The sequence below is a fragment of the Sander vitreus genome, unplaced genomic scaffold (genome assembly GCF_031162955.1).
Source record: "Sander vitreus isolate 19-12246 unplaced genomic scaffold, sanVit1 ctg437_0, whole genome shotgun sequence".
Taxonomy (NCBI): Eukaryota; Metazoa; Chordata; class Actinopteri; order Perciformes; family Percidae; genus Sander; species Sander vitreus.
The window spans coordinates 1-58,344 of record NW_027595551.1 but is presented as its reverse complement, the minus strand read 5'-3'; the positions used below and the strand labels follow the sequence as shown (position 1 = coordinate 58,344).

At 43.4% G+C, this 58,344-nt stretch overlaps 5 non-coding genes across 5 annotated transcripts; 1 reads left to right on the top strand and 4 right to left on the bottom strand.

Annotated features, from left to right (window-relative positions):
- Positions 1-239: 239 nt before the first annotated feature.
- On the bottom strand, positions 240-354 carry LOC144514072 (U5 spliceosomal RNA). Its single transcript, XR_013501251.1, has one exon. It is a non-coding gene; the product is annotated as a U5 spliceosomal RNA (small nuclear RNA).
- Positions 355-25,130: 24,776 nt separating this feature from the next.
- On the top strand, positions 25,131-25,288 carry LOC144514071 (U1 spliceosomal RNA). Its single transcript, XR_013501250.1, has one exon. It is a non-coding gene; the product is annotated as a U1 spliceosomal RNA (small nuclear RNA).
- Positions 25,289-52,384: 27,096 nt separating this feature from the next.
- trnad-guc (transfer RNA aspartic acid (anticodon GUC)) lies at positions 52,385-52,456 on the bottom strand. The gene has a single exon. It is a non-coding gene; the product is annotated as a tRNA-Asp (tRNA).
- A 3,640-nt stretch (positions 52,457-56,096) lies between these two features.
- trnad-guc (transfer RNA aspartic acid (anticodon GUC)) lies at positions 56,097-56,168 on the bottom strand. The gene has a single exon. It is a non-coding gene; the product is annotated as a tRNA-Asp (tRNA).
- A 1,795-nt stretch (positions 56,169-57,963) lies between these two features.
- On the bottom strand, positions 57,964-58,034 carry trnad-guc (transfer RNA aspartic acid (anticodon GUC)). Its single transcript has one exon. It is a non-coding gene; the product is annotated as a tRNA-Asp (tRNA).
- Between the last annotated feature and the right edge of the window lie 310 nt (positions 58,035-58,344).

Genomic DNA, 58,344 nt, shown 5'->3' with positions numbered 1-58,344 from the left:
CACCACTTGTTTGCTGTCCGATGCAACCTCCCCGGACGGTTCTCACTTGTCATGGTCCAGTACTTTTAATTGGACATGACATAATAGTTATACTTAGGCTCCATGGTGAAGCATCTAAGGCTGGTTAAAGACAGCTTGTTTGGTTTTCACAATTGGACAAGGTTCAGCCAAATGGCAGTGTTCCCTCTGTGTCCTGTTTCTTAGCTGCTAATAACAACAGCAGTCAAGTTAAGGACAACTTATTTGCTTTTCACAAGTACACAAAAAATAGGTTCAACTCATTATTGTTCCTCTCCACGGAAGTTTTTAGTAAAAGGCTAAAGACTTGTGCGTTATGAAGCAAAACCTGCGGAAGTACAGCCCTCTACTCGAGAGCAGCCGTAAACCCTAGTCGTCCCAGTCCAAAGCCTCGCGGTAAGCCTCACTTGGTGTGCCGCTTTCCAAATCCAAGGCTACACTGCCAATATTTTTTCTCTGCTGTTTTTCCTGCCAATCAATAGTGCAAATGCCACTGCACTTTTGTGAGACTTCATCTTGCTGTTTATTCACTGCTGCGTTTTTCAGTTGTCGTGTCTTAGAGTCATAGCATACAACATAATTTACAATGTACACTCAAATGCAACTCCAAACTGCATCCTGTCATAAACCATTTTCAAAACAAACATGCACTCAATTAAAACCACCAAAACCCTTATCCACGCTTGAGGAGGTTACCATTCCCACCCAAACCCTCCTTTCCACCGCTCCAAGGCGGCATGCTTCCCCCACTTTTCAATGTCCCTTTTGATTCTCCCCTTCAAATCAAACTCAACCCTCCTTATCACCCCCTCCACCCCACTATCCCTATTCTTTCCTACCAGGTCTTGCCTAGCCCACCACAAGCTTCTCTTCACAATGCTTACAATCAACCACATAAGGAAATTTGCACTCCCCAAGCCCCAGACCACACCAGCAAATGGACAATCCCACATGACATGTCTGACTGTCTCGTCTTCTGAGCATGCTGACCTAGGACAGACAGGGGATCTCGCCAAACCATGCCTATACATTACATCTCGTACCGGCAGACACCTGTGAAGGCACAACCTATTAAGATCCTTAAGTCCATTGTCAAGCCCCCTTGGCTGGATCCCCCTCCAAATCCTAGATGGGGTACCAACCACAGGAGGCGCAACCACTCTCTTTCTGACCTCTCTGTAGAGGAGCCTGTGATCCAGCCTTACTGCTGTGTCTGAAACCTCCGGATGAGCCCGCAGCCACCTGGCTGCATGGAGGTAGTGCCACGGCAACTGCTCCACCCGTGGTGCCAAATTGCTCCAGACCATCAGTCTTCTGGCCTGATAGGCGAAATAGAGCCTTAGGAAGTAGCCTGATGGATGCTCTACCGGCGCTGACAACTCCCTACACAAAAATGAAACAAACATGCAGTCTAGCTTCAGCGGGAGGTGTGGCACATCTCTCCCCCCTGATTCTATATCAGCCATCATGCGGGCCCTCGCCACATACTCATATCTCCCACCCCACAGGAAACTAAAAACAAGACACATAAGAGGCCTCCTCATACCGACTGGCAGTGGGTATATGTACGCCAAATACAAGAGAGACGGCAATACATCCACCTTCAGAACAAGTACCTTCCCTATAAAAAGTCAGGCACCTTCCCTTCCAGAGTGTGAGCTTCTTCTGGACTGCCAGAATTCGCCCGGACCAGTTGGTCGTTGCACTGTGAACTCTGTCAAAGCTGACCCCTAGTACCTTCAGTGGTCCTGTGCAGAGCGACAGCCCCCCTGGTACCTTCTATCTCGCCTTTCCAACATCCAAAAGAACTTACAGAGGACTTGGCACAATTTAGTTTTGCCCCCCGCCACCTGACCAGGTGCAGCCATCCTGATCACAGCTGCGGGGGATCTGCATGTGCTTCCTTACCAGCAAGTTTCTGGAGGTCCAAATGGCGTCTTTGATGGCGGCAAGGGTGATTGATTTGCAATGTCACGTGCTGGCATCTGTTTCTTTGGGCTCACCCCATACAGCACTAGCTGTGCTGTGAGGACCTCCCTTGCTGGTAAGTACGGGAATTGCAAGGAGCCGGCCATTGCCCACTGCTCTCACGGCAGTGCTGCACTCCCAGAGCAAATGCCTCACCGACTCAGGCTCGCCACAACATGGTCGGGGGCAGGTTGAGTGCGCTGACATGCCGGGAGGATCTCATGAGCCACCATCCATGACAGGTCCCGGAGTCTGTTTGGGAGAGCCGAATGGTTCTTGTTGCGCCAAACAGTTGAGGGCTTGTCAAATGCCAGCCCATGCACTGGACTCACTGGTTCCCGCTCTGCACAACTGAAATGAGAGCGCAATGATTTGTTAAAACATACACATCTTCTTGCTCAAGGTGAAAACGTTTTAAAAAGGTCTGGATAAAAGCATAGGTTGGCGGCAGGATAAAAGACACAGGTACTTTAAGATCAGAAGGTAAAATCTTCAGTCTTCTGAGATATGACCCCATCCAGAACCATGCCATAGCTGCTGTCTTAGCATTTCTGGATGGGGCCGTGGCTGCTGTTATGTGTATAGCTGTAAATCTGCTCCCTAAAAACAATAACAGGTCTGGCACTCCTTTCCTCCTTTCTCCTTTGGCTTCTTCATCACGCTTCTCTGCACTCGTTCCCACTTGGACCCCCCACAGGAAATAGAAAATGGCTCGTTCCAGGTCTAAAATCACTTTTTCTGGGTGGGATAAAAACAGAACTGATGAGTAAAAGCAAAGGTAAAATCACTGCCTTGATGATTAAAACCTCCCTATCAAATTTGACCCCAAGTATTTTTTGGTCGGTCTGGGTCACAGTCAGGGGGAGTCCTGTCATCTCAGTCGCTGTCCACGGTCCATAAAAATGGGCTAGGGTCTTGCTTCTATTTGGTTTTGACCCAGAAGCCCACCCAAACCAGTCAGTCAAGTCTAGAGTCCTGTTGACAGATAAAAGGTCAGTGCATAAAATGTTAATATCGTCCATATATAAAATGCACTTTGTCGCAAGTCCCCCGCTCCCTGGCACTCCTACCCCAGTGATTTGTTTGTCCCTTCTCAAGATCTGTGCCAGTGGCTCGATGCAAATAACATAAAGGAGGGCAGATAACGGACACCCTGACGGACACCGCAGTCAGCAATCCCACCCAGGCTATAAACCTTCTTGGGAAACCCATTTTTTCGCAGTACCTGTAAAAGGTATTGGTGCGAGACCCGATCAAAAGCTTTCTCAAAATCTAAATTTAGGACTATTAGCCGGATGTTTCTGTCTCTCGCATAACAGATGGTGTCTCGGATCAATACGAGGCTGTCGGTGATCTTCCTCCCTGGTATGGCACAGGCTTGATCCGGGTGGATCAGCCCTTCTAAAAACAAAGACGTCCGTGATGCTAAAAGTTTACTAAAAAGTTTACAATCAAAAAGTGTGATGGGTCTCCAATTTCTCATGTCAGTCTTGTCTTTGTCTTTGTAGTTTAAGGAGGGTCACTATCCCTACTCTAAAGCTGTCAGGAAGTTGTTCAAGTTTTTCAAAATCGCTAAAAACATCAAGTAAGTCAGGTGCTAAAATGTCCCAAAATGTTAAATAAAATTCTAAGGGAAGTCCGTCTTCTCCTGGGGACTTCCCTGTTCTAAAACTCTTGATGCATTCATTTAACTCGAGAATAGTTTAATCCTGGGTTAAAAGCATTGTGTCGTCTACCGTTTGCTCAATGAATTTTAAAACTTCCATCATGCTGTCTCTTTGAACCAGTTTTTCTCTATATAGTTCTGTATAAAAGTTTTCAATTGTGTCTTTGATTTCCTCTGTTGTTTTAGCAGTGCAGCCATTTTCTTTTTTTAAGCTTAAAATGCCCCCTCCTTTATTTACTATGTTCTTAAAGAAGTATCTTATACACTTTTCCCCTTCCTCTATTTCTTTGCTTCTTAAAATGACACCCTTGCTTTTAATTTCTGCTAAAAGGGACATCTCTCCTTTAATTTGTTTCATGTCTTCATTTAGATCCATCCCTTGTTAGTTTAGTTTAAGATACCGCTGGAGTCGTTTTTGCAGTCCCAACATGCGTCTGTCATCCCTATCTTTCTTTCTCTTACCTGCCTGTCTAAAGAAGGTCTGGGTCCGTCTTTTTACCCAATGTGCACGTGTATCGTAAAAGTCTTGAAGGGTCTGCCACTCGAGGTACTGCTCCCGATACTGACTAACTCCCTATCCTCTAAAAGGGAACAGTTGAGCTTCCACAGACCACTTCCTAATATCGCCTCAGAAGACAGTGAGAGGGTGCAGGAAAGCATTGCGTGGTCAGAAAAGAAAACAGGTTCCAATCTAGCATCCATTGGTGGGCAATCGCGTGATAAAATGTAATCTATGCGAGAGGCTCTGGTGCCATCACCACTGAACCAGGTGAAGCCTTGCACTCTGGGATGCATGGTTCTAAAACAGTCAAGAAGTTTAAAATCTTTGCATATGTCCCGTAATAAAACCAATGTTTTGTCAATTTTAAGATCTTCCCCTGCTCCTTTCCTGTCATTCCTGCTTAGAATACAATTAAAATCACCCCCTACAACTAGTGGTGCCCTACCTAGCATGTGGAACTGCAGGTCTTCTAAAAGGTCATAACTGTCATTTTTATCATTAAAACCATAAATATTTAAGACGTTAAAATTTCTTCCCATGAAAGTCAAGTGTGCTAAAAGTGCCCGGCCATCTCTCAGCACTGTGCTACCCTTCACAAAGACTAGGTTTTTTTTATTAGAATGGCCACGCCATTCGAGTTCTCGAGACTGCTGAGCGGTCGTCTTTCACAGTCCCTGTGCACGTAATAGATTGATAGGATAGCAGCACTGCAAGCAGCCAGAGCAACTGGCAATTGTCTTGTCTTTTTCTTTGTCTTTTTTCCACCTCGTAGTTTACAATGCTTTTGTGAGTGTGTGCGCATGCGGATGTTTGTAAACATTTTGTTCTTCTCTCTTGTGCTTGTATTCTCATCTATAATTTCTATCTCATTCTTCTGCTTCACGTTCCCTCCTTTCCCTCTTCTTCGTCTTCCTCCGAAATCCTTTTCCGTGTCCTTCTAATTCTCCTTCTTTAACGACACGTCCACCGACGACGACGACGACGACGGTTCTGGTATTCAACCGCCTTGTAGTTTATAATGTTTTGTGTTTGTGTGCGTATGCGCACATGGATGTTTTCAAGGGTTTTATCCTTCTTTTTTTTATCGTTCTAGCGTTCCTCGAGCAGCTGGGCAGGGCGCTCGTGACTCTGCTCATCGAGAGACGGCGCCGTCTGCATCGCACCGAGCGTCCCGCCGCAGTCGTCAAAGCCGTGACGAGCAGGGCAGCGGCCGCAGGAGAGCGCGGAGAGGTCCACGTGCGGGGCCTGCAAGAGATACATCTGCGGGAGCTGCACTCGGATTGCTTCCACCGGGTTGGGAGTGAGTTGCTGCGCCAAGCGATACATTTCAAGATAGCATATTTTAAACAGTGCTACTTGTTTGAATGCGACAACCACTACACTACGGAAACTTTGGAAAAGAGGGCTTCGATTCACCGACCGGAATAGCTTTCTACCAGCTACTAATTATTCACCAAGAAAGACAAAAAGTTGCACAGCGGCATTGAGCATGTTCATGCTGTCAAATAAAGCTTTGACAGTGACTGGTGATTTGACTGAACTGTTTGATTGTATAACTTGAGTTAAAATTTGAAAACAAAGGTTTTCCACCTAGTTTCCAATCTGGGACATTATGCACGTTAGGCGAACGTGATGACTACTGCACTACGTAAATTTCGGAAGGCTGGGCTTCGATTCCCCAGCGGGAGAATTTTCTGTTAACTGGCCATTATTATTCAGGTTACCTCAGGATCCAGAAATGCAAGAAGGTCCGAGACCTTTTGAGTGTAAGGCGAGTGTGACAGCCACAAATGTTATTCGCCCAAATTCACCATTACCAACATCTTGTTACATGAAATTATTAGTCCATAAAATGTGATATTCCTACCCCATGTTGATTTCTGGTGGAGGCTATGAAGGAGGACTTTTCGGTTGGCATCAAGGAAGTTCTGGCAAACCGTTGGACGACTCATGAGGGCAAAGAAGGCCTTGACTCAGGTTGTGTTCAGCAGGGGAGAAGACCTCCTCACCTTGAATGGGATTATTGTCAAGCGATGGAAGGAGCACTTTAAGGAACTCCTGAACATGACCAACACGGTGCAGCGGGTGGGATATTGTCAAGTCTGGAGACATCAGAATTGCTTCTCTGCTCTTTGCAGATGATGTGATTCTGTTGGCTGCATTGGACACACTGGGGCATTTCGCAGTCGAGTTCCAAGCGGTCGGGATGAGAGTCACGCTCCAAGTCTCAGGTTGTGGTTCTCTGCCGGAAAGCAGAGGATTGCTTCCACCGGGTTGGGAGTGAGTTGCTGCGCCAAGCGATACATTTCAAGATAGCATATTTTAAACAGTGCTACTTGTTTGAATGCGACAACCACTACACTACTGAAACTTTGGAAAAGAGGGCTTCGATTCACCGACCGGGATAGCTTTCTACCAGCTACTGATTATTCACCAAGAAAGACAAAAAGTTGCACAGCGGCATTGAGCATGTTCATGCTGTCAAATAAAGCTTTACAGTGACTGGTGATTTGACTAAACTGTTTGATTGCATAACTTAGAGTTAAAATTTGTAAACAAATGTTTTCCACCTGGTTTCCAATCCGGGACATTATTCACGATAGGCGAACGTGATGACTACTGCACTATGGAAACTGATTCATAAAAAAAAGACTGTTTCGCACCTGTGTCTGTTAATGCACCATTCATATTTGACTGCAAAGGTTTAAAATGTTGGTAGACATGTTCATTTTTTTTACTCTGAGAGATTTTGAACATGATTCAGTCACAGTTGCTTTGTCATGTATTTGAGTGACAGTAAACTAATGTATAATTGAAGTTAATGCTGCTACATGTATTCCCTGTAAACGCTTGAAGAGCGCCACCTAGCGAATGCCAGGTGCCAAAAACCAGTGCTTGATCAGTCGTCGTTAGTATAGTGGACAGTATCTCTGCCTGTCACACGCGGTGGCAAGTCGCGTATAGGTGGAAGCCAGTGACAGCCAATGAAGTTGCAGCACCATTAATGCTGTCCAAGGTGCTGAACAAGCTGAGTTTTTTCCTGCATATTTAATAATTATTATCTGGACGCAGGTTCGATTCCCAGTTGGGGCAATGTCTGTGATGCATTTTTAAAGATAAATAGGTATTTATTAGTATGTTTTTTGTTTTTAAATCTTTAGTCAAGTAAATACCTTTAACAAAACCTGTTATACTAAAAATATATAATGACACGGTTGTATGAAATACTTGACTTACTCATGGCTATTAACCTCTAATATTAAAGTTTTCTTAGTATGTGTAACATTACAATTTCTTAAAACCTTTGCATTCAATTATAGACATTTTACTGTTCTCTTAATGTGATGCACTTAGTAATGAGACACTTAAATATTGGTTAATGCAATGTCTTGTTTATTAAATACAACAATGACAGTTTAAACACACCAAGCCCCATAGTGCAAGGTCACACATACACAAAACAATATGTAAAATAAATATGAAATGGCCAAAATATACAGTATATACAACACTAAACCCCCCCTCTCTCAATGTCCATCATTTTCCCTTTTCGACCTCCCACCTCAGTTTTTTTGACTTATAAAAGGCAGACTCCTGGAACTCTTTCCAGGTCATCTCCTTCTCCATGCCCTGGTCTTTGTAAATAGAAAAGACTTTAGCAGGGCAGTAAATGTACTTCCCTGCTACTCCAGGGAATCCAGTGTGAATATGAGGACTGTTTGGGCCCTGCTTCAGTTCCATTCTGCAAAACCGACACTTGCGACCTGTGGGCTGGGACTCCTCTGTGGGGGTCCTTTTCCTCTTTTGCTGTCCTCTGTCCTCCACCCTTTTCTTTGTGGCATGTAGTTCCTGCTGAAAGAACTCTGTCTGTGCAAAGTCATTAAAGGGCATTTTTGGGCTTTAAAAACCTTAGTGGAGCAGTAGAAATACCTGACAGGGCCTTGCTGGTAACAGAAGTGGATGAAGAACCATCATTCTAATATCTCGACTTTGGCTGGCCACAGGAAAGACATGTTTTTGTCTGTGCCTTTTTTTGTTCTGGCTGTTGTTGCTGCTGCTGCTTGTCCATTATGTTTTTAACTATTTTCTCAATAGAGTCTTGAGTTAGTGGTGTGGCCAGGGTCTGCACAGGTGGTGGTGGATTAACAACTGCAGCAGGCATGGTAACAACTGGCACACTGGTAGTCGTACTCCCCTTGGTCAGAGAGTGCCAGAGTTCCTGCCTCTCTTGCAGTTTTTCTGGGCTGGTATTTAAAGAGGAGCTGGTGTTTAAAAATTTGCTGAGGTGCTTTAAATACTGTGCAATATGTAGTTTGGTTGTTGGGTGGAGCATGCTGTTTGGGTCTTTACAGGAATTGTGAACTAGACCAGCATAGTCCTGGTCTACAAGCTTGAGCATGTCCTTCTGGCCACGGTGTTTATTAAGCAGGTCGTCAATAGCCTTTTTCATAGGGGTTGGCCAGCGCTTGTGGTCCAACACAAACACCCTCCCACCTGTCTTCACAGGTCCAGTGCGAGCACCAGATGGTGAGGAAAGCAAGGGGAGAGACAGCGGACTTCTGTTTTCTATAACAACAAAAGATAGAGTACAATAAGTCATTCTGGCCCAAAAAAAGATAAAACAAACAAACCACAAAACAATTCATACACTTGTATGGGTGAAAATTCACTTTCCAGTTGGTAAGTTTGTTTAGACAATGGCTGATGGATGATTATGTTTATGTAAAAGTCTATTCAATAAAACATTACATGAAGCTCTCATATTGTTAACTCTCTAAGAAAAGAAAGATATAACTCATTTATAAAGGCTATTAATATGATTGAAACCTAGGCACTGCTACTGATACTGAAGTTTTGTCCACCACTTTGTCTGTCAGATGTTTACCTGGCTCTGTCTGAGGCTCAGGAGTTGTACTTGGAGTCACATCTGGTTTAACAGCAGGAGGGCATGCAGCAAACTGAAACAGCTTGGGTGGTGAGTTGGAGGATGACTGAGGAAGCTCAGCCTGGGCAGTGGGTGGGCTGCTTTGAGGAGGGTGATTCAGGGCAGGGGTTAAGTCTGTGTTGCTCCTGTGCTTATCCCAGTCTAGAGGAACTGGGCGGCAACCAGGCTCAACATATTCCAAGCCAAACTTCTCTCCAGTGTCTCTGCCAGTGAAATGAAAAGCAGCATACTTCACATGCCCCAGCACTCTTTCAGAGACTGCATTTAGTTCTGCCATTAAAGCTGGATCAAAGACAGTTGGGAGGTGAACATCTGGCTGTTTCAAGTCCACCAGGCGCTGGTAATTCCACCGTTCCACCCCTGTCATCCCCTGGGCTTGGAACAGCTCTGTGGAGACGCGTGTTCCAGTGACCCACTGAGCCTGATGGAAATGGTATCCCTCTTGCTGTGAAGTGCCTCTGATGGGGATCCACACAGGAACTTTAGCACCTTCCCCCTGCACGTGGTTAAGCTGCAGTGTTCCTCCGTGCCTGTACAAGATGCCACCTTCAACCTCAGGATCACTCAGGCACCCGCGCAAGATGTGTATGCGCTGAATACGCCATGTCTTCAGCATAGAAGGCTTGAAGAGAGGAACGCCGTTTGGATCAGTTGTGAGGTGAAAGTGTTGGAAAACTCCCTCGACTCTCTTGACAAGCTCCTCAGGCTGTGGAATTCTGGTCCTGCAGTGCTCGCGAATGTGTGCCTTTGTTGGGTTGGCAGGCTGAATTCCACAGAAGGCATATGCCTCTTTAAGCCTCTGCAGTTCTTCCTGATCCACCACTGAAAAGGCTGCCGACAGGAACTGAGCAAAGGAACCGTACAGGGGATGATGCTCTGACACACACTCACGGAGGAACCGTCTCAAACAGTGGAACAAGTCCAGCTTGATAATGATGTTTTCATTGTAGTGGGATCTTGATGCACAGGTGTTCAGCAGGTCACCAGTAGTGGCATCAGCAACAATGCCATTAGTAGTTGTCCAAGCATCCCAGTTCATATGCTCTCCTGTATAAGATTCTGCAACCTTAAATGCTGCGCAGCAATCCCTGAAAGAAGAAATAGAGACACAGTATAGCCATTAATGTTAAAGCAGTGATATCAATTCCTATTTACACTTCAGTGTATTCAGTCATGAAAATAAAATAAAATGAATGCAAAGTGAAATTATGAAAAATTAAAAGCAAAGTTAATTGTGCTTATTATCTGTTCATGTCACCAATGAAAGCAAAATATACTGTTTATATCTTACCTGTCTACCCACTGGTAGTGTGCCTTCTCTATGCCTGCAGTGCTGTAGCGGTGTGCTATACCTTCATACATGGGCTTCAGTGACTTTTCTGTCTCAGACTGCACCATCACCCATGAAAGGATCATCCAGTTCTCATTCATGACTGCATATGATGACATGGTCCCAGATGAAAAGGTGACCTTCCTAGCAACTTTCCGTGTGTGGTCTGAGCGGAAAGCCTGTCCAAAGGTGCCCTGAAGAAGCTTTTGTGATAGCACCCTCTTGGTGTTGGTACTCATGCAGTAGGCAGTCAGTTAGGTAGTGTGCAGACACAGAGATCCCATTCCAGCCATCTGAATCCCCATACTCTCCATAGGGAGCTGGCTTGGTTTCCTGTCTTATGAACTGAGTCATGGTTCTTAGGTCATACTTTCCTGCCTCACCATCCATGATGTTCTGGCAGGTAAGGAGGAAGGCCAGGTGAGCACGTTCATATTTCAGGTGCATCATCTCCATGATCTGCTTTGCCATGTCGGTGGGTGAGTTACCTGTGCGCCTGAGCTCATCCATTACGGATTTACAGTTGGCCTTCTTGTAGGTCAGTATTGCCGGCAACAGGTTTGTGAACCTCTTTGGTAATTTTTCCAGCCACAGTGGGTTGTCAGCGTACCACCTCTTCCGGCAAACTTTACAGCACAGCCTGGATGAAAAAAGGTAGTACTGTCCAGTGATGCCAACAATCACACGAGGTCTACCAACACCTGCAGAGGCAACTTGGGCCCGAGCGCAACCTTCAATGCATGGCAGAGTGTCGTTGTTCCTCAGCCTTGCCATTAAGTCATTCTCTGGCTTCCATATAAAAAAGGGATGGAGCTGAAAGTACTTTGGGGATGGAAGATCAGAGATGCTGTCAATTAATTCTGGCTGGGGAGGGAAACGCCACAATGACACCATCTTCATGGGGTTGCGCACAGGAATGGAGCCCGGCCAGAGACCCATCGATTCCAGCTCTGTCTTCATCCAGATCCTCTGCTGGTGAGAACAGTTCCACTGACTGACATCATGGTCATAGCCAGGAAGCTGTGGAGGAGGAATGCTGGGGACCCTTGATGGCCTGGGTACCGGCTGGCCTAGTAAGACAAGAATAATAAGGCAAATTATTAAGATTTTGTGTTTGACTTGATTCTATCTTTATGAAACGCACACAATTCAAATAAAAAACATTCAAACACGTACTTTGAGCTCTCTGTGCAATTGGTGGCTGCAGCGCCGGTTGACTGGGCTCTGCAGACGGAGTAATCAAGTGCCTCTGACACTATATAGAATATTAAACATTTAATTATTATTTACAGGTAAGATAAAGTCAAAAAGTAATATGACACTACACTTTACATCTACATTTTAGTCCCTGAAACCTAGCAGGCTGTACACTTAAATGCTGGCTTGTCTTAAAACTGTGGAACAGTATCTGATATACAACAATTAAACATATTTTAAAGGATTTACAACAGTTATGATGGACACAACATATGGATGAAACAACATATGGATATTTTTTAAAGACGCAAATACAGTTAAAATAATACACACCTGGAACTGTTACAGTTGTCTCTGTTGGCAGAGGACCTGCTGTTTTTGGCATCAGAAACCTCAGCTCCTGAGGAAGGGGCACAGGTCTCCTTACAGTTGGCAGGGCTTGGGTTGCAAGGAGGGAAGGACAACAACAAAAATCAATTATTAGTTTATAACAGACAAAAGCATAGGGAATATGACAGAAAGCTTTGAATGGATGAAGCAAAATACAGTGCATTTACCATCTTCTTGTGAGCTCTTCAATTTAGTTGTTCTAGACCATGTAGCTGATGGTGCTACAACAGAAAAAGTCTTTTCAGTCATTTATATTTTTGGCAAAATACAAAAATTTGTGTTAGTAAGTTAAGGCACCCATCTTTTACTTCACCTGCTTATCTCAGTCTCACTCTCATATAGTGAAACAGACTGTTTCTTATAATAATATATAAAGAATATGTTCATTCATACACATGCAATCATTTTTTTTAAAGGATTAATATTTTGTAGTCACTCATTAGAATTTAGCCTAAGCAGGGGAAGCAACATGACACACATACTGTACATGCAAACACATGCACTCAAGTGTTAGTAACCACAGCAATTTGACATGTATCATATATTTTCATCCACATAAGCAAAAGACTGATACTTACCCTCATCATGACTGGTTTCAATTCATAGTCACTAGGACAATAGGTAGAACACCAAAACACAAACATGACCAGAACCTGGTCAACATGAGATGGAAAGCTTTAGGTCATGCTTCATGTTGGGATAAGAATTCATGGTCCCAGAGTTGTCTGCTGATGCAGGACGTTTTGGTTAAGAACCTCTATCTGTTCCAGAAGCCTGTGGTGGTCTGGCAGTTGATGATGCTGGTGCAGAAACAGCTGTAAAACAGAACAAAATGATATACAGTATATAACATATACCATATAGAACACAGGATTAATATCAAACAGCCTGAACTTGATATCATTAAGAATCTTCAGGCAGTAGAAACAAACAAATAAAAGACAACTAATGTTTACTCACAGCTTTGCTCATGTTGCTTGGTAGGAGAAATGCTCTGCATCACTCTTTCCAGCTCTTCATCTTCATCCATCACTGTGATGCAAACAGACAGACATTAGTATTGGCTACCATTACAGCATGTACATCTTTTTGACAAAACAAAGGAAAAACAAGACCCACCCATGGCTTCAGCAGGAGCATTTGACGTAATGTGTCATCAGAGAAGAGCCAGAGGGTGGTGAGGGCAGCTTCTTCTGCAGGTATTGCTGTAGCTTGTGCATCCTTGTCCCTGAAGCACAGCTTTTTTTCAGTATAAAGGCTGCATAACCATCATCCCTGCTGTCCCAAATCTATCGCCAGGTGTTGTTGGCACGAGAGCCAAACCCAACCAGCTGGTCATCCTCTGATGCTGCTACTGTCACAACCTGTGACCTTGCCTAATAGTCAAGAAGAGACTGGATTTCTTGAAAGCTGAGGGCATAGTTCACAAATGACAGTAGGCTGTCCTTGCTGTGCCCCTCTGCTATAAACACTCCTGCAGCCTCCTCCTTCAGCTTGTTCATGATTAGGTAGATGGTATACCCAATATCATTTTCAAGAAGCCAGCGGAAGGATTTCCCCTTGTATTTCCCAAACTGCAGGATGTATTCTCCAGCCACCTCAGATTTATCTGAGGCATCCCCTCCTCTCTGACGGACGACACTGAGTGCATTTTGCCTGACCAGCTCCTCCCTTACAGGTGCAGACTTGTCCTGGAGAGATGGGTTGTCTTTAATGACTTTTGCAGCATCAGTAGGATCCTGACGAAGATACCCCAGAGGTCCCTTGCGAAATGTAACTGCAATTCTCCCGGGAAAAAAGATTTGTTTGCGCATTTTACCTGTCATGAAGAAAAGTCACGTAATTAGTATATTATGTCATAGACATTGACTGTTTTCATAACAAATGTTAATAGGTAGGGTCTCAATGAAGTGAAAAAAAATAGGTTTACATCTCAGCCTTTGCATATTCATACTGTATATGTCTAGTGTTTAAAAACGTTAAATACCAAATAGCTTTATTTCTTATTTTATATTTTATATTGTTGATGTTGTTGAACTTGATTAAGGACCTGCCTTTCTGTACAATGAGCTCTGTGTTTGTTAAGTGAGACTGTTAACACTTCAAAGATCGACACGATCTATTAAAAAATAAAGCATACATAATATGTAGTAAGTTGTTAACAAAATTACCATATTCTGGTGTTCTCTGATCTTGTACTTCTGTAAACAGTGTAGAAATACTTTGCTACAAGTAAAAGTCCTGCATTCAAAATATACTAAAAGTACCAAAATTGAAATTGAATTATTCATTATGCAGTATGGCTCATTTCAGAAATAATAATATAATAATAATAATAATAACCTGCAAAGTAACTTGTAACTAAAGCTGTCAAAAAAAAAAGTAGAGCAATTAAAAAGTACATAACCCTCTGAGATGTGACATTAGAGTATGAGAAGCAGTAACGTTACATTACAGTAGCCTACTTAAGTAAATGTAGGCTAACGTTACGTAGTTATATTTCACCACTGGATCTAAACACTAAATGTAAAACTGCCAGAAAACCGAAGACATGTTTTAGCTGCAGAAATACATCGGAGACTGATAGCAGTCAACATAACGTTGAGTGTGAAGAAAACACGACGCATTTACATAACTCAAAGTAAGAATGTTCATTCATAGTTTGTCATTCTTGCAATGTGTGTATGTAGCTAACTACGTTAGCTAACGTTAGTAGCCATAGTATATCATATCTTAACCGGCTGGTAACTTTAACCCTTGTGTTGTCCTTCGGGTCACAGGGACCCTGACCAGTATTCAATGGTATTTCTCCACTACCACGGCTCTGGCCTTCGGGTCTCTGTGACCCATACGTTATTCAATAGTATCACTCTACTGCCGCGGCTCTGGCCTTCGGGTCACAGTGACCCATTCCATGGTATTTCTCCACTACCGCAGCTCTGGGCTTCGGGTCTCTGTGACCCGTACGTTATTCAATGGTATTTCTCTACTAACGCAGCTCTCGCCTTCGGGTCACAGTGAACCGTACGTTATTCCATGGTATTACTCCACTAACGCAGCTCTGGCCTTCGGGTCACAGTGACCCATTCCATGGTATTTCTCTACTACCGCGGCCCTGGCCTTCGGATCTCTGTGACCCATTCTGTGGTATTTCTCTACTACCGCAGCTCTGGCCTTCGGGTCTCTGTGACACGTACGTTATTTCATGGTATTTCTCTACTACCGCGGCCCAGGACTTCGGGTCTCTGTGACCCATTCCATGGTATTTCTCTACTACCGCGGCCCAGGCCTTCGGGTCACAGTGACCCATTCCGTGGTATTTCTCTACTACCGTGGCTCTGGCCTTTGGGTCTCTGTGACCCATTCCATGGTATTCGGGGGACCCTGGCCTGGCTTGTAGTAATAAAACAAAAAGGGTAAGGGAAAGGGGAAAATAAATAAACCTCGTTCACATCCTACTAAACACTTTTATTATACACACACACACACTCACACACACACACACACACACACACACACACATACATATACACTGTACACATTTGTCTTCTTGTTTTTGGCATCTTTGCTTCTTCTTCTTCTTCTTCTTTTGGACCTTTGTACTCTCTCTATACTCGGTTCAGCAGCCGGTTGCGACGCCGGCATGGCCCGTTGTGTGACTTTAAATTTGGAGCTGCATCGGGTTCTCGCCCTCGCTGCACGCAATGTCCCCCAAGTGGAAGAGGTAGAAGAAGACAAAGAAGACGAAGAGGTACCACAGCGACTCTGACTCCGACGATGACTGGTCATCCGGCGTGTGTGCGTCAGAAGAGGACCGAGACAAACACGATGGCGGAAAAAGGGACCGCCGCGACGACCACGACCACGACGCAGGAGAAGACGATTACTACGACACTGACGACCGAGACGAACAAGGAGAAGAACGAGGGGCAAACGCAGCACAGGAGGGTGGACGGCAAAGGGGAGAAGAAGATGGAGAGACGAGACGACGAGGAGCAGGACGAGGAACGAGGAGAAGAATGAGGAGAAGAACGAGGGGCAAACGCAGCACAGGAGGGTGGACGGCAAAGGGGAGAAGAAGATGGAGAGACGAGACGACGAGGAGCAGGACGAGGAGGAGAGCGAAAGGTTTGCGTCGAGAAACGGCGAAATCGAATGGTCCTCGACGACGTATCATCCCCGTTGCCCTCGACCTCGTCGAATACGAAGAGGAAGAGGAACAACAAGACGACGAACGAGAACAACACGACTAAGACGACGACGACCGAGACCAAGACGACCGAGACGCTACTCCTCCACAGAGCCCAGGACCCACGGAGTACGCTGCCATGCACGTCCAAGACATAGTCTCCGTGTTCGACCTGTTTGTCACGCGGCGAATAGAAAAGATCGTGGTGGCCGCCACAAACCTCGAGGGCCTAAGGAAATGCGGCAACGACTGGAAAACGATGGACGAGACAGACCTGCGCGGCTACCTAGGGCTGCTGCTCCTCGGCGGCGTGTTCAGGTCCCAAAACGAGGCCGTGGAGAGCCTGTGGCACAAGGAGAGCGGCAGGGCCATTTTCCGTGCCACGATGTCGCTCAAACGGTTCCACGCGTTCTCGAGACTGCTGCGATTCGACGACCGCGAGACGAGAGCCGCCAGACGAGCCTGGGTGCGCCGGCTGCCTCGCCTCTACAACCCGGGCCCTGACGTGACCGTGGACGAGCAGCTGGTTCCCTTTCGAGGTGGGTATTTGACGTCATCGCCGCCGCCGCAGCTATTGTCGTTGTTGTTGTCGTCATTATCGTCGTCGCTGTTATTATTACTCTCGCGCCATGTGTTTGTAGCGCGACAAGCCGCCAGACCCCGCATCGTGTTGGGGTCTGGGTCGGGTCACTCGCCGTCGGCATGGCTCAATCCGAGTGTGTGGCTGGATAAACAGTGGTCGTCTTTCACAGTCCCTGCGCACGCAATAGATCGATAGGATAGCAGCGCTGCAAGCAGCCAGAGCAACTGGCAATTGTCTTGTCTTTTTCTTTGTCTTTTTTCCACCTCGTAGTTTACAATGCTTTTGTGTGTGTGCGCATGCGGATGTTTGTAAACATTTTGTTCTTCTCTCTTGTGCTTGTATTCTCATCTATAATTTCTATCTCATTCTTCTGCTTCACGTTCCCTCCTTTCCCTCTTCTTCGTCTTCCTCCGAATTCCTTTTCCGTGTCCTTCTCATTCTCCTTCTTTGACGACACGTCCACCGACGACGGTTTATTCTTGTATTCTGGTATTCAACCGCCTTGTAGTTTATAATGCTTTTGTGTTTGTGTGCGTATGCGCACGTGGATGTTTTCAAGGGCTTTATCCTTCTTTTTTTTATCGTTGGTCTTTTCTATCTTCTTCTTGTTCTCATTTGTCTCTTGTCTCTTTTTCTTCTTCTTTGACGACACGTCCAACGACGACGACGACCACGACCACGCCACCAAGGTCAATGCTCCTTCCGCCAGTACATGCCCAGCAAGCCCGCCAGGTACGGACTCTAGTTGTGGGTGGCCTGCGACGCCGCGTCCAGCTACGCGTGGAACATGCAAATGTACATGGGCAAGTCTGCGAGCGGCGCGCCTGAGAGGAATCTGGGCACGCTGTCGGTGCTCAACGTGAGGGCCTGCAGGGTCCGCGCAACGTGACGTGCAACAACTTTTTCACCTCCTACGAGCTGGCCCGGCGGCTGCTCGTCGAGAGGCGCCTCACCGTGGTGGGCCCGATGCGCAAAACAAGCCCGAGCTGCCGCGCGCCTTGCTCGACACCAAGGGCCTCGCGGTCTTCTCGTCCAGGTTCGCCTTCACGCCCACCGTCGCTCTGGTGTCCTACGTGCCCAAGAGGAACAAGAACGTGGTGCTGCTGAGCACGCTCACACGGGGGACGCACGGGTCAGCGCCACCAGGGATGCCAAGCCCGACATCATCCTCTACTACAACAGCACCAAGGACGGCATGGACAACCTGGACAAGCTCGTCGGCACGTACAGCTGCCGCAGGAAGACGGCACGCTGGCCCCTCGCCGTCTTCCTCAACATCCTCGACGTGTCCGCCTACAACGCCTTTGTGCTCTGGCGAGAGCTCAGGCCCGAGTGGATGCGCGGCAAGCTCAACAGGCACAGGGCGTTCCTCGAGCAGCTGGGCAGGGCGCTCGTGACTCCGCTCATCGAGAGACGGTGGCGTCTGCCTCGCACTGAAGCGTCTGCCTCACTCGTCAAAGCCGTGACGAGCAGGGCAGCGGCCGCTGGAGAGCGCGGAGAGGTCGACGACGACGACGACGACGATGCGAAACCGACCGCGCCCCGAGTGTCCAGCAAGAGGAAGAGGTGTCAGCGCTGTCCAAAGACAAAGGACCGCAAGACGCACACCATGTGCGGGGCCTGCAAGAGATACATCTGCGGGAGCTGCACGCGGACCTACTGCACGGAATGTGTGAGACTGTAGCCTCGTGGCTCGCACGGCATCGGTGAACACGGCGTGTGTGCGCTATTGAGATGTGAAAAGGTGCAACAAAGTGACATGAACAACACTGTTGAAAATCTTTTGAATAACACAAGGGTTAAAGCTAAGTGGTAACGTTTACGTAGCGCTAAGTTTAAGCTAAATTATATGATAACTTAAATGGGCATTAACGTTAACTCACACAATGATGCTTTCGACTTAATATAATTTCAATTTCCAATCACCACGAACACAAATGGACAATAAACTAACACATGAATCAAGCCACGGTTTAAGGTTAACCTTACATTAACGTTAGTTAACATGTAATCCATCCGAAAGTGAGTTGACATAAAGCCTTTGACATGTGTCTGCTGTGTGAGATGTGAGATGATGTTACGCACACACACACACACACACACACACACACACACACCACCACCGCCAGGGTAGTAGACAATGTAGGATCGAAAACATAACCCCGGGTCCCGTTGACATGATACACGAAAGGGCCCCGGGGACCCGAAGCACAACGCTGGGGTAGTAGGACAGTACATAAACTAAACAAGTCCCAGTGACACGAAGGACAACACAAGGGTTAATTCATTATGTAGAGTTTTGAATGCTCATAACTAAAATAATGCAGTGCAATATTCAAATTGATATTATATTAATTAGACTCATGTTTACCTATTATTATTATTATTATTATTATTATTATTAGTATTATGATACTTGACCTTATTAGTCATAATAAAATGCTTTATAATGTGTTATGATTATTGTTAAAAAGCATTATGAAGTGCTTAGATTAGATTAGATAGTACTTTATTCATCCCACAATGGGGAAATTCACTTATAACTATACAGCAGATTATAACACATTATAGATACGGGCTTCATAGAAAGTGTTACCAAAAAAACAAAAGGGGTTGGGATCCCAGCCAAAAGGAACAAAAGATGGGGAAGTCACCGAGCCAACCCCTATAGGGCCGTCACACCTACCTCATCCCCCTAAAATGATACTTAGAGAATGGAGAGTCAGGTGTGCTCAGGTGTATAAATTGTGACCTTACAGCTGCTGGTGCGATGGTGCGTGGCTTCTGAGTGCCTGGCTTCTGAGTGCCAGGCTGGCCCTCTTCTAGTCCTCTTTGTTTGCCCCCTGCATCCCCTGTGAAATGAGAACAAACACTTAGGTAGGCGGGGCGTAGAGGGGGAGGAGGAAGAGTGGTGCTTGCTTATTCAATATAAATACTGCATTAATACAGGGTTTGTGCTGTGATATACCTTGTCTTTCAAAGGTATCAAGTGTTTCAATCAGCAGAGAATCATCCATCCAAAAGTCATCCACTTTGGACCCTGATGAGCTGGAAGTGGCAGTTGGTGCAGGAGGGACCACGTCCTGTCGAGGTGTCTGCAAAATGCAGGTGAGTTTCAGCTTTATACAATGCCTAATACAAACTTCAGTGGTTGTTGCTAACGTCATCTTAACCTACCTTTCTCGCAGGAAAGCGCTGTTTACTGGAGGTGGCAGTTGCTGCGTGCGGTGTGCTGGAGGTGGCAGTCGCTGCGTGCGGTGTGCTGGAGGTGACAGTCGCTGCAGGACGGGCTATGTCCTGTTGAGGTTTCTGTGAAATACAGGTGAGTTTCAGCTTTGAAGTTTGTATTAACATAGCATGTGTATGTAGTAACAATCACGGCTGTCACCGGAAGTCACCTTAACCTACCTCTCTATCGAGAATGTATTGTCTGAAGCGCTTCAGGTACCTGGCGGTGATGTCATCTTTCTTCATGACAAGCCACTGTCTAACAGCGCAGTAAGCCTCCTGAGCCATCTTTCGTTCATGGTTACTCCTAGCTTGAGGGTCAGCTTGAAGGCGCTTGTGCAGACTGTACCACTGCCACATCTCTTGAAACGTGAAAGACCTGAAGCGGCCTTGTCCGTAAATGGCCCTGTCTACATACATCTCAAGATGGCAGGAGACCGGAAGGAACAGCTGCACATATTTTAGGAGGTTATCCTTTACCCACTTGTCATTGATGGCTCTTCTCTCTGGTTGGCGGCTCTCTTTGACGTGGCGATCAAGGACACTAAAATATGACAAAGCATAATTAATTTATGAAAAACATACTAAACATAGTTTGATTCTGTGTAGTACAACATGCTTACTATTTAATGTATCCAACATCATTTTCCACCAGCCATTTCAAACTTCTGCCATTGTACTTCCCAAACGTAATGATCAGTTGACCCAGACACTGCACCTCCGTTGGAGTTGACGTGATCAACTGACTCTCTCTTTTTAGCTGAAGACAGAAATTGTTAGGCCTTTGATAACACGTAAGCACAGAAGCTTAAATAATACAACAGTATGTTATCATGACTGCGGTGGAAATATAAGGTGGAAAAAACATCTATGACCCTAATGCCAAGGTATTACCTTTGTCATAAGCCTTCTTCTCGTCCCTCAGGTCGCTGTCGTCTGTGGTTTGGGACAGTTTATATGCCTTGGCCTCCTTTGTTGCCTTAAGATGGCATTGTTGCCTATCCTGTGGCACACTTGTGTCCAGAATACACAATACGGGCATCAATGGATCCATCTCTGGTTGATTGTCTAAAAATTAATAAATTAAAAACAGTAAATTCCAAGTGTTATAAGAACTCCAGAAGCGTAATGTTTTGTAAGCACAACATCCCACCTATGTCCACTTTGTTCAGTAATGTCTGATTCTTTTTCTTTCAGAAAACACACGAAAGCTCTTCAGGACTCTGTTTCTTTCTCCAGAAAGCAGGCCCTACATTACAAGGCTTGAGGTAACATTTTAAAATAAGACTAACTTGACTTCTACTCACAACTACGTGCTTGGCATTTAACGTTTAACATTTACTATTTCGATGAGTGCATGGATAAATGTATACAAAACTAAGTAACTTTTTTGAGTTCTTGACTGAATTAAAGTACAGTTGATTATTGCTGCTTTAATATTGTCATTACTGATGTCTTTCCTTTTGTGTACTTTCAGAGATAGAAGATGACTGTCAATGCTATGTACGTTTGGGAAGTACAATGGCAGAAGTTTCAAATGGCTGGTGGAAAATGATGTTGGATTGTCTATGTTTATATTATTATAAATAAATAATTTAACTGTAATTCCTTGTGGTTGAGTTTGAAATCGCTGAGGTCTCTAACATCTTCCTCACATCATCCCTGGTTTTTAGTAGCCTTTTGCCCGACCTAGACCAATTTTTTACCTTACTTTAGGTGGTACAGTTTTCTCCAGCAGTGCAAAAACATATTCTCAATTTTCAAAGTATGGAAGTATACATTGTGTGAAATAAAAAATCAAAAGAAACGGTAAGTGGTACTACGCTGTACTCTGGTCCTGACCTGTATGCATTTGTGGTGTCTTGTAAGCCCATCCATCCATTCCCTATTGCTATTGTTATCTCTCTCTCTCAGTGACAGTGTGACCTACAGTGGTGTGAAAAAAGTGTTTGCCCCCTTCCTCATTTCCTGTTCCTTTGCATGTTTGTCACACTTAAGTGTTTGAACATCAAACCAATTTAAACAATAGTCAAGGACAACACAAGTAAACACAAAATGCAATTTGTAAATGAAGGTGTTAATTATTAAAGGTGAAAAAAAATCCAAACCATCATGGCCCTGTGTGAAAAAGTGATTGCCCCCTAAACCTAATAACTGGTTGGGCCACCCTTAGCAGCAACAACTGCAACCAAGCGTTTGCGATAACGTGCAATGAGGCTTTTACAGCGTCCTGGAGGAATTTTGGCCCACTCATCTTTGCAGAATTGTCCTAATTCAGTTACATTAGAGGGTTTTTCGAGCATGAACGGCCTTTTTAAGGTCATACCACAACATCTCAATAGGATTCAGGTCAGGACTTTGGCTAGGCCACTCCAAAGTCTTCATTTAGTTTTTCTTCAGCCATTCGGTGGTGGACTTGCTGGTGTGTTTAGGATCATTGTCCTGCTGCAGAACCCAAGTTCGTTTCAGCTTGAGTACACGAACAGATGGTCGGACATTCTCCTTCAGGATCTCTTGGTAGACAGCAGAATTCATAGTTCCTTTTATCACGGCAAGTCTTCCAGGTCCTGAAGCAGCAAAACAGCCCCAGACCATCACACTACCACCACCATATTTTACAGTTGGTATAATGTTCTTTTTATGAAATGCAGTGTTCCTTCTCGCCAGATATACTTGGACACACACCTTCCAAAGAGTTCCACTTTTGTCTCATCGGTCCACAGAATGTTGTCCCAAAAGTCTTGGGGATCATCAAGATGTGTTCTGGAGAAATTGAGACAAGCTTTGATGTTCTTTTTGCTCAGCAGTGGTTTTCTCCTTGGAACTCTGCCATGCAGGCCATTTTTGCCCAGTCTTTTCCTGATGGTGGAGGCATGAGCGCTGACCTTAACTGAGGCAAGTGAGGCCTGCAGTTCTTTGGGACGTTGTTGTGGGGTCTTTTGTGACCTCTTGGATGAGTCGTCGCTGCGCTCTTGGGGGTAATTTTGGGCGGCCGGCCACTCCTGGGAAGGTTCACCACTGTTCCATGTCTTCGCCATTTGTGGATAATGGCTCTCACTGTGGTTCGCTGGATTCCCAAAGCTTTGGAAATGGCTTTATAACCCTTTCCAGACTGATAGATCTCAATTACTTTCTTTCTCAATTGTTCCTGAATTTCTTTGGGTCTCGGCATGATGTGTAGCTTTTAAGGATCTTCTGGTGGACCTTACTGTGTCAAGCAGCTCCTATTTAAGTGATGCCTTGATTGTGAACAGGTGTGGCAATAATCAGGCCTGGGTGTGGCTAGAGAAATTGAACTCAGGTGTGGACAACCACAGTTATAGTATGTTTTAACAAGGGGGGCAATCACTTTTTCACACAGGGCCATGATGGTTTGGATTTTTTTCTCCTTTAATAATAAACACCTTCATTTACAAATTGCATTTTGTGTTTACTTGTGTTGTCCTTGACTTTTGTTTAAATTGGTTTGATGTTCGAAACACTTAAGTGTGACAAACATGCAAAGGAACAGGAAATGAGGAAGGGGGCAAACACTTTTTTCACACCACTGTATGTACGTCAATACAGCTACTGCTATTAATACTTAGCTAGTGTTACTCGGATGTGCACCAAGTATTAGGCACACTGTCAATTTGTCAAATATGTCAAGTCACAATTTTCTAGTTATTATTATTATTATTGTTATTATTATGTAATTATGTGTATAAAAACACACAAAAATCCAAAGAGTCTCTCACAATGGTCATGTATACAGAATAAATTACATAAAATACAGGAGGGGCGGGAGTACGTGGTGATTGTAGACTCTAAACCAATCAGCGATAGCGGTTGGAGCAATGGCCAGTCGGAATTGTATACAGTCTAAAGTCCTAAAGTCCTACTTTTTATCAATGAAATATACGTTATTATCATTGGTTTTATTTATTGTTAAGCTTGTGTGAGCTTGCATAATGTTTCAGAATGCCCACTTTGATGTATTTTCTGTAAGTATTTAACGTTAGCCGAGTTAACACTAGCTAGTTCGCGTCATTTTCACAAGGTCATTTATGGAAATTGGGCCATAGTGTCAATAGTGGATAAATAGTGGATAACTAAGTAATACAGTTGAAGACTGAAATCTAACATATGAGGGGATATTAAAGACAGACGCTAACGTTAACACATGTAGCGGTGACGCTAACGTAGAATGAATGAAACTGTCATGCTAGCTATTTAGTTTGAATAAATAGTTAAGTACAGTCACATAGTCATTCATCACGTTACGCTTGTACTTTGGACATAATACAATCGTATTTCTCTGTTTTTTCCACGATAATATATAATTCTTACTTACCTTCAAATTCTCAAAACTCTTTTTCCGATCTCCGTGAAACTCTTTCTCCGATCTCTGTCACGTCAGCGCTTCGCTCACAGCGCGTCGGCAACTGTAGACAGTTCGGCGCTGTGATTGGCCCAGAGTCTACAGATTCTACAGAATCTGGGCCAATGAGAGGCCGTAACTGTCTACAGTCTACAGTGGGCAATGCACGCTGTAATCGCTGACCTCTGCGAATTCCCCAAATGTGGGAATCTCGACTGCATAATTTGTGGTAGTGGGGGACTGCGTTCGCGCTCTCCCCTGATCATAACGTTGAAGGAAAAAAATACAAAAGATTTTCAGTTTCAAACAGACTGTAATGTGCAGGTTCCCAACTTTGGAGTCAGTGGGACTATACATTTTGAGGCGTTTTGGTTCCTTCAGCATTGTGTCCAGAAAGTTGCAGCTCTGCTGTACAGCAGTGTCTGGTGTATTGTGAGTAATGCGAAGTGCCCGCGATTTGGATGGCAGTGAGAAGTGGGTGTGGCTTTTTGGGTGGGACCAAATTAATTGCGTGTTCTCCGCTCCAAGGTTGTTCTCTCTTTGGGGCAAAACATGTCCTCCAAACATTTTGCCAATGCTAGCATCCTTAGGTTTAAGGCTTTTGTGCAACAGGTTTGCTTTCTCACATGCAGAAACAGCTTGCCAAGGTGAGATAATGCTAAAAGCACTGAACTCTAGGATTATGCATTCTAGAAACCGTCAGCCAGAGTTCTGTGTCTGGGAATGAAGACCCTTTCTCTGGCTCATCCAACTCATACTTACCTGGCGATACCATGATCAAGAAGGTGGTTCACCCAGGGCAAGGCTTAACCATTGCACTCCAGTTATGCTGACCCGTGCGAATTCCCCAAATGTGGGAATCTCAACTGCATAATTTGTGGTAGTGGGGGACTGCGTTCGTGCTCTCCCCTGATCATAATGTTGAAGGAAAAAACAGAAGATTTTCAGCTTCAAACAGACTGTAATGTGCAGGTTCCCAATTTTGGAGTCAGTGGGACTATACATTTTGAGGCCTTTTGGTTCCTTTAGCATTGTGTCCAGAAAGTTGCAGCTGTGCTGTACAGCAGTGTCTGTTGTACGCTGGGGACATTTTTGTTGAGTAATGCGAAGTGCCCGCGATTCGGATGGCAGTGAGAAGTGGGTGTGGCTTTTTGGGTGGGACCAAATTAATTGCGTGTTCTCCGCTCCAAGGTTGTTCTCTCTTTGGGGCAAAACATGTCCTCCAAATATTTTGCCAATGCTACGATTCGACGACTGCGAGAGTGGCTGCTCAACAGGCACAGGGTGTTCCTCGAGCAGCTCGGCAGGGCGCTCGTGACTCCGCTCATCGAGAGACGCTCGCGTCTCCCTCGCACGCGACCGTCCGCCACGCTCGTCAAAGCCTTGGCGGGCATTGGCGTCAGGCGACCCCGAGAGGCCCGAGAAGACGACAACGATGAGGACGCGGAACAGAGCGCGACGATAGTGCCCAGCAAGAGTTAGGGTTACCTATTTATGCTACTGTAGAAGTTTGGTATCATTTCGGGCATTATTAGTGGGGTAATTTACGAGATACAAACCTGGATCCATTAGCGCCTGCACTAAACTAACCAGCTGATAACGCTAACTCAACCAACATTATAACAAGGGAAAAAAGCTTATGGGGGACGCGCGACAATAACAGGACAGGGCGCCTCACACGCCGGGAGACGGCTGCTGGGGACGGCTGCTGGGGACGCGCGACAATAACAGGACGGTTGCCCAGGTGAAAGTCCTGTGTTGTTTGCTGGGAGACGGCTGCTGGGGATGGCCGCTGGGGACGCACGACAATAACGGGACGGTTGTGATTAGGAAGACTACGGGAAACAAAACGCCACACGCGGGATGCGATTACCGCTCGCCCGGGTGAAAGTCCTGTGTTGATATTATGGCTCCGTTCGATGTCATTGTTCAGTCCATTCCATAAGGTCACCCCACAAACTGAAACGCACTTGCTTTTAACAGTAGTTCGCACAAGAGGTTGCTTGAACATACAATGACCTCTTAGATGAAATACCCCGTCTCTTTCATTAAACATTGCACGTATGTTACATGGTAAATTATTTTCTATAACTTTAAACATCAATTGTGCAATTTTGAATGCAACAATGTCCATAAATTTCAGCAAATGTGAATTAAAGAACAGATGATTGGTGTGCTCATAATACCCAATGTGATTTATTATCCTAATTGCTCTTCTTTTGCGCAATGCGCACATTTTTTTCAAGTTGCTTTTGTAGGTATTTCCCCAAACTTCCACACAATATAACATATATGGTTCAATAAGTGTGCAGTACAGAGTATGTAATGTATTTTTGTTCAAGATGTATCTAGTTTTGCTCATTAAACCAATACTCCTGGCCATCTTCATGCACAGATATTTAATGTGTGGTTTCCAGCAGAGTTTATGGTCAAGAACAACACCCAGAAATTTATTTTCATAGACTCTTTCAATTGTTTCATTATCAATTAACATTCCCTGATGGGTATCTTTATTAAAGATATAGATTTTCAGCGGAGGGAATTACGTATAGGCTTTTTGTTGGCTTCTTGAGCCGTGTGTTGCCAATTCCACACATTGGTTTAAATTATGTTTTTATATTTTTTATTTTCTCTCGCAATAGCTTCCCGCTGCCAGGGTTGCAATTGGTAATATAATAGGCTAAAGCAACGGCAGTTCATGGAAAGCTCAAGTGTAATTATGGTCAGATCTAGTACCTGACTGATGGGGAAGTGATATTGATAAGCGTTGTGATTTACACATCTACATCGTCAGCTATTTTTGTTGCCAGTTTTCCTTCCTGTTTTAGGAAGAAGCGACTGTATTGTGTTTTGCCTGTAAAACCGTGTCTGTGTTTTTCATATTTATGTAGAATCATAGTTTGCTCTTCTTATATAAAATATGCGGCTCTGGTAGATGTTTGTGATTGGTCGTGTATACATATCACTTTCTTCAAAAGTGTGTTTTAATCGTTTATATTCCTGCGTGTTTTCCAGAGGAAATCTGGAACACTTCCGGACTTTTATTTTGAAGCTCAGCAACTAATCTGCACTGGAAGCTATAGTCTTTACTGCGGCTAACTTCACACTTTGAACAAGATGGTGTGTCAGCAGAGTCTCTCTGTTGTGTTGAGAAAGAGGTAAAATGTGTAAAGTCCAGATGCTGAGAGCGTTGGTGGAGCAGCGACTAACTGCGGCTGCTGAAGAGATATTTGGGCTGTTTGAAAGAACGATAGCAGAGTACGAGGAGGAACTTTGTCGTTCAAAAGAGGAGAATGAGCGACAACGGGAGCTGCTGGACGCTGTTTTCAACCCTCAGCTTCGGTTACACACTGCGGTCAAGCCAGCCGACACATCGTGAACGACAGTCAAGCCAGCCGACCCAGTTTTTTTCTGTACGTGATTATAGTAGCTTTACGGTAATAGCGTCTCAGAACTGGTTTCAAAATAAAAGCATTCTTTGGGTACATAGCGAAAGACAGTCAACAAAAGCAAATACCGTCAAAGGAAATGTACGGACTTTGTGATATGTACTTTCAAAATAAAAGCAAATAAAAGCAAATAATTGACAAATGTATGCTTAAGCAAATCGTTTTTTATTGGAATGTCTAACAAGGCCATGTTTCCACACACTAATTTCACTTCAGGGTAATAGTAGACGTACACCGCCTCATATTGCCACCCAGGAAGTTTCAAGTCATTCTGGTGTATAGTTTCAAATTAAAAGCCCACCAAAGATTCAAATATGAGACTATTACATATGATTTGGGATTCAATTTAAAAGGAAACGCCCTGTTATCAAAGAATAATTCCACTTCAGGGTCATAGTACACGACCCCATAGTGTGACCCAGTACGTATCAAGACATTCTGATGTATAGTTTCAAAATAAAAGCCCGTCAAAGTGTCAAATATGAGGCCTATTACATATGATTTGGGATTCAATTTAAAAGAAACACCCTGTTATCACAGACTTATAAATAGCAGAATTATCTCAGTATAATCATGAAAAAATAATGCTGATTGTGTAGTCTAAACCTCAATATGAAATGTCCCCTGTTGTAATAATGTAATTCTCACAATGGGTGTATGTTCTGTGTTATACTGCCATCTAGTGGTGGGGCTGTCTGTTCATCTGACTTCAGTTTTTTCGCTCTGAATAAAAACACGTTAAACTCAACATCCCCTGAGAGACTAACACAGACTTCTGTTATGGTTTTGGGGACTGACAGATCTCAAAAAAACATTTTTAAAGAGAGACATGGGCTATACACCGAAAAAACAATACCCTCTTAGAAAAAATAAAATAAATCTGTGGGGCCCAAAACTGCAGGGGCTCAAAACCGCAGGTCTCCAGGGCTGCAGCCAGACCCTACACCCTAGCCATATCACGGGCATGTAACATGAGCCGACCATGCACCCTGCGCATGCTCATGCACATGCTTTTTGAGTGACGGCGGAGCCACGAAGTGCAGAGGAGGAGAGAGAGGAAAGGCCCCGTAAAGGCCCAATGGCGCACCTACAAATGTCTTCATAGGATGGTCAAAAGGTGTCGAAGAAAGAGTGAGGGTGAGAAACGTTCTTTTTTAAAACCTCTGGTCAAAGACATACTTTTTTTTTTTTCGGTCAACATCAGAAATACAATGAATGGCATTATTTCACCTTTAGTCATAAGAAAAACTTTTCACCTGTTACTATATCAATTTGTGTTACTTTTTTGTCATGCACAGAATAAATAAACAATGCTACATATGCGTAATTATGATAGAGTATATAGTATAAACAGAACTTGTTCTTTTCGGTCAACATCACAAATACAATGAATGGCATTATTTCACCTTGAATGAAATAATCACATTATAAGTAAACATTTCCGAAAGGTTACATGAAAACAAATTTATTTGAGGCGAACTAAAAGTTACTTCAGTGTGTTTCCGGTAATGAGTCATTCTAACATAGACAACAAGTTTGTGTTTGACTGGTGTCATAGTGCTGGTGCGTTAATATATCAATTTGTGTCCTTTTTTGCTATCTTTTCTGGTCAAATTCGACCTGTTACATTTGTTTTTTCCAATCCTAACAAGGATTTTTTTTTTTTTTTTTTTTCACCCAAACTTCCGTTCCTTATTTATCATATATTATCGTTCACCTGCCAAGCATAAAAGCATACATTAACATATGCTTCAGAATTTAACATATTGGTCCTAATGTGAATAATGAACAAGTGCATGGTACAAACATTTTCCTAAATATAATGCAGTTTCACATGTTAAAGACATAAAATAAACCTTTTTTTAGTTTTTAGTGCCACATCCTTTTCATGAAAATTCTTTGTTTAATCTTAACCTGCATATACAGTCAATCTTTGCATAAAAGACAAATCATTTGGTCCCTTTAATGTATTATAAAATTTGACACAAAACAGTAGGATTAAATGTTAAGTATTTGGGGCAATAATGAATGGCTCTGGATGACAAGAACCCATGAAAGTAAATCCTATGCCCAACATGGTTTAGCACAAACAGTAGGCCTACCCTTTGTCCAAGTATGTCCCACTCCCTTCTGTAAAACTGTGTTATTGTAGTCCTTGCTTTGTCTTCGATGCTGATTTAATTCTGGAATTTATTTGAGCAGGATGCACTCTACATAAAGAAAATGTATGGTGCTGTAACATCTTCTTCTTTTTACTTTTATATAGAGTCTACTTTTTCAAGTTATTCGGAGTGAGCAACTTTATTCTATAAACATTTTACAGTTACAATTTATGTCCAACATGTTCTTGATTTAACTCATATGGTTTATTTTTCAATAGAACAAAACAAAGGAAATCTCGGACAAACAGATTTCTAAAAAATGTGAGGACCTGCAAAAGACTGGCATTAAACTAAATTCAAATTCCTCGGCTAGAGATGGACTCTGGGGTCAAGTTTGTACCGGACTTGGCATTCCTAACACAGCTAGCAATCGATACAGACTTCGAAGATCACATCAATCATTTCAAAAGGTGTGTACTTATCATATTGAGGTATTAAGTCAAGGCCAGTATCCCCATCGCCACCGGCTATTGGAACCGATGACCCCCGACACCAGTCTTCTGAGGTACTAAGTCAAGGCTGTGTACGCTCTCTCATCATATTTTGGGGGGCACAAAGCTTTACACTAAATGTTGGTTGTCTTTGTTTCAAAGCACACACCTCCATCGTCCCCACTGCCAGTATCCCCATCTCCACAGACTAGTGGAACTGATGACCTCGGACACCAGTCTTTTGAGGTATTAAGTCAATGCTGCGTGTGAGATATTTGTATTGATAAGTTACAGTTGATGAAACGGTCAGGTATACTTTCAGGCATTTAGTTGATAAAAAGAATTCCACAACCAAATAAAAATACAAATATGTATTTATACAGCTTCATCCTCCCACTGCTACTTTGTTATTTCTCTAGATGTTTCTCCTGGTTTAGAAGATTTCCTGTACACTAGGAGTTACAAATTAAATCAAAATTCCCTTCTCTGATAAACATCTATACATTTTAATACACATTTATAATAAATAATCGATAACATTTTCTTTTAATGATGGTACATTCACCTTATATTTTCATAGATGTTTTCAAGATCTGCTTTCAATGCTGTATTCAATATATGTTCTTTAGCATATGCTTGACATAAAATTTCTGTCAAGCGTACATTTTTCACAACACATTGCGACCGATGATTTTTTCCTAATTTTCTATTTAAATACAAAGATTCATTGTCAAGTTATTGTTAAATTACATATAGTTTATGACATAAATGTGTAAACTGTGTGAAGTACAGAGTACCCATATATCATTGTTATTTATGTAGTGTATAAAGTCATGTAATACATTTTGTACTAACATTGTATATTTTCATTAGGGCACCGAGACCGACACCTTGAGCGATGGAAACATAAAGATTGAAGTCCCAAAGCAACCCACTTTTTTTTTTATTGAGAGAAAGGAGTGGGATGAAATCAAAAGAAAACGGCAACGAAGATGATTCAAAGGTCTTGAATGGACAAATGTTGTTTCTAAAGGAATCAGGAGCATCCATCCATATTGCTAAATTTTTTTCAAAGGGCACACTCTTAAGGTTTCGGGGTCCCAAAAACCAGGCCCAGCATTTTGGTGTCTGGGATATTGCAGTTTTGAGGACTGCCCGGTCACTGTGACAGTCACTTTAGAGAGTGAGGAGGACCTAAAAGCAAAAGTGGACTTTCAGGGGGGGATGTGTGTCCACAACAAAACAGAACTGAAGAGAAGACCAGTCAGGGCAGGAGAAAGAAATGTCCTAGGGGAAAAGTTGCAGTCACAGTTGCCTCGAGCCATGTACCTTGAAAAGATAGGCCCTTTAAAGGAGGACATACTGGCTTCTGGCTGCAGGGATGAGGCTCCCACTCCAAATGTTTTGAAAAACATTTCATGGGAATTAATGAAGAAAAGTCACCTGCACAAAAATGAGATTTTAAGTCTCCAGGCAATGGTAAAAAGGAGAACCCATGCTGCAGAGGAAGTTCTACAAAAAGTACTTCTTCATCCGAAAGGGGTTCTCCTTTGGTCCCAAAGGAGCATTGAAATATACCAGGAGCGATGCCGGGAGGACATACTTTATCTTTTAGCATCAAGAAGAAAGAAAAGGACTCTCCTCCATTTTATGTATATGAACTGGTGGTCAGAAATCCCAAAAAAGAAATCACTCCACTACCAGTTGCGACTTACCTGACCTGTGACCACACCACTGCCTCAGTAACCTATTTCCTAGAGGCCTTTCAACAGCAAGTTCAATTCGTTTCTAATACTTTCTCAACATAATATCAACAAGAACAAAATTAAATCCAAAAATGTTTTCCATTACTCAAAAGTACAATGGTGGGATCTGCTCTTGCTAATGATCACACATTTGAATGCTCTTAGCAGAGTGGCCTTGAGATTTCCTAACCTCAACTGTGCAAATGAAAAACAAACGTTCTCAGTAAATGTCCACTAGACCTGCATATCATACGTTCAACTAATATGGGGTAATGATTACTTGAAAACAATGTAATATTGTTTTTCAATTAAGGATTAGAGAAACACATTTTCTTAAAGATTTAAACTTTTTTTTATTTTGCTTCCCACAGTGCACCAAAACAGTATCATCTAGCCATGCACACTTTTGGTTTGCTGACAACAGCTAAGTCCTTGTGTGAGCTGGATGACATGTTGGAAAGTGCAGCAGTTGTATTTTCAAGTCCATCCAGGGGGCCAATGTTCAGAAACATTTTCGGAATCTGCAGTCTTAAAAAAGACTAAGCTAAAAGCTAAAAAAGAAAGGAATACGAATTGAGGAGACAGTGAAGTCACAGATTAATGCTGAGGATTTGAAGGTAAGTACTTTTTTTGGTTTTTATACATACACTTGTGGGAAATAACACAAGCAACAATATAGATTATGAGATATGAGAATAAGTGCCATGAAGTAAAGTAAAGGTGACTACAAGAAAGTATCGGTTTAGAATTTCTGATCTGTTTCAAGGGACTGAGACATGCTCAAGAATAAAGGGTCATGTCAATAATTTCTTAGAAATCATTTCAATCTAATGTTTTTGTATCATTAAGGATATGATACTTCCATATGCAGGACTTTGGACTGCAATAATGCTTGGTAAGTAATTTGTAAACAAGCAAAATGTCTCTATTGAAATGAAAAACAGTTTGTGCAATGACTTTTATGCAAATAAATGAATGTATAATGTAATATATTTCAATGCTTAGGTGACCTTGGAAGACATGGCACAGGACAGGCATATGTAGAGTGCAGTAGGAGATACAATGTCCTGAGAAACATCAACAGACAAGTAATTCTGTCTTTCTTTCAAATAAATGTTAACTTTGTGTTTGACTGTCCATGTTGTTATCCATACAATGTGTTTGTGTGATTCTTTTTTTCAGAACATAACCGAAGACAACATGACCCAGGGTATTATGGAGAAGAGCCAGTGGGATCTTAAACATATCCGTTTCCAGTCAAGCAGGCTCACTAGACTGGACGATTTTGTGGTGCAGTACCAGTCGACCCACATAGCTCTGCTGAAGGAGTTTGAAGACTCCAAAACAGTTGTTCCAAGAAAGGTTGGCATAAAAATACCACTTATATATTTCAATTCAAGAGTGAGCTCATTTCAGGCACATGTGCAAAAATCTTGACATCTAAATCAATTTATTAGATAACCTGTGGAGGTGTGAATTGATGATTCTTTTGAGTAAAATGACGTAGAAGGTAAGGTACAAGTTTTACAAGGTTTTTCAAGCTGACTTTCCCCATCATTGGAGTTGATTATCAATAATAAGCACTTTACAAGTTAACTTTTTCACAGTGCTGGAATTTCATGAAAGAAAATGTTCATCTGTTTATCTTTTATTCTGGTCAACAATGACACATGTTAAGAAAATAATTGCCAACTGACAAAAAGAAAAGGGGAATGTAAAATGTGTATGCAACCAAATTATTTGCTAGTTCACCTAATTGAAAAAGTGATGTGCACCAGTGTAACAATGTAAACATTGGCCTGGAGTACTGTACTTCCTTTCAAGATCTTGTGCCCGTGCATGACAGTGATGTGTAATAAAAGTCGTCTCTTTAAAAATCTAAAAACACTATGAAAACTGTTGTACTGTAAATTCTACAATCTTAATAAGTAATCATGACTGATTAATATTATTGTTGTGCAATGTTGTAGAATCTAGATTTCTGTCTCACTGGTTCTGTAATTGCTCAATGACCGAGTCCATTTAAAGTATACTTATTTGTGAAGACATTCAGAGTGGATACGGAGAAATGGAAGGAACGGCAACAGAAAAAGAGGGGGAGATATGTAACTCCAATCCGCAAGCCATTCACCTTCCAAAAATCAAAGGAGAAGGTATAGTAAATGTACCGTTGTAACTAAATTATGGCTTATGGCTAAACAAGGAATTACATTTCTGTGTATATTAAAAACTCTCAATGTCAGGAATCCTGCTTCCTAGGTTCACTTTCTGCCTCAGTTTCTGTTTTCACCTGTGAGTCTGTGTTTTTCTGAGTTCCTGAACGCATCCTGTCTAGTTGCCTGGCGACGAAGCAAGGCGGGAGACTCTGCAATCACACTCACCTGTGTCTCATCTGCAATCTGCACACCTGGTCCTGATCATCACCTCTCCACCATTTAAGCCGTGAACTGACATCCATTCCCTGCCGGATCGTTATCCTCACCAGTATGTTTGCTGGAGTGCCAGTTAGTAAGTTTGAGAAGTTTGTTCTGCTCTTTTGTGACGTTTTACCGTTGCTAATCTGCCTGTTCCTCTGTCTTCAGTTTTGGGACCTGGAAGATTCTCTCCATCACCGTCTGGTCGTCTGCATCACCTTTATTACTGAGTCTGCACTAATCCGTCAGCCGACTCAATTCCACCCACTGCCTCACACCAGCTGGATTCCCCTGCTTCCACGTACCAAAACCAAATAAATAAATACTTACTTTTTTTCCACTCTACTTACCTTGTCTGCTTTTGGGTTCCTGTCCTAGTGAAGCGTGACACTCAAAATGGTAGAATGCAAGACTTCTAAAAGACAAATGATTCATATAACCTGATACATAACATGTTTACAGATTGATAGAGAGGTAACTGCCGTCGCAGACAGTGACACTTTGGTGGAAGATGCATCACCACCACCACCACCGCTGCAGTCTCCAAGACAAAAACCAGCTCCGGTTCAACAAGTGAAGAGGTTTTCAGATCAACTTTCTCAGAAAATGGAAGTATGTGTCTGGAAGGCCGATCTAACAGCATTTGTTGTCGATGCTGTTGTCAATGCTGCAAATGAGGACCTGCGACACAAAGGCGGGCTTGCACTGGCATTAAGCAAAGCTGGAGGGCCAAGGATACAAGCAGAGAGTGACCTCCACATTCGGAAGTTTGGAAAATTAAAAAACGGGAGAGGCCATTGTACATCCATCTCCCCTGTACAAAAAAAATTCATGCTGTTGTGCCCACGACTCAATCTGAATCCATCCCCAAAGGCACTGTACAATGCAAAAAACAGTTTAAAGAAAGCCATACACAGTATACTAAAACAAGTCTCAAAACACCATTTCAAGTCAGTCGCCATTCCAGCCATTAGCTCTGGAATCTTCAACATGCCCCTACCATTGTGTGCTGACGTCATAGTGGCCACAGTCAAGGACTTCCATGAGAAGAATTCATTAAAAACACCAAACCTCATAGTTCACCTTGTGAACCATGATGAACCATCAGTCAAGGAGATGGAAAGAGCATGTACTCAGATACTTTCACGTGCCCCTTTGGAAGACAACCTGAAGATGTCAGAAGTGGAAGAAAAGCGGGAAGGAGTCATCTTCATGACTGATTGCAGTATTCTTAAACTGTATTTGAATATTCAACAGAAATTACTTCAGTCATTGCCCTATGAGCATATCATTCTTGCATGTATTTTGAATATATATTTAGTAATAGGTTCATTACCTGAGGATGTACCATATTACAGGTATTTTGTATTGCTGCTTTTTCAACTGGGGTTACGTTGACATAGCTCATTTATGAGTTTTACAGAAGTTAATGGAATTTCACTTACAGTATTTGAGATTGATTATATAGAGTTTTGTTTAATTTATCATTAATATGAGGGTTATTATTGGGACTATATAAGTATTAAAAATGTGTAAATTTGTTTTTAAGCTAAAGTCACTGTGGAAGAGGAAGAGCACAGAAGCTGTAGTTGCTGTGATCCCGGCCCTCACACAGCCAGGTCCCAGTTTTGTGATCCATCACAGCGAACTGTGCTCGCTGAGACCTCACCGATGGCTGACAGGCGAGGTATTTGGTTGTTCTAACATTACCCACAATACAATAAAATATCCAAAATTAATTTGTTATGTAGACTTTATTGAGAAAAGTATTCCATGTTCTGAAATAAAAGAATAACTTTCCATACCAATAGGATTGTATTTTTACATTGTTTATTTAAACCTGTGATTATTGTGTAATCCGCTCTATTTCTTTTGTCTTCTTCTGTCTTGTCTGTGTTTTTTAATTTAGGTTATGGAGGGCCTCTTCTGTCTCTATGCCAACCAGTGTAAACATGGACAGAGTATTTACATTCTGAACCATTACACAGCAGGTGTAATACTCTTTGGCAAACGAGACAGAATGAGAGAACGCAGCTTGCCAAGGGTAAAGCTTGTTTTCAGTCCCCTGTCCAGATCTAAACAAAAAAAGGCATTTTTATTAAGAACAGGTTGATTTGCATTTCAAAATTTTGATTATTTAGTATGACAGCATGAAGGTTTTGTTTTATCGAATTTAAGGATTTGAATACATCACATTCATTCATTTTTTTTTAAAAGAAGGCCTTTAATTAATGATAGGAGAAAACATAACAAACTTCAACTGAAAATGATATATATATTTTTCATTACAGACATACTTCAGCCCGTACCAAGCGATAATCTCCTTTATGAATGTTGGCGGAGTACATTGGAAATTACTAGTCAGTGATTCTAGGCTGACGGTCTGAAATCCATTTGTGTTACTGTATGTGATGTTGTTTTTAATAACAATTCTTTTTTTAGTACATAGTTCCTGCCACATGTTCAGTCTTTTTGGTGGATCTTGTGGCAAATACATCTGAGAAATGGATTCCACAAATGCTGCAAAAAGAAGGTTTTATTTTACATTTTTGTAGATTTGCCTGAAGAAATCAGTGTAAAATAAATAACACATTTTCAAAGATGACACTAGCATCTGGAATCATATCATGCAACTTTTTTTGTTAAAATGTTTCAATTAACAGAATAAGACAGAGGTCCGAAAAAGCTGTCAATTAAAGCAGTTATTTGGCTTTGTGGTCCTAGAGCTTTACTGATTGGAAGGTTATTATTATTTTTTAAACTTGTCATTGAGATTGTTATTGCCTGTGGTTTGATACCATGTACCATGTGTTTCTACCAAGGGAATACCTGAAGATGAGAAATATCTGCCATTCAAAGAATGACTGGGGGACTATAAAGTGGAGAGGAGCAACCATGCCCCATCCTGTTCAACAGGACAGCAATAGTTGTGGGGTCATCATCACCATGGTAATGAACACGTGTGATCTCAATTTTGATCACTATATATCTCTATCAAAGTCAGTAGGAAAAACATGGTTTATCTGAAAATGAATAAATAACAATTATCACCAGGGATGAAACAATGATGGAAATGTTAAGTCTTGGCTAAATTGGTAAAGCAATTTAAATATTTTTTCTATATTCAATAGATAAAGTCACTAGGACATATCCTAATGGATGAATGACACATTATTTATGTGACACATAATACCAGTTTCTCTAATAAAGACAATTGTTGCTCTACTGAGATGGTGATTGACAGGACGTCCATCATTTTATCATGGTTTCCATGGGGGATATGAACAATGCCGCATTGTTCTTTCACTGCATGTCCAAAATTACATTGTGTTTAATACCTTTCATGTCAGATATTCAGTGGGGCAGGCAGTGTCTTGATTCAATGTAAAAAAAAAAATCTGAATGTATAACTATGCAGCAAACATTGAGTTATTTAAAAATATACAGTACATCATTTAAAGTCAACTAAGATGATGAATATATCATAAATTACATGACAAACAACAATTGGTGTGCATGATAAAAACTATAACAACTCATCAATGTCCAAATAGTGAATTCATACTAAAAGTTATGTTTTTATGATTGATGTTAATGTGATTGAAGTGAGGGAAGATTGTTGACAAAACCCATGTATAAGTCTGTTAGTATTCATTGCATTTTTGTTCAAAAACAATGTTTCAAAGATTACAAGCTTCATTCTGTATGTTGGTATAGACTGTGAAGGCAGTGATGGAAGCATTTCCTGCATTGCCACTCATGTCCTTTGGGACATCAAAGAAAGAGATGGCTAATGCAAGGATTAAGTTTGCACTTGGAATACTCAATGGTTCAGGTTTGTTAGTCATTTTTCTCTTCTCTTTATATGAGGTTGTTCATTTTGTTATGTAGTTAAATGCAATCAAACCCATTCAAGTAAACTACAGCCTCTAAAAGTGAATGCACACATATACAGGTTTGGTAGTCCAAAGCGTCATTCATTTAATGAACAAATTCACCATCAAATATCACATACATATCTCATGAAAAATCGAGGAAGGGATGAAGTGACCCTGCCCGGAGGAAGCCCGGGGCCCCCGTCTGGAGCCAGGCCCAGATGGAGGGCTCGTCAGCGAGCGTCTGGTGGCCGGATTTGCCACGGAGCCCGGTCGGGCACAGCCCGAAAAAGCTACGTGGCGGACATCCCTCCATCCCATGGGCCCACCACCTGTGGGAGGAACCGCTGGGGTCGGGTGCGCTGCCACATGGGTGGCAGTGAAGGTCAGGGGCCTCGACGGACCAGACCCGGGCAGCAGAGGCTGGCTCTGGGGACGTGGAATGTCACCTCTCTGTGGGGGAAGGAGCCGGAACTTGTGCGGGAGGTGGAGCGCTACCGGTTAGATCTGGTGGGGCTTACCTCTACGCACAGTCTTGGTTCTGGAACCATACTCCTGGATAGGGGTTGGACTCTTTTCTTCTCCGGAGTTGCCCAGGGTGTGAGGCGCCGGGCAGGGTGTGGGGATACTCACAAGCCCCCGGCTGAGCGCCACTACGTTGGAGCTTTAACCCGGTGGACGAGAGGGTCGCCTCCCTACGCCTGCGGGTTGTGGGGGGGAAAAAACTCTGACTGTTGTTTGTGCATATGCACCAAACAAGAGTTCAGAGTATTCGGCCTTCTTGGAGACCTTGAGTGGAGTCCTGCATGGGGCTCCAGTTGGGGACTCCATAGTTCTGCTGGGGGGACTTCAACGCGCACGTGGGTAATGATGGAGACACATGGAGAGCGTGATTGGGAGGAACGGCCTCCTGATCTAAACCAGAGTGGTTGTTTGTTGTTGGACTTCTGTGCTAGTCATGGATTGTCTATAATGAACACCATGTTCGAACATAGGGATGCTCATAAGTGTACTTGGTACCAGAGCACCCTAGGCCAAAGGTCAATGATCGATTTTATAATCGTTTCATCTGATCTGAGGCCATATGTTTTGGACACTCGGGTGAAGAGAGGGGCGGAGCTGTCAACCGATCACCATCTGGTGGTGAGTTGGGTCAGGGGTGGGGGGAAGACTCTGGACAGACCTGGTAAGCCCAAACGGGTAGTGCGGGTAAATTGGGGAACGTTCTGGAGGAGGCCCCTGTCCGACAGACTTTCAACTCACACCTCCGGCGGAGCTTTTCGTGCATCCCTGTGGAGGCTGGGGGCATTGAACCCGAGTGGACAATGTTCAAAGTTTCCATTGCTGAAGCTGCGGTTAGGAGCTGTGGTCTTAGGGTCTTAGGTGCCTCAAGGGGCGGTAACCCACGAACACCGTGGTGGACACCGGTGGTCAGGGAAGCCGTCCGACTGATGAAGGAGTCTTTCCGGGATATGTTATCCCAGACGACTCCGGAGGCAGTTGCAAGGTATCGAAGGGCTCGAAGGGCTGCAGCCTCTGCCGTGAAAGAGGCAAAGCAGCGTGTGTGGGAGAAGTTCGGAGAAGACATGGAGAAGGACTTTCGGTCGGCACCAAGGTGCTTCTGGAAAACCGTTCGCCACCTCAGGAGGGGCAAGCGGAAACCATCCAAGCTGTGTACAGTAAGGATGGGACGCTGTTGACCTCAACTGAGGAGGTAATAGGGCGGTGGAAGGAGCACTTTGAGGAACTCCTAAATCCGACTAATACGCCCTCTATGGTAGAGGCAGAGCTGGAGGATGAGGGGGGGGGGATTGGCATCAATTTCCCTGGTGGAGGTTGCTGAGGTAGTTAAACAACTCCACAGTGGCAAAGCCCCAGGAATTGATGAGATCCGTCCAGAAATGCTTAAAGCTCTGGGTGTGGAGGGGTTGTCTTGGTTGACACGCCTCTTCAACATTGCGTGGAAGTCTGGGACGGTGCCTAAGGAGTGGCAGACCGGGGTGGTGGTTCCCCTTTTTAAAAAGGGGGACCAGAGGGTGTGTGCCAATTACAGGGGTATCACACTTCTCAGCCTCCCGGTAAAGTCTACTCCAAGGTGCTGGAAAGGAGGGTTCGGTCGATAGTCGAATCTCAGGTTGAAGAGGAACAATGCGGATTCCGTCCCTGGTCGTGGAACAACGGACCAGATCTTTACTCTGCAAGGATCCTGGAGGGAGCCTGGGAGTATGCCCAACCAGTCTACATGTGTTTTGTGGATCTGGAGAAGGCGTATGACCGGGTGCCCCGGGAGATACTGTGGGAGGTGCTGCGGGAGTACGGGGTGAGGGGGTCCCTTCTCAGGGCCATCCAATCTCTGTACGACCAAAGCGAGAGCTGTGTCCAGGGTTCTCGGCAGTAAGTCGGACTCGTTTCAGGTGAGAGTTGGCCTCCGCCAGGGCTGCGCTTTGTCACCAATCCTGTTTGTAGTATTTATGGACAGGATATCGAGGCGTAGTCGGGGTGGAGAGGGGTTGCAGTTCGGTGGGCTGGGGATCTCATCGCTGGTTTTTGCAGATGATGTGGTCCTGATGGCATCATCGGCCTGTGACCTTCAGCACTCACTGGATCGGTTCGCAGCCGAGTGTGAAGCGGCTGGGATGAGGATCAGCACCTCTAAATCGGAGGCCATGGTTCTCAGCAGGAAACCGATGGAGTGCCTTCTCCAGGTAGGGAATGAGTCCTTACCCCCAAGTGAAGGAGTTCAAGTACCTTGGGGTCTTGTTCGCGAGTGAGGGGACAATGGAGCGGGAGATTGGTCGGAGAATCGGCACAGCAGGTGCGGTATTACATTCAATTTATCGCACCGTTAGACGAAAAAGAGAGCTGAGCCAGAAGGCAAAGCTCTCAATCTACCGGTCAGTTTTTGTTCCTACCCTCACCTATGGTCATGAAGGCTGGGTCATGACCGAAAGAACAAGATCCAGGGTACAAGCGGCCGAAAATGGGTTTCCTCAGGAGGGTAGCTGGCGTCTCCCTTAGAGATAGGGTGAGAAGCTCAGTTATCCGTGAGGAGCTCGGAGTAGAGCCGCTGCTCCTTTGCGTCGAAAGGAGCCAGTTGAGGTGGTTCGGGCATCTGGTAAGGATGCTCCCTGGGCGCCTCCCTAGGGAGGTGTTCCAGGCACGTCCAGCTGGGAGGAGGCCTCGGGGGAGACCCAGGACTAGGTGGAGGGATTATATCTCTAACCTGGCCTGGGAACACCTCGGGATCCCCCAGTCGGAGCTGGTTAATGTGGCCCGGGAAAGGGAAGTTTGGGGTCCCCTGCTGGAGCTGCTACCCCCGCGACCCGACCCCGGATAAGCGGATGAAGATGGATGGATGGATGGATATCTCATATTAACTCATAATCCAATCACACAATCACAGGACTCAATTAACAGAACAATGAACATAACTAAGAAAACATCAATACAGTCAGCTGTTACTAAAACACAAACCAGACTCCAAACACTATTTACCAAACACTAAGTTATACCAAAGAAAAGAACCTATTCGGAACTATGCAAAACTAATCAACAAAAGACACATTCAAAACTCATAAAAGTTACAGTGATGCATCAAAAGTGTCGTTACACAGTCACCATGTGACTACATGACGGATTCGTCCTTGAAACTAATTCAATATCTGTTGAATTGATGATAATTCATAATCGAGTTGAGAAGCTTCATATCAATTGATCCCAGCTGCCAACAAACTGGAATGTGTTAATATTAAGTGTGTGTAATATAAGAAATTTGTTTTCTTTCAGTGTGTGCAGGGCTCTAGAGTGCAACCAAATTTGTAAGGGTGCGACTAAGATTTTTCATAGGTCGCACTGGTGCACCTAACGTCCTCGCATCCGCTGCCTCTCCACGAACGAAGCGATGTCGTTTATATCGATATGGTTTAATGTTGCGTTACATGACCCATTCCTTCTGTAAAGCCGTGCCTGTGTTTGGATCTCTCCTCCGCGCAGCCCCGCCCCCATTCACTCACACACGGCTCCCCTGCAACATGGAGAGACACAGCGCCGCCGGTCCAAACTGCTGACATTTGTCTACAGTTTTAATTGTTATTAACACAGCTATATATTGTTAAGTATGAGAGGGAAACCTGTATTGGTACCAGTGTTTCCACTGGTAACTCTCTGTCATTGCGGCCGCCACGGCGAAAAACACATTAGAAGTTATTAAATGCAACTAACTTCAGTTCGTTGAGTAATAGCGTGAGACGGAGCCTGCTGGACCTGGGCAAGAGATGTGACCCATAGCCAGAATATCATAGTTCATGAAAATGCAGCGCAGTGACGATACAGACATTTCATAGCCTACCCAAAACGTGTGTAATGCCGCTGACCCGCCAAAGCGCATTCAACCCGTGCTGGACCCATACATAATGAGTCAGCCGTCACTCTGTGAGTAGCATACGCTTCAGTCCATCGCACTCCCCCTCTCTCCCCTTCTCTCCCTCTGTCTCCCTATGTCTTTCTGTCTGTTTTTTTTTTTTTAAGATTTCGGCCTTTATTTTGATAGGAAAGCTGAAGACATGAAAGGGGAGAGAGAGGGTGGAACGAACCTCTACCAACTGAGCTATCCGGACGTTCTCTTTCTCTTTTAATCAGTCTGTTATTGTTGTTGAAAACAAGTGAAGGAGCTTTCTCAGAGATATATATATATATATATTTTTTGAATATATCCTAGGCTATTTATTTCAGATAACTTTCATTTACATGTGTTGCAGCTGTATATTTTCAAACTGGTAAAGGCAACCCTGTCTTTGCATTCTATTTTAATCACAATCTGTTTTAATAAAAGAGCTTGTGAAAAGTGGCTTTGACTTAAAACTAAACTTTGTAAAAAAAAAAATACAGCGCTATATATCGTGTATCACCATTCAGTGTTAACGGCAACGCGAGGAAAAATTTGGGTGTACCTAAATTTTGTGCTGGTGCACCTAAATAAAAACGTTAGGCGCACCAGTGCAACCAAGGCAAAACGTTAGCATGGAGCCCTGGTTTGACATAGACAACCACTGTGCCATGTGCTCTGCCTTAAAGCCCCCAGGATCAGGGCCTCCAACTACTGATTGGGTTAGTGGTTTTCATTTTTTCTTGTACATTTATGATTTGGGGTATATTGTATGATAATATAATAAAATATATTGTTTGAGTATTTCTCAAACTTTTTCAGACAAAGGAAAACCTTAAACAACGTTGCGGACCACCTAAATTCCCTACATTCCTTAAAACAATTGTCCTAAATGGCCTCTTATTCCTGACAAGATGATAAAGATATTGTCTTTGCTTATTTCATTTTACAAATAATTTGTGACAAATGCCAAAGGTGGTACCATGAGCTGTGTCTGGGGATGGGTAAAGACCAACTCCTACAAGCAAGGGTAAGCAAGTGGGATTGTGTCCTTTGCAATTAGGACCAAATTTTATTTTCTGGAGATGGAAGACCACACTCCAACAAGTAAAAGTATTTACAGAAAAAAAATGTGTATATGTTGAAAAGCTAACGCTAAACTGGATACTTGAAAATGTATCTTTATTAAATTTATTTTTTACGTATTTATTATTTTCACTTTTTCATTGCCTACTGTACGTTACTGTACATATTGTGTAACCTGCAGGACCCGAACAGAGCTACGATGCTATCCCAGGTAGGTCAGTATATGGTCTATTATGGAAAATGATGATCCAGCTAACTACAAATTGTTGGGATCTGATACACAATGCTAGGTTATTGTTTAAGTTGTACAATATAGAAGCTGTCGATTGTTGTGGTTGTTTTCTTGTTGCCATTTCACTCTTTACTCGTTATTTAAACTACTAGGGCCTATATATAAAATTAGAAGTAAAGTTCTTTACTTGCTGACACAGAAGAAATTGTCAGACGAAATGAATCGAAAGGCCCCACTGACGTATATTGTCATTGGACAACTAACAACAATCGCCATTTTGTTGTGGACCCATCAAATGACCTCGGCAAACAGTCCAATGGCCTTTCTATCCATTTTATGTCTATGCGAAGACACCATGAAGACTCCAGAGACTGTTGATATTCACTCCATGCTGATTTATTTCTTACATTTTAACAAACAAACCGAGCTACCTCGGACACATCAACTGACCACCGGTGATAGTGAGTCGAATATGACTCTCTTCTTATACAGCGTTGTGGGCGGTGTCAGTTGGACACATTCACGGCCACAGTTACCTCATGTTCACTACATCTTTAGATGGACCTGAACTGTTGATATTTTTACTACTAACAGTCCTCTCATCTTCCTTTTCTTGGACACTAACTACTGTCAAAAGACCTTAATCATGTTGGTGTCACTGATCATATTACCTTGGAACATAGCAATGCACAAGTGAGTTTTTATAGTTTTATACAGATCATAATATGTCCATCTCAGGTAAACAGGAAACACCTTGCTAGGCTAACTTCCCTATGCTACCTCCCTCACATCTCCCTTGTTTAAACTAAAGATAGCTTTCAACCTGCACTTCCTGTCTCCCTGACACAGAGAGAAAAGTCTCCTCTCTGAGCCTGCTGGGCCTAAATTGTGCTTAAACGAGATACACAAAATTAAAACATGAACCCAATGTGTATTGAATAAACTCCCATATTGATACATGATACATGAAGAAGTGAATATGTGTGGGCCCTATAAAATATTGAGTGGTTACATTTGTCTGATTTCTTGATTATAATTGATTAAATGACAGACATCACAAGACAAAACAATATCTTATAAAATATTTAAAATAAGAGTGTACTTATAATGTATTCTATCTAGATGTTAATACATAAAGATTTTTGTTTGATACTTGAGAAGTTTTGCTTGGATTTAAAGGCACAAACATTATTCCATGTCACCAGTCTCAGGTTCAGAAGAGTCTCCAGTCTGGTCTTCAGTCTCTGGTTGTAAAAGTGGATGTGAGTTCCTGGCTGGTTCTGGTCCTCCACAGTCCTCCATCAGCTTCTGTTTCCATCTGACAAACACATTAATGTGTTTTGACATCAGAACGCCAGGCAAACCAGAACAAACACTGCAGCTGAATCTTTTCTCTCCTATGTGGACTGCCATGTGTGACCGTAAATTTCCTCTCCGTGTAAAAGATTTATTACAAACAGAGCAGCTGAAAGGCTTCTCTCCTGTGTGGATTCTCATGTGTTTCTGTAAATCGCCACACTGTTTAAAAGATTTCCCACACTCAGAGCAGCTTAAAGATTTTTCTCCTGTGTGGATTATCATGTGTATCTGTAAAGTTCCTCTCTGTGTAAAAGATTTTTTACAAACTGAGCAGCTGAAAGGTTTTTCTCCTGTGTGAGTCATCATGTGTCTCTTCAGATGGTGCTTGTGGCCAAATCTTCGACCACACTCCGAGCAGCTGAATGGTTTCTTACGTCTTGACTCATGTTTCAGAGAGTTTAAAGCTGACTCAGGTTCTCTGGTCTCCTTCCAATCAGCACTGTCATCAGTCTCAGGTTCAGAAGAGTCTCCAGTCTGGTCTTCAGTCTCTGGTTGTAAAAGTGGATGTGGATGGCAGGTTCTGGTCCTTCACAGTCCTCTTCCATGTTTCCATGTGTTGAGTTTGTCTTTGATGAAGCTGTGAGGACTGAGCTTCCTCTTCATCATCTTCACTCTTCACAGTGACAGGAGTGAATGGGAACTTGGTGATATCAGCCTCCTCCAGCCCTTGAAGCTGCTCTCCCTCCTAACTGCTCCACAGTTCTTCCTGTTCCTCTTTAATGTGTGAAAGGGGGGGGGGCTCTGGCTCCTGCTGGTCCACACTGGAGCTACACTCCTGCTGCTCCTCTTCACCAACAATCACTTCCAGAATGCCTGGAGGTAAAGCTGAAACACAGACAGACGTACATTAAATATCAGTCTTAACATTACTTTGCTAATTAACTGAGAGCACTCTGATGAGGACGCCGTCCAATAAGGAAATTATCAGATTTATCCCAGGTACCCAAAGATCATCATACATAACTGAGCTTCCACAACCCTTAACAAAAACCTCATGCCTCCACTCGGCCCCAGCTGTAAAAGCTGTGCTGTTCTGTGGAAGGAAAGATAACTTTGCTGCACCGGATCAGACAGCAGGGCTCCAGATTGCAGCCAAATGCTTGCATTTTGCAACCAACAGCTGTCAATCAAGGTATACAACAGAGGTCTGTGGGTTAGATCGCCTTGAAAGTGAACAATCATAGGAGGGTCAGTGCCTCCTTGGTTTCCACCGCCAAAGTGTCAAAAGTCAGTTTCATTCACACACGCAGAAATCAACTTGGTGAGCAGAGTTTACCTGTGAGAACATGTATGCCTTCCAGCGCTTGCAAAGCGGACACTCTGTGGCGCGTGGTGGCTGCTCTGTACGCGGGCTGTTTAACCTTTCTTTCCTTCTCCCTATGTTATGTTTTAACGCTTGCAGATGCCTGTTCAACTCTCGATCATTGAATCGGTGCATGAAGGATAACATCTGCGTGTGTGAAATGATAGAATTTGCTCATGAGCATATTTTATCGCACTCGCGAGATATGACATAATTGTGACTTCATAGAAAACCTCCTTTTGTATGAAAACATGCAACTGATTAAGACACAGACATTAAAAGAGTAGCTTCTTATTGAGTAAGTGGTGCAGGGGTGCATGGAGTAAAAGTCTGTATTGCTTCTGCGCATGCTTTCTACTTATTTTACAATCCTCTTGTCAGAATGTTTTTCTGCCACAAATGCAACGTTGAACTCACCATATAACGCCGCAGCTTGCTGGTCTGATGTGCGCAATCAGGTGACTGCCGGGGCGGACCGATTATGCTCCGGATGTGGGCTGCGCACTGGATCACAGATGTCCTCCTGTGTCGCGTGGTGGCACAATGGCCCAGCAATTATCCATGTTAACACGGACATCTGCGTTCAGACAGCCTGCGTTGGCCGTCAGACGGTCCGGCAAAAACGGAGGTCTTTCCATCCATGTTGAATGGGAGTAGTGTGTTTAGGCTGTGGCGGGGGTTGCTGCAGGGGGCCAATCATGTAACAGAGATCAAACTTGTGGGTGTGTTTTGAGCCGGTGTGAGAGTCCCAGACAGGAAACAGGAAACATCACTGCCTCTATCTCTACCACAAGAAAGTTTCTAAACACCAGACAAGTTCTGAACTACCCGGGAGTTTGTGGAACAGCTGACTGTTTCCTCAGTCCCTCCGTCTCTTTTCTTTCTCTCATTTGTCCGGGAAATGAAGCTGCCTTCAAGTGCGCTCGGAAACGTCCAGATCTATAAACCATGAGTTTTTTCAGATTTGGGTCACAGAACTTGTTTGCTTTCAGGTGGGCGATCACAGAAGGCTTGTATCACGTGGATGCGTTGACAGTGTTGTTGTCATTACTTAGAATTCCTCATGGGGGAGACAGAAACTAAACACTATAGAGGGGATTCTCAAACTTTATAAAGGTCCAAATCTGATTTATATACAAGGTCAAAGGTCCAGAACGATTGGTGATAAGCAATTTACTTTTATTAAACATGCTGATAACTTACAAGCAATAAGTTTGTTAGGTTAATTCAAGCTTAAGGCAGTCAGATAAAACCTACATTCAAGCCCGGTGGAAAACATGTTTGATTGCCTAAATTAAATCAACTCTAACTTTAAAAGCAACATACATTAAAGTGTTAGAAATTTTCAAAATCCAAACTAGTGCAAAAGAAATGGCACTGTTTGCCCCGAAATGGTTGGTTTTGAACCTAAGCAGCTCCAACATTTATGATAAAATTTACAGGTGTACAGTATAGTTTTAGAAGAAATATTAACAAAAAGAGAACAATCTTCAATGATTGATTTTCATGCCTAAAAAAGTAAATGATGCAAACTAAATAAGCAAACAAAAAAAAACGGATTAATCCTTGTGTTGTCCTTCGTGTCACGGGGACTTAGAACTTAGTTTAATCACTTTTTGTATTAGCCTTGCGTTGTGTGCTTCGGACCCTTTCTTATGTAATTTCATGTCAACTACCATTGCCTCGTTTATTTTATTCCATTTCACACGCTCGCCTCGTCCTCCGGGTCCCGGGGACCCTTGCTTGTTTTGATTCTATGTATTTTCTACAAGCCTCGCGGCCTCGTCCTTCGGGTCCCCGGGACCCTCGCTTATTTTATTCCATTTCACACGCTCGCCTCGTCCTCCGGCTCCCAGGGACCCTCGCTTACTATTTGAATTAATTTCCACATCAACTACCGTGGACTGGCCCTTCGGGTATCCGGGACCCTTGCTTATTTGATTTTTTTTGTTGTCATCGTCTTGCTACTACCCTCGCGGACTCGTGCGAGGGAAACGGGAGCGTCTCTCGATGAGCGGAGTCACAAGCGCCCTGCCCAGCTGCTCGAGGAACGCCTGCGCCTGTTGAGCTTGCCGCGCAGCCACTCGGGCCTGAGCTCTCGCCAGAGCACAAAGGCGTTGTAGGTGGACACGTCGAGGATGAAATCAATTATCTTTCTTTGAATACGGTAATACTTTTTCACCAAATAATATAATTTTTCTAATACGGTAACAATTGTGTGCCAAACAATAACATTTTTAAACATTATTTCTTAGGATACGGTAATACTTTTGCACCAAATATTATACATTTTCAAACAACAAATATAAAGCAAGAAATAAAACTCAAAACATATCCTAATATATTTCAAAAAACGGACTGTAATCCAGAATACATTTTTAATTGGCTATGGGACACACTCCGGGGACTGATCAACCTCGATAGGAGGAGGGTGTCTAGTTGGTAATGGCCGAAACACCTGATGATTCTAAGGTTCACTACTGATGATGTGTCATAAAGGGTGACAAAACAGAATCTAGAAGAGAAACTAATAAAAGCCAATCAACCTCAACTACAAAAATAGATCAAATTTAACTGCAAAATGAGACAGAAAGAATTCCAAATACAAAAATACAGTCCAAAATCTAGATATGAAACTGATAAACACTGTATATACTGACACTGTCAGCCTGGCAGCGGTGAAGAGTTTACCTCTGTTTCTCTGGTGATTTCAGGTTGGGCTAAAAAGCTTTGTCATTCAAATAAAGCAAAATAATCACTCCATCGTGTCCAGTTAAAAATCATTAGATACAAATGGAATGTTTAGGACGTGGACAGCTCAGCTGCCGCGAAGAGTTTGTCTCTATTTCCAGAACAGTCCCAACTAAACTTCAACAAAATAGAGAAACAGACTTACAAGCACGACTGTGCAATTTAAAGACACTGTTTAACAAACCGACAGGCTTAAAACAGACTTCGAAGCCTACTATCTAACTGCAATGTGACATCAAAAGGAGGTGAGTATGAGGAAATGTAGGACTGAAGAACTTTGACTGACGTGCGCCGGCCCGTGCCCTTGCCTTTGATTCCCTATCTAACTGCCCAGTCGTCGGACGAAGCGGGGGGAATCATCCAGATAGATTTATCATTCCCTAACCCTAAATGTAGGCGAAAAAATTTGAAACTACAACCCTAGGACCGTTCTTAATAAATTCACTCTCCTCTCCTTTCTTCCCTCACGAAAGTGTAGGGAGTAGAGGGAGGCAGGGCCTACAGCCCGACCCGGTGGGGGAGAGTTCTAGCCGGAACAGGCTGGCTCTCCTTAGCCCTGTCTTTTTCGCTCTACCATCTCTCCCTCTTTCATTCTACCCTCACTTTACCAACTCTTGTACCCTAACCCTAAAACTAACCACTCGTTTTTTGTGCCTAACCTTAACCGGGTAAATAAATGTAGTCTGGAAGAATCTTTTAACAATGCCTTACCATCTCTCATTCTAACACTAATCTCAACCATTTTCTTTGTCTAGCCTAAACATAACCTGTGACTTAAAGGTAGATGAGAGAATTAGGAACTACACTCTCAGGGTCGTTCTTCGTGGAGAAATGGTAGAAAAAAACCAAACAGGAAGTGAAATTTCGCACACTTCCTGTTATCGTAGAAATGGTTGACTGGCATGGCTGGATACAATAAACCCAATAGTTTAAATGTAACTTTTTCTCAAACCTCTACAACCTTCAGGAAGGGAGTTACAACAATAAAAGTCCCTAAGCCACGCCCACAAACGCCTTTAAAATGATCTTTTAACCACTACCTGTCATCCCATAGACACGTGACTTGTACGATTAGATACGGAAGGCTCAATAGTTCAACTGGAACTTCGTTCCAAATCTTTCTGACCTTTAGAAAGAAAGTTACAGCATGAAACGCTGAAGCCACACCCACAAAGGCCAAAAAAGTGATTTTTCTCCCATTTCACTCACTTCCCATCATCGTACCAGAATGGGACTGACACCGTTGGATTTGGAAAACCCTACCCTTCCTTCCTAGTGTTCTTTTAACACCGCAATGTCTTTTCAAGAATTTACAGTCTAGAACCCATGACATAACAGACTAGTGCAAATGAAGACATCAGGAGCGCAGACTGTCCATTCCATATTCTAATCTTGACAGTGCTTCCTGTAGTTGAGCGGTATATGGAACACAGGAAGGACTTTGAAAAAACTGACTTGGACTTCAGGACCCTTGGGCCTGACTGACAGGGTTGGGTCTAGCATGCGCTGTTAACAGATACCCTTGTCGGTCAGGTGGTGAGTAAGCTGTTTATTATATTAAAATTGGGAAACTTAAGATGTTGTCTTAGATATTAAATGGTATAAAATCAATTATGTTACTTAGGAAACAGTAACACTTTTGCGCCAATATTTCAAACATGATTTTTCTTAGGTTACGGTAATACTTTTTCACCAAATAATATAATTTTTCTAATATGGTCACAACAAATATAAAGCAAGAAATAAACCTCAAAACATCCTAATATATTTCAAAATGGACTGTAATCCAGAATACATTTTTAATTGGCTATGGACACACTCTGGGGACTGATCAACCTCGGGGGCCGCCCTTGGAGGAGGGTGTCTAGTTGGTAATGGCCGAAACACCTGATGATTCCAAGGATCCCTACTGACGATCTGTCCTAAAATTTAGAATACAATTTATCTATGCAAGACTATGCAACAATTTCAAACAAAATAAAGACAGCACAAAATCCAGATCCTACAGAGCAGACTTACAAGCACAATTGTTTTAACAAACAGCCAGGCTTAAAACAGACTTCAAGCCTAGAAGCATGACTATGCAAAACTGTTTAATAAACCGACAAGAATGGCTGACATAAACACACAGTGACATGAACACACAGCCCAAAAACCAGATAGGAAAATAATGAACATAGTGAGTATCGGGACGCTGTCAGCTTGGCTTGTGATGAGAGAGAGCTAGCAGTATAGTTACCTAAGTCGGTGGTAACACTTAAGTTTTCTGAGCAATAGGTGTCTGGTAAATCTTTAACATTGAAGCCCTGGTCGTATCGAGTGAAACATGTTTAATTTCCAGGGTAAAGAACAACAGATGGGGGAACAGATGAGACAGATACTGCTGGGAAGAGCAGGGAGAGAGTGCAACACTTTCTATCCGAAGAGTTGTATGCGGTGGAGAACAATTTTGTAATACAGGACAGCCCCTCTGGGTCGTTCTTGTTAAATAGTTTGAAGGGCATGCTGCCTAGGGCCGACCGAGCTGTAGCACAAGCAATACAATCAGTTTGCCCGGTGGTTTGAGCTGTATACTGAGCCTAGAATTAGGTTGAGCCAACAACTGCCTTGGCTAGATTCTTTACAGTGGCTTGTTTAGTATGTCAGACTCGTTGTTGTAGCCAGAAAGAAATCCAGAAGCTTCGACCCATATGACCTTTCCCCAAGGCAGTGCCAGTGGGACTTTAGTGCAGAGATTCATGTGTTTAACAGCTCGGGGCAACACGTGCAGATCAAAATGTGGTAACGCTTCACGAATTTGCGTGTTGGTAGATTTATCTCCCCATCGGGGAATCGAACCCCGGTCTTCCGCGTGACAGGCGGAGATACTGTCCACTACATTAACGAGGATTGGTCAAGCATTGGTTTTGGCACGTCATTCGCTAGGTGGCGCTCTTCCAGCGTTTACATGGAATACATGTAGAAGCATTAACTTCAATTATACATTTATTTACTGTCACTCAAATACATGACAAAACAGCTGTGACTGAATCAAGTTCAAAATCTCTCAGAGTCAAAGATGAACATGTCTACCAACATTTTAAACCTTTGCAGTCAAATATGAATGGTGCATTAACAGACGCAGGTGCGAAACAGTCTTTTTTTATTCTGTTGAAATCAGTTTCTGTAGTGTAGTGGTTATCACATTTGCCTAACACATGAAAGGTCCCCTGTTCAAAACAGGGTGGAAACACATTTCTTTGTTTGTGTTTGCTCAACACAATCAATCTCTGCTGCGCTGCAATCTCAGTAACCTGGATAATAATGGCCAGTTAACAGAAAACTCTCCCGCTGTGGAATCGAAGCCCGGCCTTCCGAAATTTACACAGTGCAGTAGTCATCACGTTCGCCTAACGTGCATTATGTCCCAGATAGGAAACCAGGTGGAAAACATTTGTTTTCAAATTTTAACTCTAAGTTATACAATCAAACAGTTTAGTCAAATCACCAGTCACTGTAAAGCTTTATTTGACAACATGAACATGCTCAATGCTGCTGTGCAACTTTTGTCTTTCTTGGTGAATAATCAGTAGCTGGTAGAAAGCTATCCCGGTCGGTGAATCGAAGCCCTCTTTTTCCAAAGTTTCAGTAGTGTAGTGGTTGTCGCATTCAAACAAGTAGCACTGTTTGAAATATGCTATCTTGAAACGTATAGCTCGCAACTCACTCCCGACCCGGTGGAAGCAATCCTCTGCTTTCTGGCAGGGAACCACAACCTGAGACTTGGAGGCGCTGACTCTCATCCCGACCGCTTGGCACTCGACTGCGAAATGCCCCAGTGTGTCCAATGCAGCCAACAGAATCACATAATCTGCAAAGAGCAGAGAAGCAATTCTGAGGTCTCCAGACTTGACAACCTCCCACCGGCTGCACCCTGAGACGTGTTGGTCGTGTTCAGGAGTTTCTCAAAGTGCTCCTTCCATCGCTTGACAATATTCCCAGTCAAGGTGAGGAGGTCTTCTCCCCTGCTGAACACAACCTGAGTCAAGGCCTGCTTTGCCCTCATGAGTCGTCCAACGGTTTGCCAGAACTTCCTTGAGGCCAACCGAAAGTCCTCCTTCATAGCCTCCACCAGAAATCAACATGTGGTAGGAATATCACATTTTATGGACTAATAATTTCATGTAACAAGCTGTTGGTAATGGTGAATTTGGGCGAATAACATTCGTGGCTGTCACACTCGCCTTACGCTGAAAAGGTCTCGGACCTTCTTGCATTTCTGGATCCTGAGGTAGGTGATCATATCGCCCATGTACAGCTCTTTCTGACTGCAGCACCACACTCAATGCTGCTGTAAACTTTTGTCTTTCATCGACTACATCAACACTGTTTTTATTGTTTAAAAACTCATAGCTTTTGCTAAGTTTACAGCTGGAATCCACACTATTCCACGCTTTGCATCCACACAGCAGAGTAACGTTAGACAATCTGCTTTCTGTTTACACTGGCACGCACATGCTCAGTGTATGCGAATGGTCATGTGATATGCCTTGTCAGAAGTTTTAAAATGGGCCGAGATCATTTGTGATATGGAGCTTCAGCGCTTATGTTGACGGACAGAGATGATTTTTGTTTAAAAACCCCGGTAAAAATGCAAAACCCAGCTGGGTGGACTTAGCCTTAGTAAATAACCAGCGGTTGGTAGATTTATCTCCCCGTCGGGGAATCGAACCCCCGTCTCCGCGTGACAGGCGGAGATACTGTCCACTATACTAACGAGGACTGGTCAAGCACTGGTTTTGGCACGTCATTCGCTAGGTGGCGCTCTTCCAGCATTTACATGGAATACATGTAGAAGCATTAACTTCAATTAAACATTTATTTACTGTCACTCAAATACATGACAAAACAGCTGTGACTGAATCAAGTTCAAAATCTCTCAGAGTCAAAGATGAACATGTCTACCAACATTTTAAACCTTTGCAGTCAAATATGAATGGTGCATTAACAGACACAGGTGCGACACAGTCTTTTTTTTTTCTGTTGAAATCAGTTTCCGTAGTGTAGTGGTTATCACATTCGCCTAACACACGAAAGGTCTCCTGATCAAAACAGGGTGGAAACACATTTCTTTGTTCGTGTTTGCTCCACACAATCAATCTGTGCTGCGCTGCAATCTCAGTAACCTGGATAATAATGGCCAGTTAACAGAAAACTCTCCCGCTGTGGAATCGAAGCCCGCCCTTCCGAAATTTACGCAGTGCAGTAGTCATCACGTTCGCCTAACGTGCATTATGTCCCAGATAGGAAACCAGGTGGAAAACATTTGTTTTCAAATTTTAACTCTAAGTTATACAATCAAACAGTTCAGTCAAATCACCAGTCACTGTAAAGCTTTATTTGACAACATGAACATGCTCAATGCTGCTGTGCAACTTTTGTCTTTCTTGGTGAATAATCAGTAGCTGGTAGAAAGCTATCCCGGTCGGTGAATCGAAGCCCTCTTTTCCAAAGTTTCAGTAGTGTAGTGGTTGTCGCATTCAAACAAGTAGCACTGTTTGAAATATGCTATCTTGAAATGTATCGCTCGCAACTCACTCCCGACCCGGTGGAAGCAATCCTCTGCTTTCCGGCAGAGAACCACAACCTGAGACTTGGAGGCGCTGACTCTCATCCCGACCGCTTGGCACTCGACTGCGAAATGCCCCAGTGTGTCCAATGCAGCCAACAGAATCACATCATCTGCAAAGAGCAGAGAAGCAATTCTGAGGTCTCCAGACTTGACAATCTCCCACCGGCTGCACCCTGAGACGTGTTGGTCGTGTTCAGGAGTTCCTCAAAGTGCTCCTTCCATCGCTTGACAATATTCCCAGTCAAGGTGAGGAGGTCTTCTCCCCTGCTGAACACAACCTGAGTCAAGGCCTGCTTTGCCCTCATGAGTCGTCCAACGGTTTGCCAGAACTTCCTTGAGGCCAACCGAAAGTCCTCCTTCATAGCCTCCACCAGAAATCAACATGTGGTAGGAATATCACATTTTATGGACTAATAATTTCATGTAACAAGCTGTTGGTAATGGTGAATTTGGGCGAATAACATTCGTGGCTGTCACACTCGCCTTACGCTGAAAAGGTCTCGGACCTTCTTGCATTTCTGGATCCTGAGGTAGGTGATCATATCGCCCATGTACAGCTCTTTCTGACTGCAGCACCACACTCAATGCTGCTGTAAACTTTTGTCTTTCATCGACTACATCAACACTGTTTTTATTGTTTAAAAACTCATAGCTTTTGCTAAGTTTACAGCTGGCATCCACACAGCAGAGTAACGTTAGACAATCTGCTTTCTGTTTACACTGGCACGCACATGCTCAGTGTATGCGAATGGTCATGTGATATGCCTTGTCAGACGTTTTAAAATGGGCCGAGATCATTTGTGATATGGAGCTTCAGCGCTTATGTTGACGGACAGAGATGATTTTTGTTTAAAAACCCCGGTAAAAATGCAAAAGCCAGCTGGGTGGACTTAGCAAATAACCAGTTGGTAGGTTTATCTCCCCGTCAGGGAATCGAACCCCGGTCTTCCGCGTGACAGGCGGAGATACTGTCCACTATACTAACGAGGACTGGTCAAGCACTGGTTTTGGCACGTCATTCGCTAGGTGGCACTCTTCCAGCATTTACATGGAATACATGTAGAAGCATTAACTTCAATTAAACATTTATTTACTGTCACTCAAAATACATGACAAAACAGCTGTGACTGAATCAAGTTCAAAATCTCTCAGAGTCAAAGATGAACATGTCTACCAACATTTTAAACCTTTGCAGTCAAATATGAATGGTGCATTAACAGACACAGGTGCGACACAGTCTTTTTTTTTTCTGTTGAAATCAGTTTCCGTAGTGTAGTGGTTATCACATTCACTTAACACATGAAAGGTCTCCTGATCAAAACAGGGTGGAAACACATTTCTTTGTTCGTGTTTGCTCCACACAATCAATCTCTGCTGCGCTGCAATCTCAGTAACCTGGATAATAATGGCCAGTTAACAGAAAACTCTCCCGCTGTGGAATCGAAGCCCGCCCTTCCGAAATTTACGCAGTGCAGTAGTCATCACGTTCGCCTAACGTGCATTATGTCCCAGATAGGAAACCAGGTGGAAAACATTTGTTTTCAAATTTTAACTCTAAGTTATACAATCAAACAGTTCAGTCAAATCACCAGTCACTGTAAAGCTTTATTTGACAACATGAACATGCTCAATGCTGCTGTGCAACTTTTGTCTTTCTTGGTGAATAATCAGTAGCTGGTAGAAAGCTATCCCTGTTGGTGAATCGAAGCCCTCTTTTCCAAAGTTTCAGTAGTGTAGTGGTTGTCGCATTCAAACAAGTAGCACTGTTTGAAATATGCTATCTTGAAACGTATAGCTCGCAACTCACTCCCGACCCGGTGGAAGCAATCCTCTGCTTTCTGGCAGGGAACCACAACCTGAGACTTGGAGGCGCTGACTCTCATCCCGACCGCTTGGCACTCGACTGCGAAATGCCCCAGTGTGTCCAATGCAGCCAACAGAATCACATCATCTGCAAAGAGCAGAGAAGCAATTCTGAGGTCTCCAGACTTGACAATCTCCCACCGGCTGCACCCTGAGACGTGTTGGTCGTGTTCAGGAGTTCCTCAAAGTGCTCCTTCCATCGCTTGACAATATTCCCAGTCAAGGTGAGGAGGTCTTCTCCCCTGCTGAACACAACCTGAGTCAAGGCCTGCTTTGCCCTCATGAGTCGTCCAACGGTTTGCCAGAACTTCCTTGAGGCCAACCGAAAGTCCTCCTTCATAGCCTCCACCAGAAATCAACATGTGGTAGGAATATCACATTTTATGGACTAATAATTTCATGTAACAAGCTGTTGGTAATGGTGAATTTGGGCGAATAACATTCGTGGCTGTCACACTCGCCTTACGCTGAAAAGGTCTCGGACCTTCTTGCATTTCTGGATCCTGAGGTAGGTGATCATATCGCCCATGTACAGCTCTTTCTGACTGCAGCACCACACTCAATGCTGCTGTAAACTTTTGTCTTTCATCGACTACATCAACACTGTTTTTATTGTTTAAAAACTCATAGCTTTTGCTAAGTTTACAGCTGGCATCCACACTATTCCACGCTTTGCATCCACACAGCAGAGTAACGTTAGACAATCTGCTTTCTGTTTACACTGGCACGCACATGCTCAGTGTATGCGAATGGTCATGTGATATGCCTTGTCAGACGTTTTAAAATGGGCCGAGATCATTTGTGATATGGAGCTTCAGCGCTTATGTTGACGGACAGAGATGATTTTTGTTTAAAAAACCCGGTAAAAATGCAAAAGCCGGCTGGGTGGACTTAGCAAATAACCAGCGGTTGGTAGATTTATCTCCCCGTCGGGGAATCGAACCCCGGTCTCCGCGTGACAGGCGGAGATACTGTCCACTATACTAACGAGGACTGGTCAAGCACTGGTTTTGGCACGTCATTCGCTAGGTGGCGCTCTTCCAGCATTTACATGGAATACATGTAGAAGCATTAACTTCAATTAAACATTTATTTACTGTCACTCAAATACATGACAAAACAGCTGTGACTGAATCAAGTTCAAAATCTCTCAGAGTCAAAGATGAACATGTCTACCAACATTTTAAACCTTTGCAGTCAAATATGAATGGTGCATTAACAGACACAGGTGCGACACAGTCTTTTTTTTTTCTGTTGAAATCAGTTTCCGTAGTGTAGTGGTTATCACATTCGCCTAACACGC